A 69,146-nucleotide genomic window follows, 5' to 3' on the forward strand; every position below is an offset into this window, starting at 1 on the left:
TGTCTTCCTTTTACATTGGGAATGGCGGGAGCGAGGAGGAATCAGGGAGAGCAAGGCGCTCTCCCTCCTCCTCCCTCTCTCTCCCCTCCCTGGTGAGGGAGCCCCCCACCTCTGGCGGGGAGGGCAGAGGAGGAAACGGGAGGTGGCCCTCTCCGGCGTGACTCGCGGCATCTGGAGGCCGGCGTTCCCTGACTCGGGACTCTGCATCTCCAAGCCAGCAACAGCCGCTCACGTCCTCCTGCGTCTTCCTCCGTTGAATCTAACTTTGGGTGGGAAAGGCTGTGGGTTTTTAAGGGCTCATGTGATTCGATTGGGCCCACGTGAATACCCAGATTCCTCTCCCCCTCTCAAGACCCTTTACTTATTCCCATCTGCAGAGTCACTTTTGTCAGATCAGGTAACACATCAACAGGCTCCAGGGATCAGGGCCTGGACATCTCTGAGGGGCTATTATTCTGTCCGCCACACCCCTTCTGGCTTCCCCAGGCCTCCTGTGGGTTTAGTGGCATTTAGTGGCCAAGCCTTGGGGAAGGATCCCTTTTCCTGCCCCCATAACCCTCACCCCATATACACACTTACAGCAACTGAGCCTTTCCCCTTCTCCTGGTGATGACTTCCTGCTCCTTCAACTGGAGGCTTGTCCCTTAGAACACGAGAGCTTCTCCCTTGCAATTCCCAGCCTGGTCCCCCAACGAAGGGAGAGGGCAGAGAAAGGCCTTGGGTCCCACGGATCTCTGAGGAACTCCATCAGAGGTGCACGTGCCGGGCACGTGGGTGTTCAGATGGAATATAACTAAGCCCAGCCTTTCCTGTACAAACTATTTCAGGATAAACATACAGCTATAACTGATAAGGAAAAAAACATCTTTTTTCCAAGAGCGGTTGGGTTGGGTTACTGAGTCCTCACATTCTGCTCCCTGTGCTTCCCTCCAGGTCTACACCCCACTCTGGGCAGGCCCAGGAAAGACAGAGAGTGAGTTTTCTTCATCTTTTCCTTGTGTGAGATTCGTCCCAGGCACTGATGTCAAGAAACAGAACCAGAGTGGTACCATTTTTACCTGCTCTGACTTAACCAAACTTAGCTGGAGAAGCCTCAGTTCAGAGCAGCTGAACCCCTCCAGCAGACAGGCTCCAGATAATCCTTTTATCTGAGAATTCTCCCCATTGGTGGCCTCATTTATGGTCTGCCCCTCAAACTCTTCCCAAACTCTTCCGGGGCCACTGGCCACTTGCCATGTGTAGCCCTGCTTCTAATCATTGCTTACTTCCTTTGGGGTAAGTGGGGGCCTTGTTGCCAGGGTAACTGAGAGTGGACGATGGGCCTGGGATCTTGATCTTTAGCTCTGCCTAGCCGGACTCTTGCTACATTCTTGGCTCATTTCCCTTTCACACGCATTTCCTCTCCTTGCTTTTCACTCTGATGTTCTCCCCTGTGAAATGTGTCTGGCTTCCACATTTTCTCTGGGATTTGCTAACTCAATTCCTTTTGTTCATATGGTCATTTTTTTTTTTTTGACTTGGCAAAAACACCTAAGGGATGGTGCTCCATACTGCTTCCCACCAGCAGGCACACCATGTCCTCCTGCTGATGCTCTGATCAGACCGCGGGTTTGGGAGGTGATGGTCTGCCCCCTTCTGCCCCCTTCTGTCACCTCTCGTACTGGTCCCATCCATCTGTAGTCTCTGCCTCATTCATTTCAGCAAAGGTTGCAAAATGGCGACATTTCTAATTTTCACCCTTTCAACAAATATTAAGTAGAATTCTTTTGTAAAAAAGATGTTTTTTCTTATTAGTTATAGCTGTATGTTTATCCTGAAATAGTTTGTACAAGAAAGGCTGGGCTTAGTTATATCTTATTCATTGCTGGGACTTGCCGCTTTTCTGAAAAAAGCATTGGTGTTCTCGTTCCTTCCAATGATGACCGGTGAGTGGCATGTTCCTTGATCACTGCGGATGCTCTTATCTTTGCTCTTAATGAACTTAAATGTCTGCCGAATGCTGAGAAGACATTGGCAGGAAAGGACCAGGGTGGTTCCTTCCTTCCTTTGGGATAATCTGAGTCGCTGACTGTATTTATTGTTGCAGGTCTTAATCCACTACATCCGTACCCCCATGTGGCTGTACACGGTTGTTCATTTTTATTTAAGGGGTTCAGGTGACGTACCTCTAGGTATGTCATTAACCCAGTGAGGATGGAGCAGTGTCTTATGGTCTTACGGCCTCCTGTCCATGTCTCTAGTGCAAGTTGGGGCACCTAGAAGGGTCTGGTATCCAGTGATAGACTGAGTCGATGTGAATGCAGAGTGGTCATTCTTTCTTCAAGGGCTCTTTCTTTTGCCCTTGTTCTGGACAAGAGCGGTGGGGCGTTCCAACACCAGCTCGCTGGCACGGCACCAGCTGGGAGTCCTACTTGTCAATCCTGCTCTGACGTTACGTGGAGCCCGTGCAGGCCTCACAGTTAAATGGCAAGGTCCCAGCAAGGCTGCCTCCTCCTCAGATGCTAGCTAGCTGCGAGTGGGGTCCTCAGACTACCTGGACCCCCGCCCCAACTTGGCTACAAATTCAGGGGTTTCCATGGCCCCACTTTAGTTTCAATAACCTGCTGGAATGACTCACAGAACTCAGAAAAATGCCATTCTTACAATCACCATCTTATTATAAAGGATGTAAATGAACAGGCAGATGAAGAGATACACAGGAGGCGTGGGCTGGAAGAGTCTGGAGTGCAGAAGCCCCTTCCCCATGGAGTTCGGATGCGCCATCTTCACAACACACTGCTCTGTTCACCAACCAGGAAACTTTCCAAGCCTTGCTGTCCAGAGTCTTTATTGGGGTTTCATTACAAAGGCACCATTAATTAAATCACTGGCCATGGGCTTGAACTCAATCTGCGGCCTCCTCTGCTCTTGGGCGGTTGGGGGGATGGGGCTGAAAATTTCAACCTTCTCATCACATGCCTGGCATCGACGGCATGGCCAATCCCTCCTTTAAACTCTTACCAAAGGGCCCAAACCTCGTCAGCATAAACTCAGGGATGGTTGGAAGAGGCTCCTGGGGAATGCAAAAGACTCTCCTATCGGGGAAATTCCAAGGGGTTCTGAAGCTCTGTGCCAGGAGCTGGGGGCAAAGACTAGATATACTCTTTATTCTATAACAGTTGGTGTCGTGGTGTATGCGGTGGTAATAAAACTTTAAGTGGATATTTGAGGTTAAAATACTTAAGACTTTCAAGTATCTCTGAAGTTTAAGCCGCAGCATAAAGCCTTAAGATTTGGCAAGAAGACACTCATCATGGTGGTGGTGGGGGGGCAGGGGGCAGGGAGGGAGGCTCAGGAGGAAAAGACAGTAGGCTATTATGTGTGTGAGGCAACAATTATAATGCAAACCTTTGGAGAGTTTAAGGGGCTAAGAAGATGCAGGGGAGAACTTCAACTCAGCAGGTGCAGACTGGGTTTTGTGTGCGGAGGGAAAGAGACGGGAGGTGGCCAGGCGGAGGAGTGTGAGAGCCAGATCATGGAATTATGGGAACCCAGGGGCAGGGAGAGGGCTTCCCGCTGGGACTACGGAGCGATCCCTCTGCTAAGGCTTGAAGGAAAAGGAAGGAGCTAATGGGAAGACACACAACGGTTGACAGAACGATGGCGTCCGTGAAGCTGGATGAGAGCGGATGAGTCTGGTAAGGCGGGTCACTTGCCGAGCGAGAGTTCAGCAGGCTGATGCTATGAAGGACTTGGTGTTCTTGATTTTGAGAGGAGTCAAAGTAGTGAGAGGAGGAGTGGAGGAGAGTGGATCTGGTGGTGACAGCAAACGGAATCTTTAAAAACAGCTGCCAGATGACTTCTAGAAGTCTCTTCTAGCGTTACCGTTCCAGGGTCCTACGACTTCTGAATGAGAACATCTCATTGACAATAGGATGCATCCCCATACCACAACTGCCCGGTGTCTGCACTGTCTGGAGAGAAAGAAATAGATGTGCCAGAATAAGACGTATCCTAAGCAGTTAAAACCACTGGCTGGTTAAAAGAGTCAGAGAAAAAGAAGAAGGAAGGGTATCTGAGAGGGTTCGTATTACCAGGGACAACTTTTGGGTACTGGTTATAGTGCAGATCTGGAGAGCTAAAGCAAACTCTAGGGTTGGGCGGTTCTTCTGAAGCTGGGTTCTCACCTGGGGCGATTTTGCTCCTGACAGGACATGAGGCCATGTCTCGAGACTTTTTTAATGGTCCCAACTGGGACAACTAAAGAAGGTGCAGCCAGAAAGGGCCGGTAATGCCCCAGGGGACATTTGGCAATGTCTGCAGACATTTCTGGTGGCCACAGTGGTGGGACTAGGCATGCCGCTCAGCACCCGATGCTGCCCAGGACAACCCCCAGCCCAAAGAACTAGACAACCTATATGCCAACAGTTCCCCCAGTGGAAAAAACCTGCTCATAGAGCTGTTGCGTAAGTCCTGGGTCACCTGCCTTAGGATTGCTTGTAATGGGAAGGAAAAAACAAAAAAACAAAACAAAACAAAAAAACCCACGCCTGTTTTGTTTTGTTCTCAGCTCCTGAGTTGGGCTATCTGTTATTTGTGGCGGAATGAATTCCAAGTTGCTACAACAGGAGAAGCTCTTTGATGTAAGCATGTCACGGGGGCATCTCCAGAGGACACTTCCTTTAGATTATTCTTACTGGCACTTTCCACGATCGTACAGGATATCCAGTCCCATCTTTGAAGCAGAAAGAGGACAACCATTCAGTAGCTTCTTTTGCTAGGAGATGCCAACACCATCGGTCTCCTCCACCCACATCACCGGTGGGGTCAGCTGGGTCCAAGATCACAGGCCTAAAGGAGAGTCAGAAGCATTACATGCTTTTTAAAACCAGTGGCCTCAGAATCAGGGGCCCATTCCACTCTTAGCACCAAAACAACACGTCCTGTGTTTTAGATGCCGGTAATTCACACAAAGATACAAATGTAGGGATCCGAAGGGGTACGTGCACCCCAATGTTTATAGCAGCAATGTCCACAATAGCCAAACCGTGGAAAGAGCCAAGATGTCCATTGACAGATGAATGGATAAAGAAGATGTGGTATATATACACAATGGAATATTATGCAGCCATCAAAAGGAATGAGATCTTGCCATTTGCAATGACGTGGATGGAACTGGAGGGTGTTATGCTGAGTGAAATAAGTCAATCAGAGAAAGACATGTATCATATGACCTCACTGATATGAGGAATTCTTAATCTCAGGAAACAAACTGAGTGTTGCTGGAGTGGAGGGGGGTGGGAGGGATGGGGTGGCTGGGTGATAGACATTGGGTAGGGTATGTGCTATGGTGAGCGCTGTGAATTGTGCAAGACTGTTGAGTCACAGATCTGTACTTCTGCAACAAATAATGCAACATATGTTAAGAAAAAAAAAAAGAAGATAGCAGGAGGGGAAGAATGAAGGGGAGTAAGTTGGAGGGGGAGACGAACCATGAGAGACGATGGACTCTGAAAAACAAACTGAGGGTTCTAGAGGGGAGGAGGGTGGGGGGGTGGGTTAGCCTGGTGATGGGTATTAAGGAGGGCACGTTCTGCGTGGAGCACCGGGTGTTATGCACAAACAATGAATCATGGAACACTACATCAAGAAGTAATGATGTAATGTGTGGTGATTAACATAACAATAAAAAAATTTTAAAAAATAGATGCCGGTAATTCAAACGTACTGATAGAATACAAAGTGATTTCCTAGAATTCAATTATATTTGCCAATAGTATTTTGAAAGCTGCTCATTATTATACACGGGACGGCATAAGACAAACATCTCCCTCCTGTTAGGTCGACTGAAATATGCTGCATAATTTAATCAACTGTGATGTCACGTCGGCCACGCCCATGGTAGCCAGCCAACCTGTGGTATTTTGTTCTCTCTTTCTTCTCCTCTATTCTTTCTCAAAGCTTTTTTCTTTCCTCTCTTTCCTTTTCTTTTGTTTCCCTTGTTCTTCTGTTCTGCCGGGAGCACTGAATGGACACGCTAAGATTCCCCGCTATTCTTGAAGGATAGCGGTTTTGTGGGATGCGGTCTGAAAGGGTGGATAAAATCTGATCTAATAAATCTAATTCTCCTGTAGGACGAATCGGCCATGAAGGAATGATGTTGTTATTTCTCAGGGACACACTTCCGACTTCCACACCCCTAAGACCTGATAACGAATTCACGCTTTTCCTTCCAACCTACAAAGATGGAAGCAACCCAGGGACCTGTATCTTGGTCCTTCCTTCTCTATTCCTCCTGGATGACATTCTTTCCTGCCCCCTACCCCCCCGGATTTCCTCCCTGGAGACTATGGGAGGTTCTGCTGGCTGGCACCTTTCCACCCCCACCCACCGCCGTCCTCAGTTTCTCGTGGGGAATAATGAATCGCGACCCCAGGGAGGAGAATCCAGGTCGCTGGAATAGCATTGGAGGGAATCAGGTTAAGAAAAGGGGGTGGCAGGATTTGGGGCACCTGGTTCTCTGGATCTGGGTCAGTAGGAAGTTCCTCACAGTCTCATCCTCAAAGTTGTAATTGACCGTCCAGAAGACACAGAGCTGCTGATATTTTGTGATCAACTCCAGGACTGTCCGGAAACCTTCCGCGGTGTCGAAATTCTCTGCTCCACTCCCCTGCTCCCAGGAATAGATGGTGAGCAGCTCCAAGGCGTACTTTGGGGGCAGAGACCCCTTTTGCTTCAGTTTCCTTTCACACTGAGGGAAGAGGGGAACGTCAGACAGTACTAGTGAAGGCAGGGAGGTGCAGTGAGCTCAAAGAGTACAGCAGAGACCACACCTTAACGGCCGCTGGGGCCCCAGCGGGTAACTGAGGCACGAGACACAGTGCTGATGGGACTGGGCTGCTGGAGGTCTGAGCAGGTGCTCCCTTGGCAGCATGCAGATTTCCGGGTTGGGCTACGGCCATATAGGACTCCCTAGAGTTATACTATAGCGACCACTTACAAAACACCCACTGTGTGCTGACTGTGGGGCCAGGCATTTTACGTGTCATTCTTAATCCTCTGACAACCCCACCAAGCAGGCATAGATCGACGTTTCTGATGAAGACATGAGGCTTGAGGAGGGGAAGTGACTCGCTCAAGGTCACACGGTAGCCCTGAGCTCTCTGAGCACCCTGGGGCTGCGGGTACGGCCGTTTCTCTGAGTTTCTGGGTTGGAAACCACAGAGCCCAGGGAACTGTAAACGGGAAGGAGACATCTCAGGAAAGAGCTGATGCTGTGCTGGATGTCTGCTGCATAGAGATACTCAGAAGGTCCCCTGTGTGCGAGACAGTGACGGAAGCAAAGGGAGGCTACCGGTTGCAGAAAATGCAGCCCCTGGTCCTGCCTGTAGCTGCAACCTGTCTTCCAAGGATGGCGTCTGTGTGTGCTAAGCATGGGCACTGAGTGGGGCGGGGGGGTGGGGTGGGCAGTGAGCCGTGCTGGTGACCTGTAGGCATGTACATTCCCAATTTCACCTGTCCTTGGTAGGCAGAATAACTTGGATTCCTGCTGACTTCTCGGGGGGTCAGAGCAAAGGCAAAATAAGCAGCTTTGATGGGAGGGGGTGCTCTATAGCTCACCCAACTTCACAGGTTTGGTGACGGGGACTCCACAGAGATATGCTGGATTAGTGGACAGAGTCCCGAAAGTGGCTCAGGCCCCAGCACGGCAGAGTGTGGGCACACGGAACACTTGATGGGAACCGGTTCCATGGGCACAGAGCACGATAAAAACAATTGCAGACAGCTGGAATGAGCACTGTCATACCTGTTTGTACCAGTGTTTCACCAGACGAATTAAATCCTTCAGTTTGGTGGGCCGGGAGACAACGAAGTTACACTGCAGTTCTGTGAAACAGGTGGAAAATTCTCCCCCCTCGGCGTCTGAGGATTTGTACAGATCGATGAGCTCAGCGTAGACCTTGGGGCTGGGTGGGGAGCCAGAATTCAGCTGACCTAGCATGGGGGAGATATTTAGTTTTTATGCTTTACTATGCATAAAAGTAACCGTTTTCAAATATTTTTGACCAATATAATTTAATTCTGGGAAATGATTTGGAATTCTATTGGTATATTTGAATGATTGATGTCTAAGATACTGGGAGTAATGAGATATTTGAAAAACTATACGGTCTATATGAGTAAGGGTGCTATTTTTAAAGTATTATCTAGATTTGCACTGTCTGATACGGTAGCCACCAAACAATGTGGTTATTTGCATTGAAATTAACTAAAGGGAAATAAAATAAAAAATTCAGTTCCTCAGTCCCACTAGCCACATTTCAAGCTCTTATTAGATATAGAACATTCCTATTATCACAGAAAGACCTTTTAGATAGCACTGATTGGGAGTTTGCTAACTATGGACGGTAGGCCAAATCTGGCCCACTTCTTGTTTTTGTAAATGAAGTTTTATTGGAACGCTGCCATGCTTCTTCGTTAATGTATTGTCTATGGCTGCTTTCAGGTTACAATGGCAGAATTGAGTAGTTGTGACAGAAACTGTATGGTCCTCAAAGCTGAAAATACTTGCTACCTTGCCTTAACAACAACAACAAAAATTAGCTGACCTCCAATTTATACTGTTATTTCCTCTCTAGAGACACTAAGAACCATTTAGAGGGAAGGTATCAGAGTCTTCTTGATTCTGATTTGAAAAATGCCTGAAACAGTCTTGGTTTCTTTTAATATAACATTATGTATCTGTCATTCATGAACCGAATTTCCAAAGCAGATTGAAGGCACCCAGATTTCCTGTCTTTGCCTCAGAATTCTTCCCAGTCTGTTCTTTCATTTCCTTCACTAACACTTGTGGCATTTTATCTATAAATGTGTACAGAACTCCTGTGGACCCCATTCTTTGACAGGTATTGTGAGTGATACCACAGGAATATAAGAAGATAAGGAATATGGTCCTGGCCATCCTCGGGATCCTTAAGTGAGAAAGGAGAATGAACATGTCCACAGGTGTAAGGGATTGCTGCCATTACTCGTGCCACCTGCTGGAGTCACTAGACCCATGAGCCATTACTAGGTCACACGGCTTTCTCTCCACCCGCCTTGCCCTATCGCCCCAGAACCCGGCTTCCTCCTCTAGAAGTGAAGGTCTGGGGGGTGGGGGGGGGGTCTCACCTAGCGCGTTAAATGCAGGCAGCACATCAAAGTTCACACTTTCGTTGAGCACTTTGGATTTCAGAGAGAAGCTCAGCACCCTGGGAGCCTTCCATTTTGAAATCTCAAACTTCACTTCAAACTCTTTCTCCTGCTGACAGGCTACTAGCTGTTTATGGATTTCCTTGATGATACAGCATCTCTCGGCTTTTTGGGAGGTGTAGTTTTTAAGCGAGTCTGGGAACACGATGAGGTCAGCATCGGACCCAATCTTCAGAGCCGTGCCTTTGCCCATTGACCCTCCCTGGTGAAGAAAGGCAAGCGGAGATACAGCATTTTCTAGGTCCCGAGCCCCGAGCCCCCACGGGCTGGCGCCAGTGGGCTCATTAATGAGGTTGCCAAGGTTAGGGTTCCAGGTTAGGGTCCAGTTAGGGCTGAGTCCAAAGCAGAGCATTCAATTTTTCAAACGAATAGTTTGGTTCGAAAGGTTTTCTCATGCCCTTTGATGTGCTTATTAACACACAAGCAACTGATGGCTCGTTTCCAATTACCCACTTCTCATGTCAACTTCCTCAAGATTTCTCCCAAAGAGGATTTAGCTTTGTGTGAATTCCTGTGACCTGAGAGAAATCAAACTGGATGGAATCATTGCCTTGAAAGGTCCTCATCTGTCCCGAGTCATCTGTTTCCTCTAACAAGCTGGGGATCGTGGGACGAATATTCATGATTTAGGTACAGGGCTCTGCAAACTTTCCGTAGGGGGTCGGGTAGTAAGTGTGGGCCATGTATGTCCCTGCCACACAGGCTTCTCCACTTGCTCCTTCCCTTTCTGCTCTACCAACTCTATTAGGCGCAGCTCCTTAGCTGACGGGCTGCTTCGAGGGCAGGTGGGGGAGAAAACGGTCCCAGGGCACCGTGCTGGGGGCTTTGCTCTGGGCACCAACCCTCATACTTGCTGCCCCGGGTGCCCCCAAAAAGCTCACTCGATTTTTATAGAGAACACGTTTGTTTTACCCATGGGTAGTCAATGCCTGGCAGCGGGTTAGGGGCGAGGGGAGGGTGTTCTGTCCCCTGTAAACAGGTGCTCAAACCTGCTTCATTCACGCGGCTGGTCTGTGAGTGTCGGCTTTCACCGGCCGCTCCATGCCCCCTCCTCACATTCAGGGGACACCTCCCCTGTCACCCAGCAGACAACCCTTTATAACTTCAGGAAGACAGAAAGCAATGTCCTATGCGCTGGTGGTTCTCTTCCTATTTTCTTCTGTGATATGCCACCATACCTTTTCTTATTTTTTTACTGTCAGGTTAATGGGGGGGTCTCAGGAGGGAAGGGAGAAAACAAGCTTTGACAATTCTAACACTGACCATGAACTCAGCCTGTGACCATGAACTCACTCCAATGACCCTCAGTGAGACATTTTACTCTACTGGTACCGGTCCCCGGGTCTGTGACAGGGCAGCAGGCCCCCAGGTCTGCTGGTGCCGTATGGGCCCTTCCCTGCTCCCTCCTCCGGACCACGGGCACCTGGTTATCTGGTCGCTGACCAACAGATGGAGGGAAGCGGGTTAGCCCGTGGCCTTGAGCCATGGACAAGAATGACCCAATCTGCCGAATCTTTAGCTCAGTTGGTGGGACTTATCGGGCTGTGGTCATTAAAACAAGAAAGAGGTCACTTTTGGGTTCAGTTCACACCGAGCTTGGAAGCTGCGGTGGTTTGAATGGTAGCCCCTCCCGCCCCCAGTGGATATGTCTGCTGGGAACGTGAGAACGTGACCTGACTTGGAAAAAGGGTCTTTGTGTAGATGTCATTGAGTGAGGGGTCTGTGGACCCTAAATCCAATGGCAGTTGTCCTTAGGAGACAAGAGAAAGAAGAGACCCGCAGAGGAGAGGTGAGGGGGAGACACAGGCAGAGATTGGGGAGGTGTGTAGGTCCCAGGTCAAGGCCGCTAAGGGCCACGGCAGCCCCCAGAAGCTCATACAGAGCCAAAGCAATGCTGTTAAGGATGGAAGCAGTGTGCGGGCAACCCCGATGAGAGCCGGGGTCCTGGGTGCCCATCTCCCCCCGCTTCCCTCCCGCCCCCCTTGCCCTCCGTCCACTGGCAGGCACTGCAGGGCTCCGGGAACCACGGAGGAGAAAGGCCAGCGCTCACCTTCACAGTCTTCTGAACCTTTCTCGCTGAAGGGCGAAAGCAATTTTTTTGAAGGAATTTACAGATGAAGTCAACAGCTACCGCGATCTGGTCTAGGAATTTTTTGTTGGGCTGGAGAAAGTCCTTGATAAACTTGTCTAGAAGATGGCCCGGGGTGGCAAACAGTGGTGCTGGCTGGGAAAGTAGACGAGCACTCAGCGCTTGCCTTGACACGCCACGAGAACATTCGGGAGAGTTCAAGGTGGTGCCCAAGACCCTCGCCCCCCCAACCCCCCCCACCGGTCCCCTGCCCCAGAAACAAAAAATGTGAGTTGTTACTTCCTACCCCCAGGAGAGGTCTGACCCTTCCTGGGACTCGAAGCTGTTCTGGGTGTTGCCGTCTGTGGCTGGGAACCCTATAACATTTGTGCCCCCCCCCCCCCCCGCCCCGCGCCGCCACCAGTCTCCCATTACCTGCAGGGACTGCGGATTTCTGGAGAAATGATCACACGCGAGCCTTTTCAGGCTTTATCAGCTTCTGTTGCACACATGTGCCCATGGGGATTGGCTTCCCAGGGCTGCCCTAGCAACGTACCCCTGGGGGGCTTCCAGCGACATAAATGTATTCTCTCACTGTTCCAGAGACTAAAGTCTGTGCTCAATGTGTCAGCAGAGCTGGGTGCCCTCTGAAGGCTCTAGGGCAGGAGACTTTCTTGCCCCTTCCAGCCTCTGGAGGCTCGAGCAACTCCTAGCCTTCACTGGCTTCGGGACATACCACTCTGGCCACTGATGTGTCTGGGTCTCCGTGTGCCTTCTTATAAGGACACCAGCCACTGGAGTCAGAGGCCATGCTAATCCTGAATGACCTCATCTCACTTATGACGCCTGCAAAGACCCTACTTCTAAAGAAGGTCCCATTCTGAGGATCCAGGTGGACGTGAGTTTTGGGGGACACTATTCAACCCTCTATACCGTTCTCAGGGTGCTGAGGAGAGAGCCAGCCTGGGATCAGGGGGGCTGTGGGTTCAGTCTGAAGGGACACTTCTCTGCTCCAAAAGGCGTTGTGGAGGGTGGGACGTGCTACTTCCTTGCATCTGTGGTCACTTCCAGAAAGAAATCATATTCTGATCTCTAAATGGGGTCTGGCCTGCACAGAAGTGCAATTCTTTCCTCTTCAGTAGAAAAGCTCAGACTGTGGGGTCTGCTCCATGTCTCATGGGTCATGACGCCCCATGGGAGGCCCCTCCGCTCCCTGCCCCACCTGCTCACTCAGTCTACCCTAGAGGTCCCAGTCCGCGGAGGTGGAGGGGAGGTGACGCCCCCATCTCCCCACATGTCCGCGTCTTAATCTCCAGAACCTGTGCATAAGTTTCCTTATATGGAACGTGGAACTTTCCAGATGTGGTTAAGCTAAGGATCTTGAGATGGGGGAATTATCCTGGATTATCCAGGTGTACCCAATGTCATCACAAGGGTCCTTAGAAGAGGGAGCATCAGAGTTATATAGAGAGATTGAAGGCTAGAAGCTTTAAATTAAATTAAATTAAATTTGTGTTTTTTTCAGCTTTGAAATTTGTGGTTTTTCTTTCCTCCTCCTTCCTTCCTCTCTTCCTTCCTTCCTCCCTTCTTTCCTTCCCTCCTTCCAACAGTAAGAGGAAGCAAACACACTGCTCTGTATAGGTACCACCCCTTTGCTGGCAAGCACGCACAAGGCGGGCCAGCTCTCCTTGGGGACGGGGGTGGGCTGGTCAGCTTAAAAGTTGAAGGTCAACCTTGGTTGCCTCCAGATGTTCACAGTGGACCTCACCGGGTGCTTGAAGGCAAATTCATTGCCAGTACTGCCCTTCCCACAGGGCTGAGTATCATGGGGGGCACGCGTGCGTGTGTGCGCGTGCCCTCCAGTGCCCAGATGCCCTGATGCAGCAGGTCATGGGCCTGAGTCGCCTCCAACAGCTCTCATGAGAGGGATGGCCTCCTAGTTCTGGAAACAGAGGTTGATTGGGTAGAAAAGGGAGCAAAAGCAGGGATCAAAAGATGGCTTAGGGGCAGCACAAGAACTAAATGCAGCAGGGGCTACTGGGCTGGGAAAAACTGGCTATCAGAAACATTCTTTGGATAATTGGCAAGCTCTGGAAATGGACTGTAGCTGGAGGGTAATAACGTATTCATCTTACTCTCTGGAACTCGATCATTGCGTGTGGTTAGCTAAGAGAATGTCCTTATCTGGCAGCCAACTCCAATAGCTCCATATAAACAGCACTCACAACACTGATGATGATGATGATGATGAGTATGTGTGCATACACACAGACCGGAACACAGCTAAAGAGGTCAAAGGTTAAACATTTGGGTGTCTAGGTCGATGCAGTGGTTCACTGAACCATTTTTACAACTTTTCTCTACGTTTGAAAATTTTCAGAATAAAGTTGGGGGGGGGATATCTTTTAAAAGGCTGTTTTAGGAAGCCAGGAAAATTGAGGTCAGGGAGAAGAGACCAGAGTCCAGTGAAAGTCAGGAAAAGGAATGGGCATACCATGTTCCTTCTGGATCCAGGCAGGGAGCTCCCCGCCCACAGGGTCCTTCCCGTCCAGGGCCCCAGGCATTTGGGAAGCTCACTTATAACCCATCTTTGCTCAGTTGACCCTCAACTTTCTGTGCCAAATGGAACGTAGATCCACCCTTAGCATACTTTGGATGTAAATTAGTCCCATGTCTGTGCAGTGTGGAATTTGGTTGTCTTCAAATGACACATTTATCCCCCTGCCATCCCATGACCCCCAGAAAATGGAAAGGATTCAGTGGCCTAGACTGATAATGTTCTTGTTGAATCGTCCTTCTCCAATAAGCTCCGAGAGCGCAGGGGCATTCTGTGGGGGGTAGGTTGGCTTCTCCTTTGGGGGCTGGGAGGGGAAGCCGGCCTATCTGCCTCACAGCCGGCCCCTTGATCTGCGCTCCAGTTTGGGGACGGGGCAGCTGCCGTGCACTCGCCTGGGGCTCTGCTCCGTGCGGTCTGTCCCCACCTCTCCACCTGCTGTCTCTCCTGCAGCAATTAACTGAAATCTCTAGTCTGCGGGTGCCCTTCTCTCTTTGTTCAGTTTTGCTCTTTACCATCATTTTAACAGAAAAGGGTGGCCCCTAACGGTGTGTTATGGATTGAACCGTGTCCCCCTAAAGGATATGTTGAAGTCCCATCCTCCAGTACCTGTGAATGTGACCTTATTTGGACATAGGGCCTTTGTATGAGGTAATCAAGTGAAGATGAGACCGCTGGGGTAAGTGCTAATCCAACGGGCCTGGCATCCTTATAAGAGGAGGAGGGAGACATTGCGAAGAGACGCCACAGAAGGCCATGTGACAACAGAGGCGGAGGTGGGAGGGATGTGGCCACATGCCAAGGAGCACACCAGCAACCCCCAGAAGCAAGGAAGTATCCTCCCCTGGAGCCTTCAGAGGGAGCCCAGCCCAGCCCACACCTTGACCTTGGACTTCTAGCCTCCAGATCTGTGAGAGAATACATTTCTGTTGCTGTGAGCCACCAGCGTGTATGACACTTTGTTCCCACAGCCCTAGAAAATCCACACATGGTGCTCTTGGCTAAGACCGGGTCTGGGTGTCAGGACGCCCTCCCTGCAGCAGTGACATGAGCTGTATTTGCAAAGCTCTCTCACCAGAACATTCCACGATGGTCCAGGTGACTCATTCTGGCTGAGAGAAGACAACCAGCTCTCAGCTTCTTGCTTTAGCTGTTGCCAACACGACCTATCTTTGCTCACATTATTGGTTGGGTCAGCTGGATCCAAGATTACTGGCCTATGAATTACATTAGATTAAAAGAAATCAGTTGGGCTGCGTGTGGAAGAAGAAATCCACATTGGGGAAGGAGGACTGCACCGGGCGTCTGGTAACCCGGGCTCCAGCACCCGCGCTTCCTCTCGGTTGCTCAGGTGCTTTGTCTGAGATGGCTAGACCCTCTGCTCCTGGCCTCTCTGTTTCACAAAGATGTTCCATTAATAACGTAATAAAATAGCCCCTTCCTTCTATAAGGGGAAGCACCTCTCAAGTGTTTGGGGGACAAAATATGACGACAGTCTGAAATGTGAAAAGCATTGGTCAGGTTCCCCTATTTCAGGCAGACCCCGCTCTGCCTCCCGCCACACGCCCCCCCCCCCCCCCGCTGGTGTTCTTTTGGTGCATCCTTGGCTGGGAGGGACGGGGCTGAGCCCTTATGCTAAGGCACACAGCCTGGCTTGCAGGCGAACAGGTAAAGAGAGAGGGTGGAGGGAAGCTTGGTACCTCGATGACCGGAGCTGGCTCAGCAGAATGTTCCGGACTGTCTCGTTCTCAAAGTTGTAGTTGACTACCCAATAGACGCACAGCTGCTCCTGCTGTCTGATTAGCCCCAGGACAGTTCTGATGCCTTCTGCCATGTCAAAGTTTTCTGCTCTGCACCCCTGTTCCCAGGCATAGACTGTAAGCAGCTCCAGAGCATACACGGGCTGAGGGGGTAAATCTTTCAGCTTTTCCCGGCACTGTGGGAGAAGAAAGGGGTAGTGTCTAATCTGGGGACCCAGTTCCCCCCACCCCCGTGCCAGGGGCCTGAAATCAAGGAATCAGAAGTCTATAGGAAGTCACCACCCCCAACCAGTGACTAAAAGGATGCCATGCCTAAAATCCGATGGATTTTAGTATCAAGCATCGGCAAGGATGGGGAGCACCTGAAACCGTTGTACGTTGCTGATGGGAGTGTCATTAGGTACAACCATTTGGGAAAACTACTGTCGGCAGTACTTCCGAAAGTTAAATATATATTATTACAGATATTTAATATATTATATATATTTATGTAATGATATATATTTTATATACTATATAATAATATGGTATATAGTCTGCATATGTATTTATTATGTGCACACATATACATATATAAATATATCACGTATATATGTATAAATATGTATACATACATATTCAGATACCTTATAACCCAGCACTTCCACTCCTGTATATTTACCCAAGAGAAATGAGTGCTTAAACTCACAAAAAGACATGTAGGGGAATGTCCATAGTACCCTAATTCGTAATAGCCCCAATTTGGACATGACCCAAATGTCCATTAGCAGAATGGATAAAGGTGTGGCATACCAAGACAAGAGAATCCTACAGAACGACGAAACACCACAACTACATGCAACAACAGAGACAGATCTCTCAGACATCACGTTGAGGAAAAGAGGGCAGACAGAGTATGTCCGGTACCATTCCATTGATTTCAAGCTCAAAAACGAGGAGAGCTGATTGGTGGTGACAGACGTTAGGATGGTGGTCGTTTGGGGGGAGTATTAACCGGGAAGGGGCTTGAGGCAGCTGCTGGGATGCAGGAAAGGTGCCCTATTTTGATCTGGATGTTGCCAAAAAGGTTATAAAAATGCACTGAGCTGAGGGCACCTGGGTGGCTCAGTCGGTTAAGCATCTGACTCTTGACTCTTGATTTCGGCTCAGGTCATGATCTTGGGGTCCTGAGATGGAACTCTGTCCTCAGCGAGGAGTCTGCTTGAGAGTCTCTCTCTCCCTCTGCCTCCTTCCCCCTCACACTCTCCCTCTCTGTCTCAATAAATAAATGAAACCCTTAAAAAATTGCACTGCGCTCTATACTTAAGAGCGTCGTACTTTCCTGGCTGTGGATGATCTTGGTGAAGAGGAATTGGACGACAGCACTAGAAACATAATTTGAAAATTACCTGTTGGTACCAGTGCTTTACCAAGAGGATCAAATCCTTCAGTTTTCTGGGACGGTTGTGAAAAAACCTCTGCTGGAGTTCTGCGAAGCAGACAGAGAACTCGCCGGGGCGGGCTTTTGTCATGTCCAAGGCTCTTCTGAGCTCTCGGTAGGTCTGGGAGCTGGGCTTCTCGCTTAGGCCTGGTGCAAAAGAGAAATGGAGAACCTGTGGTGTTTAGGCGGCCTGCCCCCGGGGAGCCAGCCGTGAAGCTCTGCTGGGGTTCAGCAGTGCACGTCGGTGGCTTCATCTGTAAGGGGACCGGTGTGTTCACCTAAAAGGTGAGGGGCGGCGAGCCTCGCGTGATAATAAAATGGCCACTGCGAAAACCACATGGTGCTGGTCTTAGGCAAGATAAGCAGGAACGGAAGGATGGAAAACACAATTATAAATGAGGAGGGGGAGCTCTGAATTAGGAGGGAAAGGTGGCTTCTTGAACAAATGGTGTTGGCACGGCTGGCATATCCCTGGAAGAAAATAGGGTCCATAGATTGCATACGGTATATTCTGCTACGGAGCCCAGCTGGGAACGTTCTGTTTTGGAGAGTCAAGGGTACAGGGACTCTGAGGAGGCAGGTAAGGTGAAGGCAGGGTACTGGAGGCTGGGGTTTGGAGGACAGGGAGTAGGCATACTACCCTCAGAACTGGACCCTGTGATGCCAGGTAGTGGTTCTCAAACTGGGTGCCAGTCGGAATCCTGCTGCACAGCTAATCTGGAGCATGGGCCCAGGAGGCTCTCAAGTCCAGATTAGCTTTGCAGGAGGTCTGACACCCAAGTGGAGAGAGCTCGGCCTCTCTTTTTTCACTAAGTTTCTCAGGGGATTCTGATCCCCACGGAAGTTTGAGAACCACTGGTGTGGGGCTAAAGAAGCATATGCCATGGAGGGGAGGGATGTCAATAGGGTCGCAGAATTTCCTCAGGATTTCCACTCTTGCTAGCGGAGCTCTACTGTTTACAAGCACACTTTACAAACACACAAACAAGAGGAGCCAGTAGCCAGCTTGTTCCTTTCATTCACTCCGACAGATTATTTAAGAATTCCCCAGTAGGTTACTTTTCCCAGAAAGCAATCCTTATAGGGTCCTTCCCCAGAGGGATTTCGGTTGGGAATGTGTAGTTCTAGCGCCACCTGGTGGCAGCGCCTGGATACCACATGCGAGGAAGAGCGTGTTTGTCGTTTTCACACCATCCTTGCATGTTAGGGTGAACCCAGCAGACGGCGCCCTGGCCCAGTCTCCAGCCACCATACTCCGAACAAGCGAGAACATAGGATTTCCTAAGAATTCTGAGTCACACGGGGTCTCTTCACCTTGACCCCAGACCTTGTGTGAGGTAGTCCTTATCATCCTAAAGGCCCCGTAAACTAGCCATTTCGAGTCTGATCTTAGAGGTGGCAAAAGTGGGTAAGCGGCGGGACCAGGATAGGAACTGAGGGCTGCCTACCTTCCAAACCAGTGCACTTTTCTCTATCTTGGTTGCCTTCCTGTGAATGTGAGTCACCGAGGTGTGTGTGTGTGTGTGTGTGTGTGTGTGTGTGTGTCTTCATCTTTTCTTTTTAAAGATTTTATTTATTTATTTGAGAGAGAGAGAGAGAATGAGAGATAGAGAGCACGAGAGGGAAGAGGGTCAGAGGGAGAAGCAGACTCCTTGCTGAGCAGGGAGCCCGATGCGGGACTCGATCCCGAGACTTCAGGATCATGACCTGAGCCGAAGGCAGTTGCTTAACCAATTGAGCCACCCAGGCGTCCTGTGTGTCTTCGTCTTAAAGGCATCCCAGCTTCGGGTTTAGAAGATCTGGGCTTTTTATTCTAGTTCTATCAGTAACTGGCCATGTGTCTCTGGGACATTCCTTTCCTTCAGTTTTCCTGTTTGCTTAATGAGGGGTTTAATTTCAGCTCTGGCATTTAAGTTTGTGATTACATGCACCTGTGCTTGAGACTACACTGTCACTAGGCTGAGCTTTATCCTTCCTTCTTATCTACCATCCATCCATCCATCCATCCTTCCTTCCAACCAGTCTGTCATATCCATTCATCCTTTCTTCCTTCCTGCCTTCCTGCCTTCCTTCCTTCCTTCCTGCCTTCCTTCCTTCTGTCCAACCATTCACCCATCCAATCTATCACCCATCCATCCATCCATCCATCTGTCCATTTGTCCATTCAACTAACCATCCATTCCTCCAACCAGTTGCCCATGGGAAGGGCAACCAGTTGCCTTGATGTTGACCTAGTCAGAAGGCAGACTCCAAATGCCTGCCCCAGCTGAACTTTTCGCAGATGTTTGCCCCATCCTCTTCTCCCCAACAGTTATTCTAGTCTAAGTCCCCAGGGGGTGGTGTGTGGACCAGCAGCAGCAGAGTCCGTGGCCTTGCCCCAATCTCCTGAATCAGAACCTGCATTTTATCAAGGTTCCCTGGTGATTTGTATGCATGTCATAGTTTGAGAAACTCTGCTCTAGATTCTGGAATCTAGGACATTTTCTCCAAAGTCAGTTAGGAGGTGGGGGAAATGTTCTAGAGAAGAGAGTAGGCCTAGGGCAGGAGGGACCTCCTCTCTTGAAGGTATGTGGTCCCTGGCTTTGGAACATACCAGTGGTGTCTATCCCATCCCCAGCCTCGAGGACCCCTATGGCTACCTGCCACCCCTTTCTTCGGCTTTGCTCTCTCAGCACACCTCTCCAGACCAGCGCTCTCCACACACCCAGGAGCAACTCACCCAGAGCGTTGTAGGCAGGCAGCACTGCAAAAGTGATACTCTGCCATTTTGTGGATAGCCGGAGGGTGAGCCCACCGTGGAACCTTTCGGTCTCCATTTTGGCCGGCAGCTTCTTTGTGAGCTGACAGGCTTTCAGACACTGCCAGATGTTGTTGAGGATTTTATCTTGGTTTTTTTTCTGATCCTGGAAATGTTCAAGGTCACTGACAAAGATGACAATCGTCCCATCGGAGTTGCCCCTCAACATGGTTTTCCTGCCATAGGAGCCGCCCTGCCAGTGACAGAGACGTAGATGTGAGACTCTGGACCCTTTGGGGTCCCCGGATGCCCCAGCAGGCCATAGTATTTCTCAAATCAAGCCAAAGCCTCAAATGGCGCCAGGCGTCCATTTGTCCACCCAAAGACCTGAATCAGGATGGTCGTAGCAGCCCCTCTCATACGAGCCTCTGACTGGAGGCAGCTCCAACGGCCATCAGCAATAGAGTGGACAAATGTGGTGTCTTCGCACACTGGAGAACTATCCAGCGTTGAAAGGGTAAAGAGATGTCTGCACACAACAATATCCATTTCATAAACAGGATGGGGTCAAAGAAGCCATACAACAAAGCCGCACTGTGCATGATTTCATTTATATCCAGCCACCAACCTGTCTGGTTTTCCCAGGACATTCCCAGTTTTAGCACAGAAAATCCCTCGGTTCTGGGCAGACCAGCATGGGGTTGGTCACCCTACAATTACGCCAAGGTAAAAAAAAAAAAAAAACAAACAAAAAACAAAAAACGGCAAAACAAATCTACGCTGTCAGAAATCTGCAGAGTGGTTAGGGGGGGGTTGGGGGTAGGGACTGGATTGTGGGTCCCGGGGCTCTTGGGGCCGGGAAGGTTTCCTTTCTCCATCTGGGTGTAGGTGACACAGGTGTGTTGTTTGTGAAAATCTATTGGGATGTACACTTAGATCAGTGCCCTTTTCCTATGTTTTATTTTAATTAGGAAAAAGTGAACCATATCGAGAGGCGGGATGGCGTAGTGGTTCGGGGCGTGTGCTCCCAAGCAGACTATGGCCCCATACCAAGAACATTATATACTTAAGCCTCATTACAGTCTGGGATTATTCTTCCTCTCTCATTTTACAGATTCAGAGACTGAAGCACAGAGAGATTAAGCAACCTGCCCCGGGGTGCACAGTAGTCAAGGCAGAGCTGCTCCTAAACCCGTGCTCCATCACCTCCCTCGAGGGTGGGGAGGGCGAGAGGATGTCTTGTGCACCCAAAGCCTGTCACCTGGAAGGCACTCAGCACCACGTCCCTCCTCCTTCCAGTGGCCATGGAACCTCCAGGCTCCCAGAAGCCCTGACCCCCAGCCGTCCACTCACGTTCACCACACTCATCGTGTGGGGGATCTGGTCCGTTTCCTGCAGGACGGCACAGATGGCGTTCACCGTGTCATCGATCTGCATCTGACACTCTCCATAGGGCCTCAGGGAGTTCTGGATCAGCTCATCCAGCTTCTCGGGCTGCACGGAGTACAGATGTGATGCCCAGCTCCCCATTGCTCCTGGCGGCCGTGGTGACGGCTAACTGGACAAGGAAGGGAAAGGAGAAGGAACCACTCCCTTGCCAGGAAACTAAAACTCACATTCAAGGACCAGGAAACTGCAAATCACCAGGCGAGAGCCTAGAAACCGAAACTCACAGAATGCTCCCAGCTGACTTCCTCGTAGAGAATTCTGCCCACCCCTGCAGGGTGGGCAGCCGGCCAGTCAGCTCCTCCCTGGGCGTCCTTTTCTTTTTTTTTTTTTTTTTAAGATTTTATTTATTTATTTGAGAGAGAGAGAGCACAAGCAGGGGGAGTGGGAGAGGGAGAAGCAGGCTTCCTGCCGAGCAGGGAGCCCGATGTGGGACTCAATCCCAGGACCCTGGGATCATGACCTGAGTCGAAGGCAGACGCTTAACAACCGAGCCACCCAGGCGCCCCATCCCCGGGTGTCCTTGCATTTAGACTCTGGAGCCCCCTTAGGACGGCTTGATCCATGCTAGTGTGTCCTTGAACACATCGCCTGCTCTCTTTGTGCTTCAACTTCCCCATCTGTGAAATGCCATAACAATGGTACCTCTCTCATAGGGTTCACGTTAGAACAGGGAGGGGGCACTTGGCAAATGCTATTTAAGAAGTTGTTAAGCAAATCATCTTTTTACAGGGGACTGAGGTCATCTTTCGAGGCTCTTTCCCTTTTTCCCTTGTCAAAAAACAAAATTCAATGGCATAAATTTGAAGATCTTTTTGGCTTCATTAAGTGCTTCATAAGTTGGGCAGCATCCCTCCTAGAAAGTAGAAAGAGCTCCAGAAGTTGTTACACAATGGAAGGCTTTTATAGGAAGGAGGCGGAGCAAGAAGCTGTTAACAGGAAAAGAAAGAACTGTTTCAGGCCAGGACATGTTTTTGGAGCCAAGGGACTGGGCTGGCAGAGTGTTTATCCAGCAGATGACATCACTAGTGTTGATGGGGAAATCTCAGGCTGACTCTTCAAAGGTCACGTTCCAGGCATAGGTCAAAACTGTAATTAAGTCTCGGTTTGCTGTCATGGGGGGCATTTGGGGCTTGGTTTTTCCTTTTTAACACCCTTGTCTCCAGGGCCTGGGAAGTCAGAGTCGATGAGAGCAGCAAGGAGAAAAGGACCCAGAGAGGGGACTGATCTGCTCAGGGACACACAGAAAGGCAAAATCTGAGCCAGACTCAGGTTCTAGTTCTGCCAGTGCGTGATGTGGGACACAAAGGCAGAAGGAAATGTAGATAAAATTAAATTCCTTCTAACCTGAAGCCTGACAAATACTTGAGGCAGGTGGAATATAACGTTCCTCCAGGAAACTCCTGTCTTAACGCTAACGCTTTGCTAGAGGGAAAAACTACCTTAGCTTGACAATGGCAAGGCCTCCAGGATGCTGTGAGTCTTCTTCAGCATTGGAAAATCCTTTTGGAACGACCCTTGGCGTCAGTTTCCCCAACCCCAAAGTATATAATCCGTTGCCCTTCACAATCCTGGGGTAGCAGCTCTTTCCGCCCAGGGGTTCTGTCCCCATGCTTTTATAAAACCACCGTTTTTGCACCAAAGACCTCTCGAGAATTCTTTCTTGGCCGTCGGCTCCGGACCCCACCAAACACACCAACATTCCACAACACAGCACTGGGCACATACAAGTCCCAGAGTGTCAGAAGGCGGGAGCTTCTTTGTGCCCAGTTCCTCAGCATGCTTGTCGATAATTGTGAGGCCTCAGCAGGCACCTACCCAGCCCAGCAAGGGTGGGACACTGGCCCAGGAGTGCACAGGCCAGAGGGGATGTGCAAGTCCATCCAGAGCTCTATGAAAATGAAACCCCCAGAGGGCTCCCACCAGCTGCCTCTGTCTAGCAATAAAAAACAATACAGAAGGCAAAAAAAATCCCTGAGATGTGGGAAGAACAGGGCCCTTCTCTGCCTGCCCTTCTCTGTGATGATTAATTTTGTATGTCAACTTGGCTGAGCCATGGTACCCAGATATTTGGTCAAACATTATTCTAGATCTTTCTGTGAAGGCTTCCCCCCCCAGGTGAGATTAACATTTCAATCAGTAGACTTTGAATAAAGCAGAATACTCTTTATAACACAGGTGGGCCTTGTCCAATCAGTTGAAGGCCTCAAAAGAAAAAACACTGTCGTCTCCTGAGGAAGAAGGAAATCCACCAGCAGATGCCACCCCCCCCCCAACTGAATTTGGACCTGCTAGCCTTAAAAACAGCACAAGCCAATTCCTGAATTGGATCTATACATCCCATTGTTTCTGTTTCTCCGGAGAATCTTAACTACCACATCCACCCAGTAAGGGTCTTTCCTTGTCCTTAGGCCTGTTCCTGCCACATCTAGAGGTAGGCTGGTCAGGGGCCAGCAGTCTCCTTTTCTGGAGAACAGGAACGCAGGCAGAGAGAGGTGGGAAGTCACATAGCTTGTAGGTTGTCTGGCTAGGTTCTAACTCCTCATGACCCGATCCCAAAGTCCAAGCTTTATCATTTTTTTAAAAACATTTTATTTTGAAATAATTTGAAACCCTGAGAAAATGTGCAAGATGAGTATAAAGAAGTCTCTTATGCCCTTCCCCCAGAATATTTTACCACATTGGTTCCTCATTCTCTCCACGTGGGAGAGAGGTCTCCCAGGACCCCGGGATCACAGCCTGAGCCAAAGGCAGACACTTAACCAACTGAGCTACCCAGGTGCCCCATCTCTCTCTCTTTTTTTAAAAAATAGACTTTGTATTTTAAAGTAAAATGAAGCAGAAGGCCTAGAGATTTCCCAGAGACCCCCTGCCCTCCTACGCACAGCCTCCCCCACTATCAACATCCCCTTCCCCCGGACTGGAACGTTTGTTAGAACTGATGAACCCATATTGACATGTCAAAATCGCCCAGACCCCTTTCCTCCTAAATACTTCAATATGTATCCCCTAAGCACATGGATATCTTGTTACAGAAACACAGAGCAGTGATGTGATTTAGAACTTTAACCTTGATACAATGCTATCATTTCCTATAGCACTTATAAAGAATAGATCCTTATATTCAATTTTTAAATAGTTATTCTAATGCTGATCTTTATAGCCTCCTCCCCCCACCCCCACCCCCGCCCCCGTCTCCTCCCCACACCCCCACCCCCACCCCCGCCCCCGCCCCCACCCCGCTCTAGGATCATGTTTTCTGGAGTTGTCATGGGTCACAGACAGGATCCCTGGGAAGCACTGGGGAAGGGATGGTGTCATTTTGGGGGAAAGTTCCCTGTGTCCTAATGATCTGTCTTCTAAGTGTTTTGATGGTGCAAATTGACTAATTCCCTGGTTTGCGGCCCATTTAGTCTGCTCCTAGGGACACCCTATTTTATGACCAGCTCTTTAACTCTCTGGGGCTCAGGGGCTCAGGGCCTCCCAGCTGCCCCCTCGACCCTACCCCTCACAGGAAATTGTGTCCACCTGATGGGTCAGTGTTGTCTCATGGCTGATATTATTTCAAGGTCCCACCAACCCCAGTGCTATTCAGGGGACCATGATGTCTTCTATGGAGGGGGCCACTCGAGCTTCGTAGTGATGCTGGGTCTGCTCACTAGCCTATTCCTCATAGCCTCGGTAAAGGTGTCTTCTCTGCTTTTCCTTGGGAGATAATTTGATGGCTCTTCTGGCCTTATGTGGCATATCCACCCCCTCAAGCCCACCTCTCTGACCTTTAAGCCCCACCTTCCCCCATCCTTCAGGCAATATTGTCATTCGGATCTCACTCAGCACAGCTCTTAACCTTTTCCATTTTTCTAGAAGCTCTGCTAGCAGCAAGCTTGCACCTTCTGGGCTCCTGGACTGCGTATGAAGTCCTGAATTCCAGGAGAGACTTCCAAATCAATAAACTCTTCCTCATCCGGTCTTACACAGCAGCCCCTTGATCAAGCACCCTTGGGTCCACTCCCACTCATACCCACCTGGCTTTTGTTGGTACACGCTGGCTGGGTTGTCCGGCCGTTTGGGGTACAGGTCCATCTTTCCCTTATTCGGCCCAGCATCCCTGGCTGGATTATTCTGGGACTTAACCCTAGTCCTACTCACCGGGCAGGAGGGGAAGTGGGTGCAGGTCATGGGGGCGGGGGATGATTTATAGATGAGAGGCCTCTGCAGGGTCTCCTTGTAAGGCGGGAGGTGCTAGTTTTTAACGGGAGGGGTGCAGCTCAGAGGGTTCAGAGGAATCGGGGGGCTCAAGCTCTTCGGGGCCTCCACCCCTTATGTCCCCCGGCTGTGTGTCAGAGTCCCATTCTTTCCCAGGCAGGGTCCTGACCCTAGTCCGCAGACCTGATTACCCACTGAGCGGGGGGCTATCGTCAAAATGACAGGTAATGGCAAGTGTTGGGGAGGATGTGGAGAACCCCCACTCATTGCTGGAGGTGGTGTGAGTGGTACAGTGCTACGGAACACAGTAGGGTGGGTCGTCATGGTTAAATACAGACTTATCATGTAAGCCAGCAATTCCACTCCTGGGTATATACACCCAAGAGAAATGAAAATATGTTTGCATAAAATCATATGCCAACATTCATAGCGTACTCTCATAATGGCCAAAAAGTGGTAACAGTCCAAACACCCACCAGTGGATGACTGGGAAATGACTGGGAAAACACAATGTGGTCTCTCCATTCGGTGGAATATTGTCCAGTAATAAGGGTTGAAGCACGGAGGTGGAAGCCGCAGCATGGACGCACCTTGAACACGTGAGGCTGACTTAAAGAAGCCGGACACAAAAGGACAAATATGGTGTGATCCCATTCGTATGAGTTGTCGATGACAGAGACAGAAGCAGATCGGTGGTGGCCAGGGATTAGGGGGGAAGGTGTGGTGGGAATGCAGAGTGACTGCTAATGGGATTCAGGTTTCTTTTGGGGCTGATGAAAATGATCTGGAATTAGGATAATGGGTGCCCCTGGTGACATGGCTCACCTGGTGAATATCGTAAATACGAACTTTGTGACTATCCCCACACCGCTGAGTTGTACACTTTAAAAAAGTCGAAATTCACAGTGTGTGAATTACATCTCAACTGCAGTGTTTTTTAATTTAAAATTAAATTGACAAATTAAAAAAAAAAACCATTGTGCGCATGCTGCATTTCTGGACTGGGTCCTCATTCCCCTCTGCCTTCTGGCTGCTGGAGATGGAGCCTCTTTGTGTGCTCTGGCACACAAGAAGGCCCCCTGGCTCTCTGCTTAGCTTGCAATTGCTGATGGATCACATTTAGATTTTCGTTATTTTTTAGCCCCTAAGGCTCTTGCTTCCTGGTAAGTTTTTTTTTTTTTTTAAGATTTTATTTATTTATTTGAGAGAGGGAAACAGAGACAGAGAGCACGAGCAGGAGGACCAGCAGAGGGAGAGGGAGAAGCAGACTCTTGGCTGAGCAGGGAGCCCGACATGGGGCTTGATCCCAGGACCCGGAGATCATGACCTGAGCTGAAGGCAGACACTTAACCAACTGAACCACCCAGGCGCCCCCTCCCCCAGTAAGTTTTAATACTGGCTGGGGTTACTCCCTCCTTGGAGCTCTTTTTTTTTTTAATTTTCTGAACTTTCCTTGGCACATGTATGTTTCCATAAGACCTTTAGTATCAGTTTGTCTAGTTCCGGGGAAAGTGCTTGTGGGCATTTTTGTGAGTATCTTTAGGATCATTAAATGTATAAATCAAGTTGGAACTGACATCTATCTAAGAGTGTGGCTATATCAGGAAGCCCTCAAAAGTGACAGTGGGGTACTATGTCCATGCAAGGGTAGCCATTGTCAGAGACCAAGGAGCTAGAGTAAAATAAATCCCCACTGGGATCAGCCCCACCCAGGTGACATGTCCTCCTTACTCCTACCTCCTGGGGCTACCCCATTTCCCACCATCTCACAATTCCCCTCATTCGAGTCACTTTAGGGGGGAGGCCTAGAGTCCGTGTCATGAAGATAGGAGTTACTGAATTGAGACCCACCACCAGTTCCTCCCAGGACGAGCAAGGCCAAGGCCGGGCCCCCACCTGCTGCTGGGTGCTTGGCGGGGCAGGTCTCTGCTGCCCACAAGTGTCTGCCCTGAGCTCTTGGAACTGGCCAACCCCAAAGGTGTAACTTGGGGTCCTGAGAGTCCCACCCCCGGATACGCAGGCAGTCAGGGAGGTGAGTCTAAGGAGACTTTATTAGCACCGTGTGCCCTTAGCATCAGATGGGGGCACACAGGAGGTGCGAGCCAGCTCGGCCTCTAAGCCTCCACCACCGTAGTCCCAGGGGAAGCAGAGGAACTGCTCTCCGGCATGGTCTCCCTCCCAGAGAGCAGCGCTAGAGAGGGGAGGGCTCCTCCTCACCCCCCCCCATCCTGCTTCCCTGCCCTGGGCTGTGTCCCCCAGTTCCTATGTGGAAACACTCTTCCTGGTGTGATGGTACGAGGAGGTGTGCTCTTTGGGAGGCGATGAGGTCTTGAGGGTGGCGTCCTCGTGAGTGGGATTCACGCCCTCATAAGAAGAGGCCAGAGGGATGCAAGAGGAGTGCAGCCTGGCAGGGGCTCTCAGAAGAACCTGACGGTGCTGACTTCTGGCCTCCAGAGCTGCCAGAAATACATTGTGGTTGATAAGCCCCCGGGTCTGAGGTACTGTGTTATAGCACCCTGGTGGCGCTCAGCCATGGGCCATGGAGAGTCAGGCTCGCTGAGACACGCAGGGGCTGGGGAGCAGGGGGTGGGAGTGCGTCCTGGCTCCTTCCCTTCTGTCTCCTCTGGCTCCTCCCTCGGGGCTGGACCGCCCACTCACCCACCCAACAGACGTTCACTGTGAATCCGCAGGGGTGCTGTCCCCGAGGCCCGCTGTGGGTGCCGGGCATCTGCTCCTCCCCGTGCCTGCCCTGTTGCCCGAGTTCCGGCTGTGATCTAGATCGTGCTGAAGGCGGGGCACATAAGGCATCTTCCCGCCGTGCTGATGGCTAGCAAGCCCTGAGCCTCGCCTGTGGCCACTGGAGCCCACATTCTGGGTCTGGCCCCCCGCTTTGTGGGTGTGAGTGCCATTGGCTGCAGTTGCCTCCCGACCTCTGATTCGGCCGCAGTGCTCTAATCTTCAAACCCACAGTCCAGTTGCGGCCCCTGCCTTCCGCTCCTCCAGACCATCCAGGGATTTAGATGGAATCCCTTTCTGCTTACGATTCTTGGACTATTTTGTTTTCCGTGCTGAGTCTTGACTACGGGGGACACTGTTGTTGGCCCAGAGGTCAGGAGTGCCTCTTACAAGGAGCCGGTGCATTTGCCCTGGAGGGCAGAGAGAAGCAGGCTGAGCACTGTTGTTTGGGCACTGGCTCACGTTCAGCCTCTGGGGATGGAGAATCCCACTGGCGATGTTCCATCAGGTCAGGAGAGAAGAAAAGAGCCTAGTAAAAATTCAGGAAGGCAAACAGGGCATGGCCTCGAGATACGCACATGGGGAGTGAGCACAACAGGAAGGGGAAAGAAAATCAGGCTCTAGTGAACAGGCATTCAGTCAGGTGTCCCACGAGAGGGACTGCATGGTACGCGTGGCCCCACTCCCTCTGTCTGTGACAAACAACACCAGCCAATCTGGGCAGGCTCTCCTGCCAGTGGCTGAGCTCAGAGAGCTCCTCAGCAGGAGATGTGAGCTGGTGTGGAAGGGCAGAGAAGTCAGGAAGGAGGACATTCTCAGCAGGGGCAGGATGCAGTGTGGGATGTACCCGTCTCTGTCTGAGAGCAGAGTCATGGCAGGGAGGCTGGAAAAGCAGGCTGCTGCCAGCCCATGGACCCTGGATTCTGATGCGTGGCCACAGGAGGGAGGCGAGTCTGCGAGGTGGCCAGTGCCCACCTGATACAAGGGGGTATCAGCCAGGCTGGCTACACAGAGCAGGAGGAGAGCACGGAGTGGGGAGGCAGGGATATCAGATGGGAGGCTGGACAGAGTGGTTGGATCAATCTCTCACACGTGCATGTGCACACGCGCACACGCGCGCGCACACACACACATCTGGCAGGTGACCCTGAGTCTCCTCATGCCGAGGGTTGGTGTCCTTCTGTCCGTCTGGTACAAACGTGGACTCTCTGGCCTTCACACATCAGGCTGGGGGAAGGTTAGAGAAGAAGTGGGTTAGCCCTAACCTTCCTGGCGAAGCTGAGACCACAGGGACAGCCAGCACATGGGGCAGGGGGCACACGTGGGGCCATGGCTGGGCCTGCCCGTTTGGCTGGAGTCATGGCCCTCCCCTGAGCCCACTGCCCCCAACGAAGCGTGCCCTGCTGCACCATAGTTCTCTTACCTTCACTGGCCATGGCTGGATGGGGCTGCCGTCCCTGCTCATGCAGCACAGGGCAGACATGTAGGCGGCGGCTTCCTTGGCCAGCAGGTCCCAGCGGGCATTGTGGCCGAGGTTGCCTGTCGGGTCAGCTGGATCCAGGATGATGGGCCTGCAATTGCCACTGGAGTCAGGCTTATTCCTGGTAATATCGGGGTGTCCTCCTGAGAGACTGGTTGAACTAGTCTCCTCCCTCACCCAATACTCTGCGCCGGCCACTTCTCCCTTCTACAACCAGGGTAGACGTCACTAATCAATCACTGTGTTCCTTTGGGCCACACCCCTTCAGCAGGTAGCTGGCATTGGTAACAAATCATGGTACCGGTCCTACCACTCTCCCTTCCTACATCTGTGGCAGATGGGACCACCTCAGAGTCTTTTTCAACATACCATGCTAAGTGGCCATTACCCACGGACTGGGGATGCATCACGAATTTGTGAAAGCTTCTCTGCTTTCTCTGCACCATTTGAGAGGGAGGCAAAATCCCAAAGAATAAGACATGCTTACGTTACCTGGTGGGTTTACAGGTAGGGCTGCCAGATTTAACAAATACAAATAGAGGATGCCCAGTTAAATTTGAGTTTTGGATAAACATAAGTATATCCCCAATGCTGCATGGGACATACTTATCCTAAAAAGCGATTCATTGTTTATCTGAAATTCAAACTTGACTTGGAGCCTTGCACTTCATCTGGCAACCCTATTTATGGGGGACAAGGAAACGGATCGCCTGTCCCTCAGGTGCTAAGGACGTCCCTGTTAGAAAGGAGCTCAGTCTTAGGAAGAGGAGTTTGCTGTCCCTGGTCTGTGCCCTCCAGATGTGGGAGAGCGAGCAACCCCATCTTTGAGACTCTGTGACGGTGAGGGTGGGCCAGAACCTGGGCTGGAGAAGCTTCCAGTTCAGGAAGTCTCTGACAGTCTTGTCCTTGTTGCTGTAGTTGACGGTCCAGTAGACACAGAGCTGGCGGTACTGGCTGACCAGCTCTAGGACGGTGCGGAAGCCCTGGGCCATGTTGAATTGGGCGTCCCGGCTGCCCTGCTCCCAAGCATACACTGTCAGGAGTTCCAGCCCGTGCTGGGGGGGCAGGGAGCCTTTCCCCTTGGGCATCTTGTTGCACTGGGGAGTAACAGGAAAGAGGATGTGTCGGTTCACACTGGCAATGAAGAGGGGCAGGAGGGGCCCCTTCCAGAGCTGGCAAGCCCACCCCCAAATTTTACTGAGCACCTCCATGTGTCAGATGCCTGGCCGTGCATTATCCCCTCAAATCCTGTGACCTAGCCCAATTTTCCAGAGAAGCCAACTGAGGTCCCATGGGCTAGGAAGTACCTCTCCTTCTGCTCCACCAACCCAGGGTTCTGGCCAGGGCTGGGCCCTGCCCCCACCCAGGACCTCAGTGGGGCGGCCCTGTCCTCACACCGCACCTGCCGGTACCAGTGTTTCACCAGTCGGATCAGACTCTTCAGCTTGGTGGGCCGAGAGACGATGAAGTCCCGCTGCAGCTCCGTGAAGCAGGTGGAGTACTCGCCTGCGTGGTTGTAGCTGTGGATGAGGTCGACGTAGACTTGAGACGGGGGCCTGTAGCCGGGGATCACCTGGCCTGGAGAAAGGGAGGAGGCCACCATCAGTTCATTCCCCAGAGTCCCGCTGGGGCCAACTGAGCAAGGACTTCCAGGATCTCCTACTTGGGCATTTCCCTAATGGCTGGGCTGGGACCCACTGGGGGAGTGGGGAGCCACAGGATGATTTTAGTTGAAGCACAGACATGGCATGACCCAGAGTTAAAATATCTTATGTTCCTTCCTGCCCCCTTTCAACCCTTCCATTTGCCTGTCATGAAGAAAGTCTCAGCTGGGAGCTAACTCATCTCTAACGGCTCTTGGCTGCTTGCTCATCCCTCTCTAACAAAGGGAGAGCTTTGGTCTCAGAGCCTCCGGTAAGAAATAGGACCGTAGGTGGTGAGCTGACGTCACCCTCTGGTTTCATTGCCCTTAAAGGCATTCCTTGATATTCAAACTCTTGCTTTCTGAAGAACGATGTAGATTCAGATACATTTCTGGATGAATCCCTTCCTTGTCACTTGTTTTCCCAACCTTGGGAACCACATACATTCAGATACAGGGGACGTCCTCACTCTGCAAACTCCCCTATGCAAACTCAGAACTGAATAGATACAAAGAGATCTGTGTCTGTTTTGTTTAGGGATTTATCCTCAGTGCCTGGAGAACACTGGGCACATGCTCGGTGAATTTATTGAACTCATGGATCCTACGGATCTGTGGCAGGTGGAGGAGAACCACGCACAAGTACTCAAAGCTGGGGATGCACGGCGACACCCCAATGCCCACATCGTCAGGGGATGACACTGGCGCTCGAGGCAGCGAAGTCCCTCACCCAAGGTCATCCATCATGTTGGTACAACTGCTGAGACTAGGGCCCAGCCCAGAGCCACTGTGAGACCACGTAGCACTGTTGGGTGAATTAGACAAAGGTACCCTTTTCTCCACTTTGCAGGAGAATGGTGATAAACATACACGGGTACAAGGCCTACAAGGTGAACAGCTGTGCTCTGGTTGTGCACCGCACAACCTCAAAAACTGTCCCTGGCAGCCCGGCCCCCACTTTTCCCCCCTCTCAGGACTATGCCTGGGTACCTCACCTAAGGCGTTAAAGGCTGGCAGCACGTCAAAGTCCACACTCTGGTCCAGCATCGTCTGGGACGTCAGGGAGAAACTCAGTACACGGGAATTCTCCCACTTGGGGATCTCGAACTTCACCTCGAACTGCATCTCCTGCTGACATGCCTCCAGCTGGGCTCGGATCTCTGAGATGATCTCAGCCCGCCTGTTCCCTTGCTCCGTGAACTGGCTGAAGCAGCTGAGGAACACCACTAGATCCGCATCCGAGCAGCCCTGCAGAGCTGTGCCTTTGGCTAAAGAGCCGCCCTGGGGAGGACACAGAGGTGGCTTAACCCCTGAAGGACTCCGGCTAGAGTCTGTGGGTTAGGAACTTGCTGTCTGACCTTGGCAAGTCACCTAACCTCTCTGTTTTACCTCTTCAATATGGGGTTAACACATAGTATGATTATGAGAAAAAGAAATGTGCAAGACATAAGTTTAAACCCTTCAACAAATGTAAACTTTCTCATTCCATCAAGTTTGGGGGTCTGGGGGCTGGGAGAGATTTGAGAGATTTTGTTTTTTTGTTCTTTTTGACCTGGTGGTTCTCAAGCCTGTCTGCATCAGGGGAGTTTTAAAAAATGACTGATGTCTGGCTCCTATGCCCCTGAGACTGTGATTTAATTGGCCTGGGAGGGGGACTGGGTATCAGTATAATTTTTTAAATGATTCTAAGTGAGGCCATGGTTGACAACCAGTGAACCAGGTTATCATCTTCAAGTGTCATGGATGAGGAAGGTAAGGATCAGAGAGGAGAGAGTATTTGCCTGAGGTCACACAACAAATCACCAGGCCTGGGAATTTTCACTGGCTGACTCTATGCTGATAATCTTCTGGAGCTGACCTGGGCCTCACTTGTGACTTCAATTGTGGACTGAGGTTGTATCTGATATAGTGGATAATGTGACTTTTTATACACCACCAGCATCCCTCTACCTTCTGGATAATGTGACTTTTTATACACCACCAGCATCCCTCTACCTTCTGGATAATGTGACTTTTTATACACCACCAGCATCCCTCTACCTTCTGGGATCAGCATCTTGGTTTTCTTTGGGGGAATCACTCCTCCCCCACACTCAGGTCCATGTGCAGCTGACTCCATCATATGAGCCAGGCTTGGCCAGTCAGAGCATGATTTTCTCCCTAGCCCCACGGATTAGTTTGGGGATGGGTATAAACCCGAGTCAGGCCAATGAAACTCAATTCCAAGACTTTCTATGTGAACTTTAAGAAAACAGAATGCCTCTTTCTGGAAGTTTAGAGATGCCAAAGACCATCATATGGAAAGGTCCTGTCCAAAACAGAAGATGGCAGAGCCAAGAGCTGGGATGAAAATCTGAGTCCTGATGACCCTGCATGGGCTCCTAGATCTAGCTGTACCCGATGGTAGATCTACTCCAGGGCTTTCCATTTGCATCAGCCAATATATTTCTTTTGTTCCACCTTTTAAGTTGGTTGTCATAAGCAACCAAAACAGATGTGTTGGACACATCTGGGTCCTCTCTCTGCCATCCACTCACAACCACATTTTGGTTTCTCTTCTACACCTGGCCTTGTGCTGATTGTCATAAGGATGACAGAAGTGGGTCAGGCCTGGCCCTGGTCTGGGAAAGATCACCAGCCTGCAGGACCCTCCTTGCCCATAGCTCTCTGGGGACTTACCTTGACCACCTTGAGCACTTTGATAGCAGAATTCCGGAAGCAGTTTTCTCTCAGGAATGAGCAAATGGTATCAATGGCCTTGTTCACCTGAGCCAAGAACTGGCGGTTGGGCTGGAGAAATTCACTGATGAACTTGTCGAGGTCCCCAGCTGGGGTTTGGTAAAGGAGAGCAGGCTATGGAAAGAATCCGGGTAGGGCCAGCTTGAGACAGGATTCCCTAGGAACGCCCCGGCCCTGACTCCTGATATCCTGAGCGGATGAGACTTTCACTATCCCCATAACCTTTCTCTTTCTCAGCTGGTTGGTAGGTCTCTGTGGTAGCATCAGCAGGACCTGATTTCCAGTTCTGGTTCCACCACCAACACACAGCCTTGGTCTCCCCACTTTGAATGGGGGCAAGAACAAGGCCCATGCCTCACCAGATTGTATTATTAAGCACTGGTTACGAGATCCTGCTGAAAAATAGCAAATGCAATAAAATCATGTCCCTTTGGGGGCTGGCTATCATCTTAAGTGGGGTCCCCTAGAAGCAGAGCCCGTGATGGGGATTCCTGTGCATGGATTAACTGGGGGCAGTGCCTGCCTGCAGGAGAAGGGGGGTGATGGAAGTAGGGAGGGCCGGGGAAGGAGCTAAGTAAGGCTCCAGCTGGAAAAAGCTTTTTCCTGATCCCACAGGGAACGCTGGACTAAGAACTCCATCACAGAGCTGGTCTCGCCTTCAAACAAGGGTGGGCCTTTTGTACCCCATGTCACTCAAGCATTGGCTGGGGCCAAACAACCTGTGTCTCAGCTGTAAGCCATCAGTAGCGAACACTCCTAGCAGCTGAGGATGTGTGCACCAGCAGGGAAAGGCGAGCTGGAAGGGGGCCCCAACAGCATCTGCCACCCCAGGGACTCCTCTCTTACCATCACATCCCAGGGCTGCACAGACGGCCCTTCTCCACTCTTAAAGCAGGCCTGAGTCCCCAGAATTGCTGCTTCCTGGGCCAACAGCTCCCAGCTGCCCTGGCCCACATTCCAGGTGGGGTCGGCAGGATCCAGGACCAGGGGCCTGGGGGCAGAGTGGATGCGCGGGCAGGTGAGGGAGGTGGGAATCAGTGAAGGAGCAGGGAGGTGGAAGGGACTAGGAAAGGGTGTGGGAGCTGGGGAGAAGGAGAAGAGTGTCAGGACCTTAGGGTTGGCCCAATCTCTCCCAAGCACAGTAGGGTTCCTGTCTGGCTGCCTCAGGCAGGAAGGTATTGGGTGGTCCCTTAATTTCAGAAATGATATGTTATTGTGTTAATGAAACTGGCCCTGGCTTATCTGGGGGCTCCACGTGTCCGTGCTTCCTCAGTAAAGAGTCCAGAAGGAAGCAGAGTGAGGAGTGGGGTTGGGGCACCCAGAGCCCACCCTGCACCCCTCCTGGACACAATGATGACTCTAGGGTGACAGTGGGGGAGGAGAGGGATGATGCAGGGAAGGCAATGGGCAAGTGGGTCTGCACCTCTTTTTCTGAAGTTGGCCAAGAAGCTGTGTTCTGATATCAGGGTCCTCAAAGCCATAGTTGACTGTCCAGTAGACACAGAGCTGCTGGTGCCGCTGGACAAGCTCTAGGACGGTCTTTAGGCCTTCGGCCATTTTGAAAGAATCTTTCCCACAGCCTTGCTCCCAGGCGAATATGGTCAGCAGCTCCAGGGCGTAGACGGGGGGCAGAGAGGCACAGGCTGGTTGCTGTCCTTTGTTCTGAGCTGCAACCTATGTCACCCAAAGCCAATCAAAGAATGAGTGGATGTGAGCACCTACTATGTGCTAAGCATGGCCTTATGTACTCGGAGAGGGAGGGGAATAGAAAAACAAAACCACAGAAAAAATAGAACCCTTCTCATTTTACAGGTGGATAAACGGAGGTCCGGGGTGGGGTAGTGACTTGTCCGAAGTCACACAATGACCTGAGACTAAGAATCTCAGACTTGATCTCCGCCTGGAGTCTCTCCTCAAAGGTGTACAGGATGGGGGGCTGCAATATATTCAAGCTTGGTATGCCGACATCTGTCGCAACAGTGACGTTAGCAGCAGTGGGTGCTCAGTAGATGTTTGTTGAATGAGTACATGATTGCGAGTGCATTCAGATTAGTGTTTAGTGGGGGCGCTCTGGAGGATGTTCAGGGTTTATTTAGTACAACTTACGCAGAGGACAGTGATGGCGGAACAGCATGAGCTAGGGCTGCGGGTGGGCAAGAACAGGGAAAGCATTAGCAGTGTGAGGATGGAGGAGAAACTGATGAGCTAGAGAGGGATGGTGAACCCCAGCCACAGGAAATGAACACTTGGGGCCTGATGGAGGAGGTGGTCCTTCTACTTGGGATGGCCAATAAGAAGCGAAGGAAGGGAGAGGTCTGCCTAGGAGAGGAGCTGATTGGCTGAGGCAGTTGCCATGACAGCAGCTGCTTCCTGGGAGAAGCTAGGGGGTATGGCAGCCTCACCTGACGGTACCAGTGCTTCACTAGCAGGATCAGGTTTTTCAGCTTGGTTGGGCGATTGTTCACGAAGTTCCTCCGCAGGTCTGAGAAGCAGGCCGCGTGCTCGCCCCTCTGGCAGCCGCTGTTGAGGAGGGTCGAGTAGACCTGGGGCGCAGGTTTGGCGCCAGGGCAGAGCTGCCCTGTGGAAATTTGAAATACTCTGAGCGCAGAGCTCTAACGAAGACATCTGCATGTCCCAGCCTAGCCACTCACCAGCCTTTATTAATATTTGAACGTTAATTACATAGCACTGCAATCAATAATACACAATCTACAACGTAGAATAGCAATCGGAACTTTTTTTTTTTTTAAGCACCAAATATGTGCTGGGTGCTTTTCAGTAATTTTCACTCATCCACCCAATAACTCTTCAAGGTGGGTGATCTTGACCCCAGGCAAGCTATGTAGCATAGCAGTTAAGGGAATTAGACTCCAAGGCACAGGCTGGAGGTGGCCCTCACCCACAGCATCAAAGACGGGCAGGAGGGTCACATCCATCCAGCTTCCTAGGGCCGTGGACACCAGCTGGAACTGCAAAGCCCCGGGCACGGTCCGCTCAGGAAACTTGAGGCTCAGGCCGGGGACTGGGTCCTGCCACCGGGATTCCAGCTGTGCCTGCATCTCATTAAGGATCTCCGGGCGGTGGGCCCTTTGGTCCTTGTAGTCTTTGAAGCAGTTGAGGAAAATGATGAGTTCGGCATCAGAGCCGCCCCTCAGGTCTGTGCCCCGGCCAAACGAGCCCCCCTGCAGAGGAAGGACCATCTCAGACCCGCGAGTGTCCCTGAGCTCAGGCGTCAGACTCTGACCCCAACGGCTGCCCCGCCCCCCGCCCCTGCAGCCCAGACACTACTGGGCATCTCACTGATGCTGGGTCCTGGGGCACCACGACAGAGGCAGTGACCTCTGACTCTTAGAAGCCTGGCAGAGTCTGACTATACCTGTCTGCACTTGCCCTCTGACCCCCAGGGCCCTGCACAAAGTCAGACCAGCGTGCAGCAACAGAGAACGGGGGATGCAGTGAATGGGGGTCAGAGATTAAAGATTTTAGCCAAACATCTGCAGCACCTACTGATTGCACATATGGACCACAGGTTGCAAATTGAGGTCCCAGGGCCAGATGGGGCCTGCAGATGTGCTCTGTTGGCCTGTTTCAATCAACCAACCAATCCATCCATCCATTCATTCATTCAACACATTTATGAGCACTCACATGTACCAAGATACGGGAGTACATAAAAGGTACCTGCTCTCCTGGAACTTATATTCTAGCAAGGGGAGAGGAGTGAGGGACAGTCAGCAGACAAAAGCCCTCAGAAAGTGCTAAGTGCTGTGTGGAGGCACATCAATCAGGAAGGGGACCGGGGATGGAAGAGAGGTTGCAGTTGTAAATTGAGCAGTCAGGCCTCCGTGAGAAGGGGACTTGGGTCCCAGACTTAAAGGAGGGGAGGGAGCCAAGTGGATGGGGGAAGAGCCTTCCAGAAAGAGACACCAGCCAGTGCGGACTGTGCCTGGTGAGTTCAAGAAGCAGCCAGGAGGCCAGGATGGAGTAAGTGAAGGTCAGAGCAAGACCAGGAGCAAATCCTACGGGCCTTGAGGCCATTGTACTTGGTGAAACCACAGAGGATTTTGAGCAGAGGATGGAAGTGGTCTGATTAGGGTAAGAGCGGCTTAAAAAACTATCACTAAACTTTTTTAAAAGCTGGCACTCAGATATATACCTCGGAGGGCAGCACACTCCCCTTCCATGGATGTCCACTTGCCTTGCTGGCCCCCCACTCCTTCCCCTCCTCACTGTGGTGCCCCAGGAAGTGCCCATCAGTGTCTCCACGCACCGACTCACCTTGCTGACTCTGGAGGCCTTGTAGACACAGTTCTCACGAAGGCAACCCAAGATGACATCGATGGCCTTGCCGATCTGCTTCTGGAACTGGGGGTTTGGTTTCAGGTGGTTCTGGATGAAGCGGTCCAGGTCCTTGGCGGCGATCTGAGACAGATCCAAGGCCGTCCCCAGTGTGGAAGGGGTGATGCAGGCAGCCCCCGAGGGGCCGGGAGCTGGGCCTGAGGGCTGCCTGCTCCCTGCCCCTGGGTGCACAGCATGGAGACTGCTGCTGTCCTCAGGGGTCCTCTGGGCAGAGTCTCGCTGGATGGGGTGGCCTAAACCTGAGCTCCCGGCACGTGGAAGGCCCTGGAAGTGTGTAGGAAGGAGTTGTCTTACAGGCATAGGAGTTTCTCCAGCCCTTCTCTCGCCAGCCCCCTCCCAATGGACAGTCAGGATGACTGAGACTACGAGCGGGGAAGTGGGGGGGCCACCGTAGCCCATATGGTGCCTTTGTGCAGATTAGAAGAGGGTGCCCTTACAGACGGGATCAATTCTAGAAAGGGCCCCTGTGCTGGGCGAACACGGTGTGGTAAGCGGACAATAACCCCGCGAGCACAGAGGTGTTCCTCCAAGCAGGCTCAGCTTGGTGAACAGGTTGTTTGCATGCCTGCAGCCCCCACTCCGCAACTCTGTCCCACACCCCACGGCCCCAGCGCCCGCTAGGCGCTCAGCAAACACTGAGCATGTGAATTAGGCGCGGCTTTACACCTAACAAGGATCCCCAAAGCCCCTCACTCACGGGCCCCTCCCAGGGCTGCACAGCCCTCCCTGCCGCCTGCAGGAAGCATGGGTGCTCATAGCAGGACTGTGCCTCCCGGGCCAGTAGATCCCAGCACCACACTGCTCCGTCCCCCACATCCCACGTGGGGTCAGCTGGGTCCAGGATCACAGGCCTGCAAATCCAGAGGGACAGGAAGGTTCCGGTTGGTACGGCGGTCAAGATCAGGGGCTCTGAGGTCAAGCAGACCTGGTTCCAATCCCCGTTCTTCTACTTTCTAGCTGTGTGACCTGGGGTAGATAACTTACCTCCTCTGAGCCTGTTTCCTTTTGTGCAAAATGGGGATGACAACAGTGCCTGCTTTCGTGGGCTGTTGTGGAGATTAAATTGGATCAATGGTCCTCAACTCTGGCTGCACATTAGAATCACAGGGTACGAGGATCTAGCCCCAGGGGCTCAAGAGTTACGGCCATGGCTTAGCTGTCTTATTCCTACGTGTGTATCCAACGGTGCACGCACACAGAGGTACACGTACAAGACGGTTCCTAACAGCCTTCTTGTAACAGCCCCGGGGCAGAAACAACCAAATGTCCATCATCAGCACAATGGGAAGCATACTGTGATAAATTCACACAATGGAACACTATTCAGCCACACAAAAAAATAAGCAACAATAACCAAGTACACACAACGATCCAGAAGGATCTCAAACACTTAACGTTGAGAAAGAGATGTCAAACACAAAAGTACATGCCGTGTGATTCCCTTTCGGTAAGATTTTAAAACAGACAGGATTGGAAGGGTAACAGCCGGAAGGGGTCACCTCTGGGATGTCCCTGATCGGGAGAGAGAAAGGGGAAGCTCCTGAGGTGCTGGAAATATTCTCCCTTGATATGGTGGTGGTTTCTTTTCTTTTCTTTCTTTCTTTTTTTTTTTTTTAAGATTTTATTTATTTGACAGAGACAGCGAGAGAGAGAACACAAGCAGGCTCTCCACTGAGCAGGGAGCCCGATGCGGGGCTCGATCCCAGGACCCTGAGATCATGACCTGAGCTGAAGGCAGACACTTAACCCACTGAGTCACCCAGGTGCCCCTGATGGTGGTTTCACAGGGACGTTCACTTTACAGAATGTCATCAAAATGTGCCCTTTGGATAGGTATGCTGTGTGTCACTAAAATGTTCACACGTACAATATGTTCACACAAGAAAAATCTTTTTAAAAACTGCCCCAAGAGGGGTGCCTGGGTGGCTCAGTGGGTTAAGCGTCTGCCTTCAGCTCAGGTCATGACCTCGGGGTCCTGGGATCGAGCCCCACATCAGGCTCCCTGCTCAGCAGGGAGTCTGCTTCTCCCTCTCCCTCTCCCTCTGCCCCTGCACCCCACTTGTGCTCTCTCTCAAATAAAAACAAAAACTGCCCCAAGTGATCGTAATTTCCCTCTGGGGCTGAATCCACGGAATGAGGAAGCCACGTGCAGTGAGTGCCTGGCTTTGGCCCCCACGCAGGCCCACCCAGTTTTATCGTTGTTAATTATCTCCCGAGGCCTCAAGCCCAGGAGAGTGGGTAGGGGGTGTGGGGAGGTACCTGGTTCTCTCAAGCTGCTGCCTCAAGAACTGGCTGACCGTAGCCTCCTCGAAGCCATAGTTGAGGGTCCAGAAAACACACAGGTGCTGATACTGCTGGATCAGGCCCAGGACGGTCCGGAGGCCTTGGGCCAGGCTGAAGGCATCCTTCCCACAGCCCTGCTCCCAGGCGAATATCGTCAGCAGCTCCAGGGCATAGGCCGGAGGAAGCATCTCCCTCCTCCCCTCCTGCTGGCACACCTGTAAGAGGGTAAAGGGGAGGGGAAGGAGAGAGCTCTCCACAGAACTTTGCTAGATCTCTCAGTCCCTGGGGCGTGGACCCCACAGGCTGAAGCCTGGGATGAGATGCTGTGTTCTAGAAGCAACCTGATCTTTCTCATCTGCCCTCACTCCTGGAGCTTCAGCAAAGTCACGGGCTCATATGAGATCCAAGCTCCTGGGAATGGGGAGCAGTCAGAGAGAGGCCAGTCGGTACTGTGAACCTGTTACTGATCCCCCAAATGAAAGCATGGCAGAACTTGCCCAGGGTCAGAGGGCAAGTCAGTGGCTGAGCAAGAACAGGAATCCAGGACCTCATCATCCTAGACTTGCTTTATGATGAGTGGTCCAACAGAAGGACCAAGCCATGTGCCCTGAGGTTTTGCGGGGCCTGATCTCTCATCTCTAGGCACAGGCTGGGCACCCCTTCCTCAATACCCAAGAGCCTATCCACAAACATGAATATTTTGGAGGGAGGGTGTTATTCCTGAGGCTGGGACGGGAGGTGTACAAACTCCACATTACTTCATACCATACATAAAATATTCCAAGTAGTTTCAAAGCCCTAACACCACAGGAAAAGAAAAATCTTAAAACCTTTTGAAAGGAAAGAATAATTTTTCTTACAGAAGAATAATTTTTAGAAAGTCAGGATAGGCAAAGCCTTCTTACACAAGACGCACAAAGCACAAATCACTTAAGAAAAAGATGAATGCACCTGATTACATTAAAATTCAAACATTATCTGTGACAAAAGACCTATGAACAAAGTGAAAGTACAAGCCTCGGACTAGGAGAATAGATTTGCATTATATCAACTCCCTAAGAATTAGCACCCAGACTATATAAAGAGCTCCAACAAACCAACAACAAGAAGACGGCTAACGCAGTAGAAAATAATAAGCAAATGACATGAACAGGCAATTCCCATAAAGAGACACATGAATGTCTGCGAAGCCTAAGAAAATATTCTTGCTGTCATGAAATCACAAATTCCGTCACGAGTGCCTGGAACAAGGACCCTTGGTGGTGGCCTCACCTGACTGTACCAATGCTTCACCAGCAGGATCAGGTTCTTCACCTTTGCCGAGCGAACATTCACAAAGTTCCTCCGCAGCTCTGAGAAGCAGGCCGAGTGCTCGCCGCCCTGGCAGCCACTTTTGAGAAGCGTCGAGTAGACCTGGGGCGCAGGTTTGACGTTGGAACTGAGCTGCCCTGGGGGTGTGAAGTGCTATGAGTCAGGAAGGGTTCTGAGGCACAGGATGGAGAAATTGGGGGGAATTTGGTGGCAGGGGGAGGAATCCACTAGCATGGGGGGTTTGGAGGATGAGAAAGAGAACCTGGAGCTTCTCAGGAGGCAGAGAGGAAAGCTCGAGACCAGAAGGAAGGGTCCCTTCCTTCCAAACCCAGGGCCAGGCTGAAGAAGAGCAGCCATATTCCAAGGTGGCTAAACAGGAATGATGCTTTGAGCTGAGTCAGGAGTACGTAGAATCTGACAGTTCTCCCCTCCCCGAGGCTCCCTCAGGCGGCACCAGAATACCACCATACATACCTTTAATTAATCGGTGCCATAGGGAAAGGAAACAAAGCTGGAGAAGTAAAAGGCAAAAGGTCCTGATGCCTTAGCAGTGATGGCTAATATTGTTTGAGTGCTCACGACACTCCAGGCAGGCACTGGGCTGAAAGTTTCACGTGAGTCCCCCATAGCCGCACCAAAACCTGATCAGGCAAGTGTTCCTCACCTCATTTCACAGCTGAGGACCTCGAGGCACAGTGAAGAAACTCAGTACTCTTTCTAAGGTTACCTAGCTGACAAGTGATGGAGACAGGATGGGAACCTAGAGCTGGCTGACTTTACGGTATGTGCCTTTCCCTCCACCTCTTCCCGTGGGCCCAGCCTGGGAAAAGTAAGCCTTCTCCGTAATTTCCCAGGTTCCTGACACCGCTTACTTGCTGTGTGACTTTGGGCGAGTTACTGTCCGTCTCTGTGCCTTAGCGTCGCTCTTGGTAAAAAGGAAGATACGACAGTGCAGGTCTCACAGGTTTGTTTGGAGGGATTAATGAGATAAAATATGTCAGGAGCTTGGAACAGTGAAGCATTTAATAAGGAGTAGCTATTAGGATTAATGTTTGCATATCCAGAGGGTGGGATGTACCAGACGGGGAGAGCGTGGCTGTCTTCCAGGACCTCATAACTGGATAAACTCAAGAGACCTATCTCCCAGGGCATCATGGTTAATAATAATAGTGGAGAATAATAATAATAATAAGAAGAAGAAGAGCAAGCACTCATATAGCCCCATCATGCGCCAGGCACCGTTCAAAATTCATCACATACCTTAATGCATACAGCCTTTCCAAAAACTCCGTAAGATGGATTAACTAGGGTCCCATTATTATTAACCTCATTTTACAAGTGTGGGCACAGGGGCACCTTATTATATTAAATCAAGGATGGATATATTATGAAGAGGAATGCAAAGATCACATTAATGGTTTTAAGATAAAAGACAAGACTTTGCAGAATTCTGGCCTTGTCCCCAGCCCCCTACTGCCGGGTGCATGCCCCTCTGCTTTCTCCTTTGGGGGTATTTATGGAAGGGCTGAGCAGCACTGTTCTAGGCAGTGGCTGAAGGAAACTCCCCAGTTGCTTGAGCGAGGGCGGGGCATCTGGACACCAAGACCACAGATCCAGGAGGAACTGGGCTTTCTTGGCCCAGACTCAGTATGTTCAGTGAGGAAACTGGAGCCCAGAGAGAGTTGCCCAGGCCACACATAAGGTCAGGGCAGGAAGCTCTGTCTGACTCCTAATGCTCTTGCCCCCAAGTCTGGAATGGGCCAGGCACCCCTCACCCAGAGCATCAAAGGCCGGCACCAAGCTAACATCCATCCAGTTTTCAAGGTCCGTGGATACCAGGCGGAACTGTAGGACCCCAGGCCTGTCCTGCTCAGGAAACACAAAGCTCAGACCGCGGATGGGTTTCTGACACCAGGGTTGTAGCAGGGTCCGCAGCTCGTTGAGGGTCTCTGTCCGGTGAACACTCTCGTCCTGGTAGCTCTTGAAGCAGTCAAGGAAGATGACAAGTTCAGAATCACAGCCACCCCTCAGCGCGGTGCCCCGGCCGGCGGAGCCTCCCTGCAGAGAAAGGGGAGACCATGTGCACACAGCAACCGGTATTTGGCGCCATGCAGAAATGCAGGTCGAGCACAGCCAGCTATGTTTTCGAGAAAAGCCATTTTCATTTGTAAATCCGTGATTTCTAAATGTTGTCAACCAACTTTGAACATTTTTGTGAGTTTAAAATTTTTTATTTATTTTTTTAACTGTGGGTGAAACAAATTCTGGTTTGCAGAACATGTTTGTGACCTTTGCCTGGGATTCAGTCCAGAGCTACGATATGACTTGCTGAATTTTCAGGACTTTTCTGACAGGTGTTTCTTTCTGCAAAGCTGTTGGCTGAGGACTTGGGAAGGAAACTCACACACGATCAGTCTCTCTGTGCCTGCAGCTCTGTCAAATGTCTGCCAACCTGTAAAATCTCACTTCCAGGCAATACCCCTGATGTGGTTTACTTGTGGTTACACGAGGCAGTGAGGCTCAGGGCGTGAAGTGAGTAACACAGCCAGGAAAAGACAAGAACCAGGGTTAGCCCTCCAGGGGCACCTCCCCCACCAAGCTGGGATTGCTAATTACCCCAGTGGTATCCCAGTTCCTTTGCGGCCAGCTCCTCACATCAGGGGCTGCCAACCAAGGGGGAACGGGGCAGAGCAAAGAGGAATATTGTAGACTGAACACTTTTGCACACGATCATCTCATTGAAGCTCCCAACAAGCCTGGGAGAAAGGTGACTCGTCATTTTCTCTCACTTTACAAAGGAGGGAATGGGGAAACGAAAGTGCAGGGAAGTTTGCTTACCAAAGCCCTGCCCAGAGAGGCAGCATCAAGTGCTTTGAATGCAGGAAGTCAATTCGGGGGGTTGGGCTCCAAGCCTACATTCTTCCTGCACCCCCTCCCCCATAGATTAATTCACTAAAAAATATGTCTATATTTTTTAGTGTCTAAACCTACCACAAAAGAAGAGAGGGTTATAAAGAAGACTTTTGCCACATTTGCTCTATTTATTCAACCTCTGTTTTCCTCCTTATGTGATTTGAAAAGAAATTCCAGCCACTGTGTCATTTCATCTGCATACGCTTTCATGGGCATCTCGAACATGGTGATCCCCAGTGAGGGGTGGTGACATTTGTCCCAGGGGACATTTGGCAATGCCGAGAGACAATTTTTGGTGGTCCTAGCTGGAGCAGGGGAGCCCCTTTATGTTGGCCCCGGGGGTGGGGGGTTCTTCTGACAGGACTGCAGAGGCCTGCCCCCCTTCCTTGCTTTCTGGTCCACCTAGAAGCCCCAGGCTCATCTTGCACATCTTATTCCAGCCCTGGAATCAGCCATTCTTCCAAGGAGCCCTTTCCACAGGGAGCAGCATCTCAAGACAGGAAAGGCAGCCCCTAGCCCTACCCACTTCACCACTGCCTCCTTCAAAGCCTGGAACGATCAGAAGGCCATAAGCTACATTCAACCACGAGAGCTGTTTCCAGGTTTTCCAGGGAAGCAAAGGATGCCAGAGCTTTAGAGATTCTTAAACTCTTGCTCCAAAGGAATTCTTCCTGTCCACCTCCAAGGCAGAAATCTGCCTCCACATTTCATAGGCTGCGAGTCTCTCCTTCTCCTTCCCCTTTCCTACCTCCCAAGCTAAGACTCAGCCCTAGGAAACCACTAGCTGCTCTGGGGTCATCCCCTGCTCATCCCTTCCCTGGCAAGCTCCAAGTCCCCTCTACCCCAGCCAGCTTCCCTCGCTGCATCCCTGGAGCCCCTGAGTTTGCGCTGAGGATATAGTAGGTGACGCCCATCTCCTCCGAGTCTGTGGGCAACCTGAGGTCACCAGGTCACCAGCGAAGCATTTAAGTGACAAAATGGGGCAGGGCTCACCCACACCCAGTCCCAGTTTCCCAAGTCATAAAACAGGGACAATAATCCCTAACCTCACTGAATGTGAGGATTAAGAGGGATGACTCCTTTAACGAGACAATGTTTATTGTTATTGGGTAGTTTCTCAGTAAATTAGGCTATTATGGCTATTATAGATTACTCTGTTTCTGCACCCTTAGGGTCAGGCATGGTGTGAGGACTGGAGTCTGTCTGGACCGGGTAAAGGACTGAGTGAGTCAATGAAAGAACCTGTGAGAGGCAGCCCACAGGAGCATAGATGCAAGAAATCAGACCACCTGGCTTTGAATCCTGGCTGGATTTCTTACAAGCTTGGACACATTATTGCGTCTCTGTACCTCAGTTTCCCATGTGTCAGGCGGGGTTAGTTGTCCCTACCCGGCCGGGCTGTGGTGTGCAGTCTATTTTCAGGGCACTTCGAACAGCACTGGCGCATAGCAAGAGGGCTGAATGAAAAGAGCTGATAGAAACCGTTGTGGTCCGCAAAGCCCGTGGTAATGCGCCGGCATCCTCCGAGGATTGTCCCTATTTCTAGGTGTCCCCACCTTCCCGCGGCGCCTACCTTGGCGATTTTCAGCACCCTCCAAGGCTGGGCAGCCGCGCGGCCCCCGGGCTCACGCAGGGAGGCTGCCAGGGCGCCCAGGGCGCGCCGCGCAGCCGCCAGGAACTCGGGGGACGGCTGCAGCCTGCGGGCCACCAGGTTGTCGAGCGCGGCGGCGGGGGTGAGGTACAGGTCCATGGCCGGCTCCGGGACCCTAGCGCGCCCCGGCTTCCCTCTCGCGCTCTGCGCGCTCCCCGGTGCCTGCAAAGCCTAGGCCTTGCCTCTGCGCCCGGAGGCCGGGGAGGGGGCGGCGCAGCTGCGCCAGCCTCCCCCCTCCCCCCTCCCCCCGCCCCCGCGTCCCTCCTTCCCAACTTCGCAGGCCTTCCACTCCCCTCCCGCTTTCAGTTTCATTTCTTTTCAGCAGTTCTGGGCTCTTGCAGCCGCTTTCCCTTTCCCTTCCCCGGCCTGGTTTCTTTTCCTCCGCCTCCCGGCTTCCAGTACTGGGCCCGCCTCCCCTGGACCCGCCCCCCGCCGCCAGCTCCAATGAACTGCACGCGCCTGAACAAAACGCCTCGGCCTCAGCAGGTGCACAGAGCACAAGCACTGGCACCGAGCCGCGGGCCCCGAGCATTTAAGAAACGTGCAGGATTTACGGGAGGACGTGGCTACACCAACTGAGCAGCCTGGAGGAGGTTCCCCCAAACAGAGAACCCCTGGCTGGCTCTCTGGCTGAAGGAGACATTCTAAACACCACCAGTAACAAAAAACACTTGCAGGACACATGTCCCTCCTGCTTTCCGTCCATCATCGCATTCAGTCCTTCCAACAACCAGGATGTAAGTGCTATTCTTATCATACGCATTTGATAGATGAGGAGGTTAAGGTACAGAGAATGGAGGCCCCTTGGCCCAGGTCACATACACAGCCAGAAAGTTGTCAGACTGGATTCAAACCCAGCGCAAGCTCTCAGTACTAGTGCTGTGTTCCTAGAGGAGCCAACTCCTCCTAAATAATGTATACATTTAATGCAATTCCAAAATGTTTAGAATACCATTGGTTAAACATATCGTTCTGGAGTCCGTCTGTAAGAATTAAGAATTATTTTTAAAGAGGAGAAACGAGGAAGGAAGGTCAGTGTAGAATGACACCTCACACAATATTACATCTTTGGCCGTTATAAAGCTACAAGGAGAGTTAAGTCCCTTTGGGACTGGCACAAAACTAGCCGAGGAGTGGAGACCTGAATCTACCAGGTAGCTCACTGCTGTTCTGACTTCATGCCTGTCTTCTCCCTTTCTGGCGGCTTCACGATTGCTTCTCCACCCAGTGGACCAGAACCTGAACTCTTTCGCAGTCCATCCCCTCCGGTAGCAATGAATGTTAACGAGGACTTCCTGAAGTCTGCCTTCACCTAAAGGACATAGATGGGGTCGGAGGGTGAACTTCAGAGTTCCTAGTGAACCAGAAGAAAAGGTGGCAGACTACCAGTGAGCAGTGAGTGCCACATCACTGGGAGGTATTCAAGTGTAGGAAGAAGACTGGTAGGTTCTATGTTTTGCGGGGGGAGGATTCAAGCCAGGTGCCCTCAGCCATAAAGCCATGGTTTCATGCTCTCCCATCCATCAGTCATCTTCTTGATTCACGGGTCACTTTAGAAATCCTCCTTGTGAGATGGTGTGCTGAACACACCCTCGAGATCCTACCGAAATGACAGCAAAGATGTGTTAAAAGTATCGTGCAACTCACTCAATGGGTTGGAAATCAAGAAAGATCGCCGTCAAGGACCAGAACATTTGAGAAATGTGGAGAAGGGAGAAAGCAGAGGGTCAAGACTGGATGAAGATGGTGAGCAGATCGCATACACAAGCCTTCAGCTACCACCCTAGACTCTAGAAATCACGGGGAAGAGAAGAAAAAATGTACTAAGGCTGCTGGATCCTAAATCGAGGCACCACTGGTGAGCTGGAGACACAGGTGCAAGGATGAGATGGAGCAGGAAAATCTCGGCCTGAAACACGGAATGAGGAAAGTACTCTTGTGGGGTGGGAAGGGTTCTGAGGAGCTCAAGGGAGGGACTCAAAGGGGTGTGCAGGGAGGGCTTTGTGTGAGGGGGTGGCAGGCATCTGGGAGCGCTCACTCCGGGCTTCAAAGGTGGTATTAGTTTAAAATTCCCCTTCTCTTGAGCGGGGCAGGGACCTCAGCATCAATGCTAGACCTCCAGCTTCACATCACACAGTTCCTCTCTTTGCTGTGCCCTCATCTCTGTGGGCTAAAAGTTACCCTTCTCAGTTTCTTTACCTCACCAGGAAGTTGCCCAGAATGAGGCAAGACATCTGAGGATGCAGAAATGTGTGACTCAGGTGCTGTGGTTTTCATCCGATCATTTCCTTCCTCCCTTACCCACTTGCACCCCTGTTTCCAAATCTCATGAATTTGTGCTGGAACCAGCAACTCCACATACTGGCACCTAGAGCTTTCTATAACCCTGGGTCTGCTGGCTTTGCATAAGCTACCAGAGCTTAGCAGGAGAGAAATGCTTATCCAAAACACTTTTGGGGGGGGGGCAAGACAAATTGCTTTATTGTTTCTTGTGGTCGTACAAGTAATACAAGTTTATTGCACAAAATTGATAAAGTCAGGGGCGCCTGGATGGCTCAGGGGCGCTGGATTTCTCCCTGCTCAGCAGGGAGTCTGCTTCTCCTTCTCTCTCTGCCCCTCCCCCTACTTGTGCTCTCTTGCACTCTCTCTCTCTCAAATAAATAATAAGTAAAAATCTGTAAGAAGACATTTAGGTCTTCCAGGAACCAAATGCTACAAAATACAGTTAAAGAAAACACACTGGGTACAGTAACACGGAAGCAAGCATGACAGAGGACATGAGAGACGTATGCAGTGAAAAATTGCAATAGTTACAGCGTCATTAAAGAAAATTAAAATTAGTGAAGAGAAACTCCAAGTTCATGGATGGTGTTCTCACTAGAACACTGATGTCATACTTCCTAAACTAATTTATGTAATTCCAATCCAATGCCTCCCCATATTTTGGGTGGAATTTCATACATTGAGTGATAATTAACATAGGAATAGAGAGGGCCAAGAGAAGCCAGGGCTTTTTACCCCCGAATATAAGATTTATTTATTATTACTTTTTAATAGTAACCATGATTTCCAGGAGACTCTCTGGTGGATTGACAAAAAAAATTTTTTTTTAAAGATTTTATGTATTTATTTGACAGAGAGAGACACGGCGAGAGAAGGAACACAAGCAGGGGGGAGTGGGAGAGGGAGAAGCAGGCTTCCCGCGGAGCAGGGAGCCCGATGCAGAGCTCGATCCCAGGACCCCGGGATCATGACCTGAGCCGAAGGCAGACGCTTAACGACGGAGCCACCCAGGTGCCCCAGATTTACAAAAATTAATCGCTTTCACTGTTGGAAGCAGAATAATTGGGAAAAGTGTTTTGCTAAAAAAAAAAAAAAGGAAAAATGTATTGAGTTTAGATTCCAACTACCGATTCCAATTTGGATTATTTTTAAAAATTATTATTATTTTTTTAATTTCAGTGTACTTAACATACAGTGTTATATTAGTTTCAGGAGTACCAGATAGTGATTCACTAATTCTGCACCTTACTCAGTGCTTATCAAAATAAGCATGCTCTTAATCTCCTCAGTCTATTTTACCCAACCCCCCACCCACCTCCCCTCTGGCAACCACCTGTTTGCTCTTTATAGTTACCAGTCTGGTTTTTGGTTTGTCTCTTTTTTCCTTTGTTTGCTTTGCTTCTTAAATTACACATAGGAGTGAAATCATGTGGTATTTGTCTTTCTGTGACTGGCTTATTTCACTTAGTATTATACCCTCTAGATCTGTCCATGTTGTGGCAAATGGCAAGATTTCATTTTTGTATAGCTAATATTCCATTTTGTGTGTAGACCACAACGTCTTTATCCATTCATCAATCAATGGACACTTGGGCTGCTTCCATAATTTGGCTATTGTAAATAGTGCTGCATTACACATAGGAATGCATGTATCTTTTCAAATTAGTGTTTTTGTATCCTTTGGGTAAATACCTAGTAGTGGAATTGCTGGGTTATATGGTTCTTATTTTTAATTTTTTGAGGAACCTCCATACTGTTTTCCACAGTGAGAAGGCAGGGGTTTTGATAAAAAGAGACCAGAGTTTTCTACAAGATACTAAGAATTCTTACAAGGCTATAGTAATTAATACAAGGTAGCAGTATCTCAAGGATACAAAACAGACCAGTGGAACAGAACAGAGACTCACACATAGATGGGCTCAGGGTGTATGTTGGAGGTGGCCTTGCAGGGCCATGGGGAAAGTGTTGTCTCCCCAACAAAAACTGCCGGGGTAATTGGGCATCCAGATAGAAGGACTAGAACTGAGTCCTACCCCACACCATGTAAAAATAAATGCCTTTTGTTGCTTGTGTTTTGGTATTATATCTATGAAATCATTGCCCAATCCAACGTCAAGAAGCTTTTCCCCTATGCTTTCTTCCAGGGCTTTTATGATTTGGGGTCTTTTAAGTCTTTAATCCGTTTTGAGTTGCTTTTTGTGTAAGGTGTAAGATAAGGGTTCAATGTCATTCCTTTGCATGTGGGTGTCCAGTTTTCCCATTGCCATTTGTTGAAGAGCTGTCCCTTCTCCACTGGGTACTCTTGGCAACTCGCTGAAGATGAATTGGCTGTATACCTGAAGCAAAGGCAGCAGAAGCAAAAATTTAGGCAAGCGGGACTACATCAAAATGAAATGCTTCCAAACAGCAAATGAAGCAGTCAATGGAGTAATAAGGCAACCTATGGAAAAGGAGAAAATATCTGCAAACCATAAATCTGGTAAGGGGTCAACCTACAAAATTATAAGGTGCTCCTACCACTCAATGGCAAAAACACTAATGTAACCTAATTTAAAAACGGGCCAGGGACTCCAATGGACATTTCTCCAAAGAAGACACACAAGTAGCCAACAGGTGTATGAAAAGATGCTCCCCATCACTAATCATCAGGGAATTGCAAATCAAAACCATAAGCTATCACTTCACACCTATTAGAATGGCTGTTACCAAAAAAACAAAAGACACAGGTGTTGGTGAGGATGTGGAGAAATTGGAACCTGTGTGCACCGTGGGGGGCGGGGATGGGAGTTGCCCCCAAGATAAAAATAGTACTACCGTATGATTTTTTTTTAAAGATTTCACTTATTTATTCATGAGAGACAGAGAGAGGCAGAGGGAGAAGCAGGCTCCCAAGGAGCAGGGAGCCCGATGCGGAACTCAATCCCAGGACCCTGGGATCATGACCTGAGCCGAAGGCAGACGCTTAACCATCTGAGCCACCCAGGCGCCCAATACTACCGTATGATTGACGTGACTTTTCAATTAAACGACTGATGACTGTAACATTGTTTATAATCATGAAACACTCTCAGAAGACAATCCAAGTGGATTACCCACTTTATTTATTATGATGTAATGCCATACAGTCATTATATGTGATGCCAAAATTCCCACTCATCCTAGAGTGGTAACTACATAAATGTGACAAAGCAGGTAACAAAACCGGGTAGGGAGTCGAATCCCATTTTTATAAAAACGCCACATACACAGGGAGATGGGGGAGTCAGAGAAAAAGGCTGAAGAGACAGGCACCAAATTTTATCAGGTTGGAGGGAGGGACTATGGAGTGTTTGTTTGTTTTTTTAATGGATGTCTTTATTTTGCTAATGTTAAAGACAATAACCGAATAATGTCCTGAAGGAAGAAGTTTATACCCCCAGAACCCCGGATACAAGGGGCACAGTCTACCACACACGGAAGCACTAGGGTCGTTCATGAGGCAGAGGGAACGAAGGGAGAAGATGGAAAGAGCCTCTGTCATAGTTTCTGCAGGCAAGGCAAGAGAGGGTTAGCAGACTTCGGGTCAGCTACTTTGAAAGATTTCCGGGACACTCTGCAGTGTACAGGCTGTCCCGAGTTGTCTGGTACCTGGCCCTGGGGTGAGGTGGGCAGGTGGATTGTGGCCCAGGGTGTGAGAATCCTGGGAAGCCTATAAAGGAGGTGGTTGAGAGTCTGGGCTCAGGATTGGGTAGTTTGCATATGAAAGGTGAGCTCTGCTATCTCTCGGAATTAGCCACCCTGGGAGGGGCCGCGTCTCCAGGATCAGCAAGGCCCCAGAAGTAAAAATATCAGAAAATTCAGAAAAAGAAAGGCGTGACTAGTCCAGAAGCACCAGTAGGAATGAGGTTGGGGCAGGCAGGGGGGAGACATGGTGAGATGGTAGCTTCTTGCAGGTGCCCACCTTGTAGGCAGGGATAGTGGCTGAGAAGAGTTCACAAGTTTAGGACCCCTAGCATGGGGTGTCAGTTCTTTATCACAGCTAGGAATTGCTGAGCGGTGCAAACCTCCCTGAAGGCGGTGGGGGGGGGGGAGGTGGGTAGGGGTGGTGATGCTGGTCTGGGTAACTCCATGAAGCAGATGCTGATGTAGGATTAAATGTGCAAGAGAGACTGGGGAGGACGCTGGGAGCCTCCAGGGAAGCGGGTAGACCCTGATTGATTGAGTCTGACTCTGAACGAAGGCAAGAAGGAAGAAAAGCTGGCTTTGCAGTCTAGAGAAGGTCAGCAAAGACCAGTGGGGACTCCTTCAGCCCTGTGACTTGTCAGAGGACCCCATGTCTCCCAGGAATGGGGCTACCTTAGTGTCCCTGTCTCACTCAGCAGCCCGTGGGCAGGGTGACTTCACTGTCAACGTGTGGATGGATTTGGAAGTGCAGCAGCTGGGACCCCCTCTCCTGGGAGCTCGCTTGGCTAGGTACCTTCTCGGGGTCATCAGAGTGGGGAATGAAGATGCATTAAGACCATCCCGCAGGGGCGCCTGGGTGGCTCAGTTGTTAAGCGTCTGCCTTCGGCTCAGTTCATGATCCCAGGATCCTGGGATCGAGCCCCGCATTGGGCTCCTTGCTCAGCGGGAAGCCTGCTTCTCCCTCTCCCATTCCCCTTGCTTGTGTTCCTGCTCGTGCTGTCTCTCTTTCTCTCTCTCTCTCTCTCTCTCTGTCAAATAAATAAATAAATAAATAAATAAATAAATAAATAAATAAATAAAATCTTAAAAAAAAAAAAAAAAGACCATCCCGCCGTGATGAAGAGCATGAGATTCAGAGCAAGGACTAGGGTTCAAGTTCAGGCTATGTCTCTCGCTTGCCAGGTGACCCTGAGCAAGTGCCCTGACCTCAGTTTATTATTATGGCAACAAGAATAAAACCCATCTCACAGGGATGCTGGAGACTTAAAAGGAGGAATAGGGAGATGGACAAGCCCAAGACTTTGTCAGCCACTCAAGGTGACCAGCAACTCAGGTGACACAAGCATGCTTGGTCCTTTTGTGAGCACTTCTGGGGGGTTTTTATATTTCGGAGGCTTGTAAATGAAATGCTGTTTCTTGGTACCAAGGACGAGACAGTGTGACAATGTATATCGGTCTAGTGTGTTCTTTAATCCAGTGATTTGCCTTCTGGGGCAGAGCTGTGGAATATATAGAAATCAAATGTCTGCCACAGGTGTAATGTTAACATTTTTTAGGAGCCGTAGGAAAAAGCAAAAAGAAACAGAGAAGTCCATTTTGATTTAATTCAACATCTCAGAAAGTTTTGTCATTTCAACATGCAATCAATATAAAAAATGATCAGTTGTCAAGAATGTGACATTCTTGGGGCACCTGGGTGGCTCAGTGGGTTAAGCATCTGCTTTCGGCTCAGGTCATGATCTCAGGGTCCTGGGATCGAGCCCCACACCAGGCTCCCTGCTCAGGGCGTCTGCTTCTCCCTCTGCCTGCTGCTCCCCCCGCAAAGATGCTGGTCTTAGATCCTTCTGAAAGTTAGAAGGATCCCAAATGATCCAATATTAAAAGTCAGTGCATGCAAAAGTCAGACCAGGAGGCAGGGATTTCGGTCTGTTTCATTCACTGCTGTGCTCCCAGCGTCCAGAACAATGCTTGGAACACAGTAGGTACTCAATACATATTTCTAGTTGAATTGATTCATATATACACACATATAACACGCAGATATATATACCTCTTGGCTCTAGGACTTGCAGTTAATAAACACCCAACACATGGTATTTGCTATTCTTTTTATTGTTATTGATAATATATCAGACTATAAGCCTCCTGCCAGGAACGCTGAAGAAAGTTAAGGCTCTCTGGCTGCCTCTCAGAGATGACTGTCAGAGAACAGGCTGGGCCAGGGTGGGGCCGGAGGGAAATGGTAGCTATGAGAGGGGAAAGAGCATAGAACAGGGGAAGGGTGGGGGTCAGGAGACCTGGATTCCAGTCTGAGGTCTGACACCAACTCACTGTTGGGATTGGGGCCGTCTTCCGCCCTCTGGATCAAGGGACCTCCCCCAACCCCTGAACTGAGGGGGCTGGCCTGGATGATTCTGGAGCCCTTCCCCCTAAGGCTCCCTGGCATTCATAGGATGGCACACAACCAGTCATCTTCCTTCCGGGCAGTGGGTGGTGTCATGCCTGTGCTGAGGCTCCCAACAGATAAAGGGCGCGATCCATAACCCTGGGACTGATACATTCCGTGTTTGTAAGTTATCCAATTGTCCTCATTGTCTTCTTCAAGCTGAAAGGGAAAAGCACATGATCACATCAGAGGATGGGTCCTTCCACTTGGCACTGGGTCTCTGTGAGCATTTAGGGTGGATACTGTGTGACATGCCCCCTGGGTCCCCCTTGAGGAAAGACAAAGAAGTCTCAGCTGCTGGGGAGGGGGTCAGCAGACAGATGTCAGCAGTCAGCCTTTTAGGCTTGCCTCGACTACAGAGAGCCCCACGTTCAAGGCTATGCCCCTTCCTGAGTTGCCCACATTCTGTGACGGATCTGTGTGGGTGTCTAAAGGCCTGACCACCCCAGATTGGGGCAGGGCAACTCTGAAGGCCATTGGAGCTCCAGAGGGGTGGGCTGAGATTTTCACTGGGCTCCTCCCCAGCTGGACTTCTCCCTGTGCCCACATAGCAAATGTGGGCCAGGGAGGGCTGAGCACTGGCATTGGAGTCCCCGACTTCGGATCCCAGCTCTACCACTCCCTAGATAAATGTCCTTGAGCAGGTGACTTCACCTCTCTGAGCCTCCTTTTCTCACATGTCAGACTGGGAGTAGCAAACACACCTCAAAAGGTGTTGTGATGATTTAATGAAATAATGGAGCATTTAGGACAGAACCTGAGTCCAAAGCCAATATTTAGTAAGAGGTGGCTATTATTATTTATTATTATTCACAGAGGAATGAGCCCACTGGGGCTGTGGAAAGAGTTGCCTCTGGCCAGGGTCATGTTAACTGAAGAATGAAGTCTGGACAAGGGATGTGCAAATCCCAGGAACCCTCTGAATGGGCCCAAGATGACTGAAAATATGGAGCCTAGCCTGAGACTCTGTATATATGTGACTTCTAGCAAGGAGCAATTTCTTTGGAGAGAATGTTTCTTTGGAGAGGATGGAGGTCACCTGACCTCTCTAGGCCTGCTTCCTCACCCGTGACATGTGGAGAGTAGGAGCGGCCTGTCTCAAAGGATACGATGGGAGGTTGGAGATGAGACAAAACATGTGAAATGCTCCGCACCAGACTTGGAACATAATAAGTGCTTAGTGCACATCAGATAATGACCATAATTATTTACTAGTATGTTAGAGAGCATTAGTCTTACATGCCCCATGCTATGCCATGCAGAGAGTGTGTGGGGAAGGACAACAGGGTGGAAGCAGAAGGTCTTACTGGCACGTCCCAAGAGCCCACTGGAGACCCATCCCCTTTCTTAAAGCATGGGTAACTCAGCCAGGCCCTGGCCTCGTCTGCCAGTCGCTGCCAGCTGTGTGGGTCTCCAGCAGCCACGTTTCCCGTCGGGTCAGCTGGGTCCAGAATCACAGGCCTGGAGGGTAACAGTGAGAGAGGGATGGGTGAGGAACCAGGGCTGTGTCTGGCAGATCCAGACGTTCCCGGCAGGGCAAAACACCAGCCCGCCACAGGCTGGGACTCAGGGCAGGAGTGGGGCGCTGTTCTTAGAGCAAGCTCTTAATCCCCGGGAGCGATTATGATTCTTGCTCTAGCTGTTATTTTAGTTCAAATTTTGGCTCTTCCACTCATTTTCTGTTAAGGGTAACACAAGCTCCTTACCCCTCAGAACCTCAGTTTACCCATCTGTACAGTGGCTATGGAGGGCCTGCCTCAGACGGTTGGAGGTTTAAATCAGCAGGAAAAGGCTCAGCACAATGGCTGGCCATAGAAAAGGACCAGCAAATGAGGGGCCCTCATTGCCAAGATGCCACATCCGTATCTAGGGGCTCATTTACGTGGGGAGCTAATCCATGTGGAGATAGAGTACCTGGGTTTTGCAAGCTGCCTCTCTAGGTATCGTCCAATAATTGGGTTTTCAAAGTTGTAATACTTTGTCCAGTAGATGCAAAGCTGCTGGTAGTTCAGGACTAATTCCAAGACGGTCTGAAATCCCTGAGCTGTGCTGAACTCCGTTTGCTTGCTGCCGTGCTCCCAGGCATAGACTGTCAGGAGCTCCAAGGCATACTGCTGTGGCAGGGGCTTCCCAAGCTTCTTCTTACACTGAGAGGAGGAAAAAGAATCAGAAACGTGCACTTGTCCAGCTGGGGCATAAAGCACATTTCCCAAAGGCCAAATCCAGCCTGCCATCTTCTTTTGTAAATATCATTTCCATGGAGCAAATCCACGCCCATTCAATCCAAACCCACACTCCATTCATGTGGAGTCAAAAGGCTACTTTCATGCTACAGAGTTGAGTAGTTGTGACGGAGACCATGTGGCCCACAAGGTCCAAAATACCTACTACCTAGGGCATTATGGAAAAAAGTTTACTGACTCCTGGGTCAAGAGCTTGGGCTCTGGATTCTGAGTGATGTGGTTTGAGTCCTGGCTCCACTGGTGTCCAGTTCCTGGAAGACAACTTAGACTCTTGGAGCCTTATTTTTCTCCCCTGTGAGAGGTCATAGTAGCACCAAACAAATAAGGATACTGTGAAAATTAACTGAGAGGAAGAACTTGTAGTATCCCTAAGAGCCAAACAAAATTCCCTTTGGAGTAAGAAATAAAACCCAAAGCCTCAAGTGATTTCACAAGCAAATTTCAAGTACCATGACCAGCACATAAATAACCAGGCACACAAGGAAACAAGATACCAAGAGTAATAACCAGCAAAGAAAGGGGGGGGGACAATAGTAATAAGTCCACAAAACTTTAAATATTGAAGGATCATATAGAGACTTTAAAATAACTAGAAACATTTTGTTTACAGAAATAAAAGAAGAGCTTGAACTAGAGGAAATTAGAAGCCATAAGAAGTAACTTAGCATATTTGAAAAAGAATAAAATAGAAAATGTTGAACAAAAATTTACAATAACTGTAATTAATAACTCAATTGCAAATTAGACACAGTTAAAGGAGAAATTAGTGAATTAGAGAGTATGTTAGAATAAACTATTCAGAATGAAACATTGAGAGACAGAAAGATGGAAAATGTGGAAGAGAGTGTAAAGATAATGGAAGATAGAGTGAGGTCTAACATACATTTAATTGGAGTTCCAGGAGGTGAGGAAGAGAGAGAGACAATGTTTTAGGAGAATGGCTGAGAGTTTCCGAAACTGGTGAAAGATACCCATTCACAGATTCAGGAATCCCAGTGAAGGACCCAGTGAGCTCCAAGCAGGACAAGTGAAAAAGGAATCATCATTAAGACACCTCAGATTGAGGGGCACCTGGGTGGCTCAGTTGGTTGAGCATCTGCCTTCAAATTGGGTCGTGGTCTTGGGGTCATGGGATCTTGCCCCACATCGGGCTCCCTGCTCAGCGGGGACCCTGTTTCTTCCTCCCCCTCTGCCATTCCCCACCCCCAGCTTGTGCTCTCTGGCTCTAGCTCTCTGTCAAATAAATAAATAAAACCTTAAAAAAAAAAAAAAAAGACACCTCAGATTGAAATGGAATAAAATCAAAGACAAAGAGAAAAATATAAATGCAGCCAGAGGAATAAGAGAGATTACCTACAAAGGAGCCACAGTTAGACTGACAACTGACTTCTCACTAGTGACCCCGGAAGATGGAGGGATATATTTCTGTGTACTGAAATGGCCGCCAACCCAGCAAAAATACCCTTCAACAATGAAGGTAAAATCAAGACATTTTTCAGGCAAACAAAAACTAAGAGTTCATTATCAGAAGACCGTCAGCAAAAAAATCTTCCAGGACATACTTCAGGAGGAAGGAACATGATCCCAGGAGGAAGGTTAGAGATGTAGGAAAGAGCTGGTGGTAAAGAGCACGGTAAACACATGGATAGATAAAATGAGCTCTAACTATGGAAAATAATAGTAATGCTTTGCAGCCTTTGAAAATACAGAGACTTGAAACACAGAACAAAGTGGCATGTAAGTTGCAGGTAGTGATGGTGGTGGTGAGTGGAGTTAAAGTATTGTGAGATTCCTGTATTGTTTTATGGGAAAGAAGAGAGAGGGAGGAGGGACAGGGAGGGAGGGAAAGAGACAATTCCTTGTCATGCAGGGCTATCTTGCTCATTGTAAAACAACTACTATTCCTGGCTTCTTTCTTTGTCAGTAGCATCCTTGCCCCCTAACACCATGGTTACCAAATATGTCCTCATGAATTTTCAATATCCTTGGGGGCAGTGTTACACTTGTCAAGAACCACTTTGGTAAGTTCTAAGATGTTCAGGCTCCATGATCAAATTTCCTTCAACAGCAAACTAAGATGTCTAGCAAATAAAGGATTGTCTTGCTCTGCCTTAAAGGTAATTTTTATTTTGTAAGATTTTATTTATTTATTTATTTGAGAGAGAGGGAGAGATAGTGAGCATGAGAGAGAGCAGGAGCAGGGGAGAGAGACAGAAGGAGAGGGAGAGAAGCAGACTCCCTGCTGAGCAGGGAGCCTGACGTGGGGCTCGATCCCAGGACCCCAGGATCATGACCTGAGCCGAAGGCAGATGCTTACCTGACTGAGCCACCCAGGTGTCCCTTAAAGATTATTTTTAAAGTAGGAAGGTTTATCCTTAATTACTTTCTTCTACTCATTCATCCAAAAACATACATGTATATTATAAAATGAATATTATATATTAGGCAAAGTCTTAAGTCGGAAGGCCCAAATTTCAAGTTTTTGTTCTGCTACTTATTAGCTGGAAGAGCGTTCTGACTCTTACTCTCTTTCTGTAATACAGGTTTGAGAGTAACCCTTACCCTTACTCAGTGAACAGACTCACCATAAGTAAGATATAGGCTATTTGAGAGTAAGCAGAAATGCATATCACATCCACAAAAGATGAACTATGATGAGCCTGGCACAAGCAAAGCACATGATACATGTGAACTTCTATTCTGTGTGCTCCTGGCACGGCTCCAAGAGACCACATTTATTAGGACTGGCTGTGCCAGGCACCACGTTCTGTGTTTACTCTTGCTATGCCATGTTCCTCTTTGCAAATGAGAAAACAAGAAGCCAGAGGGAGTTAAGTCAGACCTGTTCAAGGTCAGACAGCCAGGAAGTGCACAGAAGTGTGTGTGTGTGTGTGTGTGTGTGTGCTTATAGCGTTCATTAATTTATTCAACAATTCCTTACTGAGCACCTATTATGTGCCAGGTATTGTTCTAGGTTCTGGAGACACCGCGGTGAATAAAACACACAAATCCCTTGCTTCATGCACATTTTTAGTGGGGAGACAGACTATCCCACAGGCTGGAGCAGAGTTTCCCCCTTGGAGGAAATAAAAGGAAGACAGCATGGCCTGAAGGGCGGTGGCGGGGGGGGGGGTTCGGAGAGGTCCAGGGCAGATCCTGGAGCCTCATGAGATGACTGGGACCAGGGTGAGAGTGACAGAGGGGTGAGAACTGGTTATATTTTCAGTACAGGACCAACATCATTTGTAGACTGGTGGGATAGAGGAGAGCATGTGAAACAGTCCAGGAAGACCCACGGTTTAGGCCAGAGTGGCTGGAAGCCCATATGGGGTTGTCATTTCCTAGGATGGGAAGGACCAGGAGGAAGGAGGCACCCTGGGTCCACGGGCACCTGTCCTAGGCCCTGCGCCTCCCCTTCTCATCCTCCCCCTCCTCTCCGCACCCCTTCCCTCCCTCTATTCTGTAACCATCCCCTCTTCCTTCTCTACCACCCCCCCTCTGCTCCCCAAGCAGGAGGAACATACCTTTTGGTACCAGTACTTGACCAGGCGGATGAGGCTCTTCACCTTGGTTGGACGCTGCCTCAGGAAGTCCCGCTGCAGCTCCGTGAAGCAGGTGGAGAACTCCCCCTCTCTGTCCAGATCCTGGCACTCTCGGATTAGCTTGATGTAGACTTGAGGGTTAGGCCTGCCGTTATTGGTCCACTGACCTGTTAGGGACAAATCCATCACTTTAAGATGTCAGCGCTTCTCTGAGGTTCTTTCAGTTGCTCTGAGGAGACAAGCTTGCTGGCCGTGGGGTGCAGCGGAAGGGGCAGCAGGCCCAGAGCCAGGGGGCCTGGAGTCCATCCCCAGCCTTTCCTTCTCCCAGCTCTCCAGCTCTCACCCCGTCCAGGCAGCCGTCACCCATCTCTCCCACCAGGGCTTTGGGCGCCAGCCTCCTTGCTGGGGCCTCCACAGCCCATTCCCGACCCAGCACCCAGACAGGCCTTTCAAAACCTGGTCACACGGCTTCTTGCTTCCCACAACATCGGGAATAAAGTCCAGAGTCCCCATAATGGCCTATGAAATTGGATGTGCTCTATCTCCTGCCGCCTCTCCCATCTCGCCTCCTACCTTGCTCCCTTGCCTCGGACGCCATGTGGCCTTTTTTCTCTTCCCCAAATATGCCAAGCTCGTTCCTGTCTCAGGGCCTTTGCACTTGCGGTTTCCTCTTCCTGGAACCCCCAGATCTTCCCATGGTGGGCTCCTTCTCATCCCTTGGGCCTCAGCTCGGAGGTCACCTCCTCAGGGGATCCTCCATCATCACTCAGTCCGAAAAAGCCCTCCACCCTCCATTGCTCTCCATTGTAGCAATCCTGTTAGGTTTTTTGTCACAGCAGGTAGCCTGCCATTTATCTTATTTCTGTACTTATTGTCCGGCTCCAGGAGAGAGGTTCCTTGTTGGGCTCATTCATGGCCATAGAGCAGCGCCTGGTCCACAGTAGGTGCTCCATGGATAATCTGTGCCTCTCATTGTTGATTGGATGTCTCCATCCTCTGGTGTTACCTCTCTTCCGATCTATTTTCCACACTACAGTTGGGCTGTCTTTCCAAAACAGAAATCTGACCCTGCTCAAAACTCTTCCACAGCTATCTATTGTGCTCAGGAGAAATGCATGGCCAAGGTTGCAGGCTTCTGCAGGGTCAGCTCACTCCCTCCTTGCCCTCCACCCTCTGTTCATCCTCAGCATCTTGCAGTCCTCCAACACATCCTGATCTTTTCTCTTCTCCAGGCCTTTGCTTGCACTGTTCCCTCTGCCTGGTATGTCCTTCCTCCCCTTCTTATCTTTTTTGTAGCCAGTGAAATGCCAGCACCCAACACTGGACATGGAACAAGGAAAGATTCCCAAACTTTCTCATTTCCTGGTGGTTTTAGAGTTTCGGTATTATTCTCATGGGTCCCCTATGTCAAACAACAACAAAAAAACCCAAACAACAACAACAAAACCCACCCCAGTTCCATGTATGTAGTTGAGTACGAGGGAACAGTAGTAGTTTCTGTGGTGTTTCCCTCCAAAATTTAAAATCTAACCTATTCCACGTGCCCCTGTGAGATATTTCACTGTGGCACCCTGGGGCGCCTTGGGGCACAGTTGGGGAACTCGCATTTTTTAACACCTCCTATGTGCCAGGCCCTGTGTAAGAGCTTAATGTAGATGATCATTTAATACTTAAAGTAAGAGCAGGACCTAGGTGGCCTGGTTTAACCCGTTTTCCTAACCAGGGGATGCTTCCTGTCCAAATGTTTCTGCAGAATTATCTAGAGATTCCAATCTTCGGCATAAGTTTAGCGGGGTCTCCTCGCGTTTGGGGTAAAAGATGCAATTCACATGTTGACTCTGTGCCGGATCTACGCTGCCTCATTTTCAGCAAGAGAAGTCTCAGGTAGAAGCAGCCAGCCTGACAGGAGTTCCCTGAGAAATGTCTTGCCCCCAAATGGTGCCAATTTGCCGTTTCATGTCGCTCCTGTGGCGGGTTATGACCTCATTCATTCTAAGATCTCCTCCCCACTTTGATGGGATGCCCCGTCATGGTAAGACTCTCCAACTGTGGGAAGTTTCTGTTCAGAAATGTGAAAAGAGAAAGAAGCCTTGACGCAGGACAAAGGCAGAAAGCTGGTGTGTGTGTGTGTGTGTGTGTGTGTGTGTGTGTGAGAGAGAGAGAGAGAGAGAGAGAGAGAGAGAGAGAGAGAGAGAGAGAGTGCGCGCGTGCGCGCACTTACCCAGGACGTCAAAGGCGGGCAGTACGTCAAACTCCACCCATTCGCCCAGATTCCAGAGCTGAAAGCTGAGGGCTCGGGGCTTCTCAGGCAGCAGACTCCGGACCTCAAACTGCACTTCAAAGGTTTCTTCTATTTGACAGGCTTCCAGCTGCCTCTTAATTTCCCAGATGAAATGTCCTCGTTTGTGAAGCTGCTCCTCAAAACTCCCGAGGTTGTTAAGAAAGACCACAAGGTCAGCATCTGATCGGCCTCTGAGGGTCGTGCCTTTGCCGGAAGAGCCACCCTAAAACAGATGAGGAAAATGAGAACTAACAGTTATGGAGGAGAGCCTCCCTATATAAAGTGATGAGGACAATCACTAACATTCTTGAGCCTCAGCCTCTGCGCTGAGGGCATCAGCAGTCTTAGCTCCCACGATGCTCACAGGACTCTATGACTCCCATACTCTTGTTATCAGCCCCCTATTTCCAGGTGGGGCAACAAGAGCTCAGAGAAGGGATACAGAAGCCCAGCCTCCCGGTGAGAGGTGGCAGGGCTGCAATTCAAACCCTGGCTGTCTCGTTCTAGCATCTGTGTTCTTTACTCCCTAACCTTTACTATCTTATATAGGATTATATACTGTAGGCTGGCCCGTGCTGGGGAGTTTACATACATCATAGAATCTGTACAGCCCTATCAGGCCCTGGGAGTTATGGAAGAGGAAAGCGAAGCACAGAGAGGTGCAGTGACTTGCTCAAAATTTCACAGCCAGCAGGTGCTATCTATATGATCACTTCTTAACCAGCCCATGATACCATAGAAATGGTGGGTCCCCATTGTGGATGGAGGAAAATGGGAACCCTCATACACTGCTGGTGGGAATGGAAATTGGTGCAGCCACTGTGGAAGACAGTATGGAGGTTCCTCAAAAAATTAAAAATAGAGCTGCCTTATGATCCAGGAATCCCACTATTGGGTATTTACCCAAAGAAAATGAAAACGTTAATTTGAGAAGATACATGCAATCCTATGTTTATTGCAGCATTATTTACAATAGCCAAGATATGGAAGCAGCCCAAGTGTCCAAAGATGAATGGATAAAGAAGATGTGGTACACACACACACACAATGGAATATTCTCCAGCCATAAAAAGCATGACACCTTGCCATTTGCAACAACATGGATGAATCTAGAAGGTATAATGCTAAGTGAAATAAGTCAGACAGAGAAAGACAAATACCATATGATTTCACTCATATGTGGAATCTAAAAAATAAAACAAACAAAACAATAGACTCGAATATAGAGAACAAACTGGTGGTTGCCAGAGGGGAGGTGGGTGGGGGATGAGTGACATAAATAAAAGGGGATTAAGAAGTTCAAACCTCCAGTTGTCAAATAAGTCACAGAGATGAAAAGCACAGCCTAGGGAATATAGTCAGTGATATTGTAATAACACTGTGTGGGGACAGGTGGTGACTACATTTATGATAAAGAGCACTGAGTAATGTATAGAACTGTCGAATCAATATATCGTATACCTGAAACTAATATCACATAGTATGTTCGTTATACCTCAATAAGAAAAAAGAATCCTAGTGCATCAGGGAAGTTGAAAAGCTGAGCTTTCAGCAACGCCTGGCTCTGTTTTTGTGGAGTATTTACTTTACGGGAGGCAACACCTACAACTTTGTAGCCACACAAAATCAGAATAACAGCTAGTTGTTGTTGGCTGGAGAGGGGCTCTGGAAGCCATTTTGTCAGGAAAAAAACAGAAACAAGCCCCCGGGACGTAGTCTTAAACAGCTCATGATTCTGCAGAAATTGTGTGTCCCCAGCCTGGCTGTTCATTAGCAACTTATTTACTAGAGCCGGGCCTGTTTTCCTGTCTCTGAAATGGATGTGGCTGAGGATGGTGGTTCATAATCTTCAGCCAGGACATTTATTTAAAAGTTACAGGTGTAGGGCCTCACCCCAGAATCTATTCTAACGAGTTATGGTTAGATTTTTTTGGGGGGGGGTATGGATATGTCAGAAACCACCAGCCCCAAAGACCTTTACCCTTTTGCTCTCCCTCTCTGTCTCTGCGGGACCTGTTGCCCATCCAGGCACCCCTCCCCCAGGCAGGGAGGCTTGGGCTCACCTTGACAACTTTGGACACCCGCACAGGGTGGGCCGCACCTTGGAAACACCTCTCCTTCAGGAAAGTGGAGATGATGTGGACGGCTTCCTTGATCTGCCTGCGGAAATGCGTGTCTGGCAGGAGAGAGTTTTCAATGAACTTGTCCAGAAACCTGGCGGGGGTCTCTTCCAGCTCCCACATGATTCTCAGGGCAGGGACAGGAGTGCCTGTGGCTGAGGAGCTGGCTGCAGGGAACTCTAGCCTCCGAGGTTCTGTGGCCTGATTCAGTGAGTTTCAATTCCTGAGAAGGGAGGAGCTTAGCATGACAAACACCCTGAACGGCTTCCACCCTACCAGCTCCGTCCACAACTTACTACCCTCTCGTCCTTTATGCGGCGGCCCAGAATATCGGGCTGGACTCTGAAACTGTTGCTTTTTTTTTTTTTTTAAGTGAGCGTGTGAGCCTGGGGGAAGGGCAGTGGGAGAGGGAGACTCCCCGCTGAGCAGGGAGCACCAAAGGGTCCAAGGGTCCATCCCAGGGTCCAAGGGTCCATCCCAGGACTCTGGGATCATGACTGGAGCTGAAGGCAGACACTTACCTCGACTGAGCCACCCAGGTGCCCCTGAAACTGTTGCTTTTTAACCCGCATTAGTACCTCACCCAGGAGAAACTGTCATTAAAAACCAATTTGTGGTTTTCTGCTTTACCCTGGAGAAATTGTCACTAAAAAAGGGATTTGCAGTTTCCTGCTTTGTCTTTTTTTTATTGCTGACAAAATTGTTTTATAGTTTCCTATGATCTTTACAGCGATATGTGCACATTGTAAAGTGGAAAAGAAGTCAGAAAAGCAGGAAGCCTAAAGACCATCTGTGATCCTAAAACTCAAAAACCACTATAAACACTTCGGTATAGATGTTTTCAGATATTTTTCTAGGTTAACACACACACACACAAGCACACACACACACTCACAGTTTTGTTTTTTTTTTAAGCGTCATGCTATATATATTTTCCCTTTCGACTAATAGGCTTTATTTCTTACAGCAGTTTTAGGTTTAGAGAAAATTTGAAGAGAAAGAACAGAGCTCCTGTAACAGCACTCCAAGCGGTCTGAAGGGGTAACTTGCTTCAAGCTTCTGCACTCTATGCTCGCTGACCTAAGTCCCTTGGTCTATAGCAGAAGGGATCGTCCCTGAGATTTGCAGACCCCTGGTCTCCAGGAAAGAAGGACCAAACTATCCCAGAGCATAAGGCTTGACCACATTCAAGAAAACAGCTGCCGTGCTCTCAGCCAGCCTGTTCTGGGTCCTGTCCACGGATGACTATCCACCTGCTTCTCCTGCCCGTAGCCCCCTCCCTCTCCCCGTGCCTTCCCCTTTAAAGCCCCCCAGCTCCTCCTGCACAGGGAAGATGGTCTTTGAGACATCAGTCTGTCATCTTCCCAGGTTGCCGGCTCCCCGAATAAAGCACCCCTTCCTTTCCCACCATCATGTGTCCCTTGAGCATTGATTTTCGAGTGGTGAGCAGCGGAACCTGAGTTCAGAACTGGTTCTGGGTCTGGTAACAGATTGTGGCCAGCAGCCAAAAGCTGTGCTTCTGACTTGTCCAGTCCCGCCCCCCTCCCCGGGGACTCCCCGAGACAGAGCAGGTGGCTGCCGTAGGGCCCAGGGCCCACCCGTATGTTGCCGGAGCTGGTGGCCGTGACAGATGGAACCAGCTGCTGGTGGCTGGGGGAGCCAGCGGGGCCAAGTCTTAGAGGAAGTTTTCCCAAGCAGCTGTCCAAACCCTTTTGTTTTGGAGATGCTCTCTGTCTTCTCCGGACTGGGCATGGACTGACTGCCTATTTTCACTTTTTGTTGGTGGAAAGAAAACATGCCTCTGTTCCATCTGTTTGAGCTGATGGGCTCTGGGACCGGGTAAGTCTGCTGGCCTGCACACGGGGAGCCTTCTTCCTGTGCCTTCTGGGCTTTTAGCCTTCTGGACCCTTCTGGGTCAATCTACAGGACCACTGGTAAGGGACAGGACTTGGAAGTGGCTCCGTACCTGTCTCTCCTCAAAGGAGGGGAAATCTGTCTACGAGGAATCTCATCTGTCTGTCTGTTTCTGGAATCTGCACAAGAACAATCACTATTCTTGCTGTGCTTCTGTAAATAATTAAGCCAAGTTTGTTAAAACTGAACTTATTTTACGAATATATTAGTCTCGGGGGGCCTGGGTGGCTCAGTCTGTTAAGCATCTGCCTTTGGCTCATGTCATGATCTCAGGGTCCTGGGATCGAGTCCCGGGTCGGGCTCCCTGCTCAGCGGGGACCTGCTTCTCCCTCTCCCTCTGCCCCTCTTCCCCCGCTCGTTCTCTCTCTCAAATAAATAAATAAAATCTTTAAAAACAAACAAACATATTAGTCTTCATTTGGCTATCTTTAACGGGACAGTGACTTTAGAGAAAAAGATTATGTTTCAGTAACACTGTGGATGTTTGTCAGATTCTGGTTCTGGTTAATTATCTTTGAGTGTTTGCTGTTTACCTATAAAACTGGGCTGGATCTTGAATCCTTCTGGTTTCCTCGAATGTTTGGCAATGACTCTCCGAACTCAGGTTCCTGATCTTCTCCCACTCTCTTGTCTTGGAGTCCTTGCTCCTTCTGCTGAAGCTTTGCAGACGGATGCTGGACACCTTGAGATAAACTTTGGAGAAATTGTCTCAACAGCTCCTATATTGACAGGAGTGCCTGTTGCCCTGCAGGCCCCTCAAAAGGATGGCTGGGGACGTTTGAACTACAAACCAGAAACACCCACCAGATTGCTGCTGACGTGAAGGAACTCAGGCTGCCTGCCCCCACTCCATCTGAAGGTGCCTCCAGCCTGACATCTAGAAATCTCACTGGCCGCACTCAGGACTCTCACACTGGGTTTGTAATTTGCTCCGACCATTAACCTGTGTTTTTCTTTCTTTCTTTTTTTTCTTAAGATTTTATTTATTTTTTTGAGAGAGAGAGCACGAGTGGGGGAGGAGCAGAGGGAAAGAGAGAAGCAGATTCCCCGCTGAGCAGGGAGCCGGTTGGAAGGCGGGTCTCCAGGAGCCCCTAACCTGTGTTTTGTTTACGTTTCCATAGAAATGCCTCTTATTCATGACCTGATTGCCTGCTGAACAAGGCAGAGTCTCTATGATGGCTAACCCCACCACTTGCCGCACCTATATTAGCTCCTCCTGGGAAGTAAGAATACGTATAGATAAAATCAGGCAGCAAGCCGCTTGGCTACAAGAAGCCCTTGAACGCCACAAACCCCTTTTCCAAGGTGGCTGGGGCTGGTTTACTGATCTATTCTCTAGGATACCCACCAGTATCAAATCAATTTTATTTATTTATTTATTTTCATTTATTTTTTTAAAGTAGGCGCCACACCCAGCATGGAGCCCATTGCGAGGTTTGAGCTCACGACCCTGAGATCAAGACCTGAGCTGAGATCAAGAGTCGGACGTTTAATGGACTGAGACACCCAGGCGCCCCTTAGAGGAAATGGTAACATTAGGCCTGGCTATACTGTCCCTGTTGCTTGGGATATACTTGGGAATAAGGTTAATGATGTCATGCAGAGCCAACCTATGCAGAAGAAGAATATCCATATTCTCAGACAAGGAGTGACATTTGACATATCTCCTCCATTAGAACAAGGGAGTTATGTCCTGCATTATGTCAAGTTCTTCCATTCCGAAGTCCCTACTTGGCCCTAATTCAGCTTGAAGCAGGTACATTAGCCAAGTCAGGCATACCCATATTTATGAAAACTCTCCTCATGTATATTCATCTTGGCTTCTCTGGCATGTCCACATACCTGGGGAAGGAGATCAACCATTTTAGAGATGGAAATTAGCTTTCTTTTCAACTGCCCACGACTGACTGCTGGTGGCTGCCTAGAATGCTGTGTTGAGCAGGATTCAGAGGCTGCTAGCAGGCTCTGTGAGGAAGATGCCATATTGATTAGCAATGTCTGCTATGAGTGCAGGGAGAGATTAGTGATGTCTGCCATGAGCACAGGGCAACCAGGGTCTCCTGCCGCTCCTGGAGGGGGCTGCATGGCCCTAACTGACACCTCTTTCCACCTGCTGGC

General features: G+C 50.0%; 3 protein-coding genes across 5 annotated transcripts; all 3 read right to left on the reverse strand.

Moving 5' to 3' along the window:
• Window positions 1-2,810: 2,810 nt before the first annotated feature.
• On the reverse strand, window positions 2,811-21,405 carry OAS2 (2'-5'-oligoadenylate synthetase 2). The gene is made up of 11 exons (XM_025889561.2): window positions 21,124-21,405; window positions 19,753-20,023; window positions 17,002-17,180; window positions 15,554-15,789; window positions 14,929-15,070; window positions 11,282-11,455; window positions 9,151-9,433; window positions 7,787-7,974; window positions 6,492-6,730; window positions 4,677-4,830; window positions 2,811-3,953 (listed from the first exon to the last, which is right to left on the reverse strand). Exons 1-11 carry the CDS (start codon window positions 21,298-21,300, stop codon window positions 3,861-3,863), a joined length of 2,136 nt encoding a protein of 711 aa, XP_025745346.1. The 5' UTR covers window positions 21,301-21,405; the 3' UTR covers window positions 2,811-3,860.
• A 6,050-nt stretch (window positions 21,406-27,455) lies between these two features.
• OAS3 (2'-5'-oligoadenylate synthetase 3) lies at window positions 27,456-46,744 on the reverse strand. Of its 2 annotated transcripts, XM_025889559.2 has the most exons (16): window positions 46,459-46,729; window positions 43,748-44,030; window positions 41,934-42,109; window positions 40,638-40,876; window positions 39,076-39,229; window positions 38,298-38,642; window positions 36,919-37,201; window positions 36,422-36,597; window positions 35,443-35,693; window positions 34,866-35,010; window positions 33,960-34,133; window positions 32,276-32,561; window positions 31,041-31,216; window positions 30,497-30,735; window positions 29,582-29,729; window positions 27,456-29,385 (listed from the first exon to the last, which is right to left on the reverse strand). In XM_025889559.2, exons 1-16 carry the CDS (start codon window positions 46,633-46,635, stop codon window positions 29,374-29,376), a joined length of 3,264 nt encoding a protein of 1,087 aa, XP_025745344.1. In that variant the 5' UTR covers window positions 46,636-46,729; the 3' UTR covers window positions 27,456-29,373. The 2 variants fall into 2 exon arrangements, with proteins under 2 accessions (XP_025745344.1, XP_025745345.1); XM_025889560.2 differs by lacking the exons at window positions 27,456-29,385; window positions 29,582-29,729; window positions 30,497-30,735; window positions 31,041-31,216 and adding an exon at window positions 31,295-32,085 and having other exon boundaries at window positions 46,459-46,744.
• Window positions 46,745-54,573: 7,829 nt separating this feature from the next.
• On the reverse strand, window positions 54,574-65,344 carry OAS1 (2'-5'-oligoadenylate synthetase 1). Of its 2 annotated transcripts, none has more exons than XM_025889636.2 (6): window positions 65,058-65,344; window positions 62,935-63,217; window positions 60,696-60,880; window positions 56,843-57,075; window positions 56,168-56,389; window positions 54,574-55,087 (listed from the first exon to the last, which is right to left on the reverse strand). In XM_025889636.2, the coding sequence occupies exons 1-6, from the start codon at window positions 65,235-65,237 to the stop codon at window positions 55,057-55,059; spliced, it is 1,134 nt and encodes a 377-aa protein (XP_025745421.1). In that variant the 5' UTR covers window positions 65,238-65,344; the 3' UTR covers window positions 54,574-55,056. The 2 variants fall into 2 exon arrangements, with proteins under 2 accessions (XP_025745421.1, XP_025745420.1); XM_025889635.2 differs by having other exon boundaries at window positions 56,236-56,389; window positions 65,058-65,340.
• Between the last annotated feature and the right edge of the window lie 3,802 nt (window positions 65,345-69,146).

This window comes from Callorhinus ursinus, unplaced genomic scaffold (genome assembly GCF_003265705.2).
Source record: "Callorhinus ursinus isolate GAN/ISIS: 27379988/994484 unplaced genomic scaffold, GSC_fseal_2.0 scaffold41, whole genome shotgun sequence".
Taxonomy (NCBI): domain Eukaryota; kingdom Metazoa; phylum Chordata; class Mammalia; order Carnivora; family Otariidae; genus Callorhinus; species Callorhinus ursinus.

Coding starts and splice junctions, on each gene's coding strand:
- OAS2 (XM_025889561.2), bottom strand. CDS start 21,300: ATGGGGAGCTGGGCATCACATCTGTACTCCGTGCAGCCCGAGAAGCTG. Junction 9,434..11,281: donor AGGTTCAGAAGACTGTGAAG/GTGAGCGCTGGC, acceptor TTTCTTCACCAG/GGAGGGTCAATGGGCAAAGG. Junction 6,731..7,786: donor TGAAACACTGGTACAAACAG/GTATGACAGTGC, acceptor CTCTTCCCTCAG/TGTGAAAGGAAACTGAAGCA.
- OAS3 (XM_025889559.2), bottom strand. CDS start 46,635: ATGGACCTGTACCTCACCCCCGCCGCCGCGCTCGACAACCTGGTGGCC. Junction 36,598..36,918: donor GCCCGTCTTTGATGCTGTGG/GTGAGGGCCACC, acceptor AAATTTCCACAG/GGCAGCTCTGCCCTGGCGCC. Junction 34,134..34,865: donor TGCAGCCCTGGGATGTGATG/GTAAGAGAGGAG, acceptor TTCTTTCCATAG/CCTGCTCTCCTTTACCAAAC.
- OAS1 (XM_025889635.2), bottom strand. CDS start 65,237: ATGTGGGAGCTGGAAGAGACCCCCGCCAGGTTTCTGGACAAGTTCATT. Junction 63,218..65,057: donor GGGTGTCCAAAGTTGTCAAG/GTGAGCCCAAGC, acceptor CATCTGTTTTAG/GGTGGCTCTTCCGGCAAAGG. Junction 57,076..60,695: donor TCAAGTACTGGTACCAAAAG/GTATGTTCCTCC, acceptor TCCTCCTCTCAG/TGTAAGAAGAAGCTTGGGAA.